The sequence below is a fragment of the Jatropha curcas genome, chromosome 3, assembly GCF_041381405.1.
Source record: "Jatropha curcas cultivar XTBG-Jc1 chromosome 3, XTBG_Jcur_1.0, whole genome shotgun sequence".
Lineage (NCBI taxonomy): Eukaryota > Viridiplantae > Streptophyta > Magnoliopsida > Malpighiales > Euphorbiaceae > Jatropha > Jatropha curcas.
Genome location: NC_143153.1, coordinates 23,104,050 through 23,176,138, shown reverse-complemented (window position 1 = coordinate 23,176,138; position 72,089 = coordinate 23,104,050). Strand labels below are relative to the sequence as shown.

General features: G+C 33.8%; 3 protein-coding genes and 2 long non-coding RNA genes across 7 annotated transcripts; 2 read left to right on the top strand and 3 right to left on the bottom strand.

Moving 5' to 3' along the window:
* Positions 1-5,655: 5,655 nt before the first annotated feature.
* Positions 5,656-15,438, top strand: LOC105638535 (uncharacterized). Its single transcript, XM_089719274.1, is given in 2 exon segments — positions 5,656-7,630; positions 13,651-15,438. Coding segments are annotated over 2 exon segments (3,285 nt in total). The 5' UTR covers positions 5,656-5,926; the 3' UTR covers positions 15,232-15,438.
* Positions 15,439-24,375: 8,937 nt separating this feature from the next.
* On the bottom strand, positions 24,376-26,423 carry LOC119369231 (uncharacterized). 2 transcript variants are annotated; one of them, XR_016320011.1, is made up of 4 exons: positions 26,111-26,423; positions 25,368-25,433; positions 24,458-24,654; positions 24,376-24,394 (listed from the first exon to the last, which is right to left on the bottom strand). It is a non-coding gene; the product is annotated as an uncharacterized LOC119369231 (long non-coding RNA). The 2 variants fall into 2 exon arrangements; XR_016320010.1 differs by lacking the exon at positions 24,376-24,394 and having other exon boundaries at positions 24,445-24,654; positions 26,111-26,413.
* Positions 26,424-35,063: 8,640 nt separating this feature from the next.
* LOC105638537 (uncharacterized) lies at positions 35,064-37,235 on the top strand. Its single transcript, XM_089718996.1, has one exon. It carries the CDS (start codon positions 35,283-35,285, stop codon positions 37,041-37,043), a length of 1,761 nt encoding a protein of 586 aa, XP_089575122.1. The 5' UTR covers positions 35,064-35,282; the 3' UTR covers positions 37,044-37,235.
* Positions 37,236-40,934: 3,699 nt separating this feature from the next.
* Positions 40,935-42,780, bottom strand: LOC149497737 (uncharacterized). 2 transcript variants are annotated; one of them, XR_016320193.1, is made up of 3 exons: positions 42,615-42,780; positions 41,769-42,099; positions 40,935-41,337 (listed from the first exon to the last, which is right to left on the bottom strand). It is a non-coding gene; the product is annotated as an uncharacterized LOC149497737 (long non-coding RNA). The 2 variants fall into 2 exon arrangements; XR_016320192.1 differs by lacking the exon at positions 40,935-41,337 and having other exon boundaries at positions 41,562-42,099.
* Positions 42,781-45,572: 2,792 nt separating this feature from the next.
* Positions 45,573-47,731, bottom strand: LOC149497736 (uncharacterized). Its single transcript, XM_089718677.1, has one exon. The coding sequence runs from the start codon at positions 47,613-47,615 to the stop codon at positions 45,882-45,884; it is 1,734 nt and encodes a 577-aa protein (XP_089574803.1). The 5' UTR covers positions 47,616-47,731; the 3' UTR covers positions 45,573-45,881.
* Positions 47,732-72,089: the final 24,358 nt, after the last annotated feature.

The following is a 72,089-nucleotide window of genomic DNA, read 5'->3' as shown; positions in this document are numbered from 1 at the left end:
CACTAATCCATCATCACCGTCACCATCACTGCTCCACCAACCTCACCACCACCTCAACCACCACCACCGCTCCACCACTACCCCTAATCCACCACAATCACTCCACCACCACCACCACAACCACTCCACCACCTATGTATTTAGATGTTACATTTTACGTATGCATTTGAATATGTTACATTTCTTTAATTGAATATTGGTGTTGAGCTAATTACAAACAAAGCAACACAAAAATAAAAAGATTTATACAAGGGTATAAAATTTATTATTCAAATAAGATCGATTATTGTTTCCAAATCCGCATAAAAATTGAAATAAATTTCTATTGTTTTAAAAAATAGACAGGCTATGCTTAGAAGTGAGCAATTTGGAACTCAGTTATTTATCAAACTTGTTGTTTGAAAAAAATTATTGTGCATTACTTTGACCAAATAAAAAGAAATAAATTATTTATCAAACTTGTAGTAATTCACATCTTGTTGACATTAGTCTCATATAAAAATTTTACTCTTACGGAATATATGATTCCACAAATAAATGGTAAGTTATTATGTCAAACCAAATTTTATAATTTATTGTTTTCATATAAATAAAATAAAGTATGAACTGAATGATTTCAAATTTATGGAATATATATATATATCTCTTTGATACGGTTATTATTTATTATTTTCATTTGTCAAATATGAAAAAATTATTTGAGGTAATGGTGGTGGTGGAGTAGTGTTTGAGGTAGTGGTGTTGGTGGAGTGGTGGTTGTGGTGGTGGTAGTGGTGAAGGACGGGTGGCGATATGTTTGGTGGTGGTAGTGTTTTATGTTATATATTTACAAACAAACATAAAAATAAAATGGCAATTACATTTTATAAATTCTTTTAATTACATCACCAAACATAGTAATGAAATCTTAATTACATTATATTCCATTATTTTTCATTGCATTACATCTTTGATTATATTGCATTGCATTACATCCAACCAAACATAGCTTTAAAGATTTATTAAGCACAAAAAAAATCATGCGACTGGTCGTAATGTTCGACTTATATTATTTTGTTTGAAGTAGAGATTAAAAAAATGTGAAAATGATGAAATAATTGGAGATAATGATTTAAAATATATGTAAATGGAAAAAAATGAAGAAGAGAACGAATAAAGGCAACTGCACATCTAGAATGATAATCAACAATTTTAGAAATATAAGAAAAAAAATAAAATTATCTTTCGTGAATCGGATTTGGATTAGATTATGCTATATCAGTATCGTATACATATCCACACGAATTTTGTTTTAAAAATTCATATTAAATCCATCACTATTCAGATTGGATTTTGTCCTCTCCATTCGGATTGGATTAGAGCGGACATCTAACGGAACGGTGATTTGATTGTCCATAATTGAACCAAAATATTAGGTGAGATTAAACGAGAGCAAGATCCCCTTTTAGCCGATTTTTCCGACTGGTTCTTTTACGCAGAGGCAGATAATCGATGATGTTTACAAGCAGCCGGAGATGCCTTACTAATTGGCTTCGTCGGCCAATGGGTATTTTTGGTTCCGTTTCTTTTAGTAGTTCTAAAAGCAATACTGATTTGAGAGGTAAAAACAATTCTGATTCATTCCACACCATTGATGATTGTTTAGCGTCCTTTAATTTAAGGAATTTAGTAATCCTCCTTCCCCTATTAAGGAATTTAGTAAATTGTTCTCTGCACTTGTTCGAATGAAACATTATGCTACTGTCATTTCTCTCTCTAAACAGATGGAATGAGCCTCCTTTCATATGCTTAAACTTGAGTTTTAACATTCTCTGTGAACATTGTTGGATTTTGAACAAAGTTTGGCATAATTTTAATCCCTGTTTCTCAGTATTTCATTGCTTTTGGCACTTAGACCATGTGGATTTTGGGTACTGCCTACAGGAACAACCTTCAAGCTTGGTCAGCTTGACATTGTAATGCTTAATCTCCTATATTTTTTGTTCGCTTATGTTATTTTCCCCCAAAACTACTATTTCAATTCCCTTGCTGAAATCCAAAGCGATAATTTTGTTTTGATTAAGCATATTGTGAAAGAGAAGCAAAAAATTCACAATGGCAAAGTTTTCGAGAAGATTATTAAAAATTCCCCCAATAGCAATGTTATTATTATTATTTTTTTTTATGTTTTTGGATAGTTTTGATAGGTTAAAAATATTCAATTGATAATGAAAACATATAGTTTTTGATCCCTCTTTGACATTTCCAATCAAAATTTTCCAAATTTATAAAACCATTTGTTCCAAATTTATGCAAAATAAAAATTTTCTTTTTCTAGTTTTTATTAACATACAAAAAATTATAATTTAACAGTAAATCAAAATTCAAAAAATATATAAAGAAAATTGTCATCGGACAAGTTACGACTAGAGGTTGCTTTCACTCCTTCAAGAAATTTTGACCTTTCGTTGTTTGTTTATGAAGATGACAAGTGATAATGTCACGACCCAAACCACACTAGAATTTAGGTAAACTTAAGACTTTCGAGATTCATAATAAGCTTAACTTATATAATTCTGATTTTTCTAATAAACTTTAAAGACAATAAGTCCATATTATTTTATTTAAATTTCAGTTATGGTCTAATTTCAACATATCAAAATTAAATTAAATTATAACTCGGGCCTAAATAATCAAATCACAACATTCATAATATGAGCTAACTGGTTCATACATATATATAACAGATAACAAAAATTTCATGATAGTATGACACAACCAAATTTGCGGAACTCAATAATAAATACATGTAGGTGCATTTTAAATGTACAATACTTCAAATTATAAATTACTTTTTATAACTTCGTGGAAAAGAATACAGAGCTTATATGGACTAGTAAGAGTCTACTACCTGGAAAAAATAAAATAAAACGACTCGCTTTACAATTCATTGAATAATAATAAATAATATACAGTCTAGCCAATCACACAATTTGCTTCCCAAATTTATGTAATGAGCAAACATCCAATTAAACACATGTTACAGCATCAACATCTACAAACAATATGTCTTCTTAAGTATCATGTGAAGCTTCCAAAGTATGCAGTAATAAAAGTCATGCATGGCATGACCTAGGGTGTCAAGATGGGTTAGCATGTTAGATTTTACACGGATTCGCCTAACACGCGACACGATTAGGGTCAACCTGAACACGACCAAATTTAATAATTGTGTTAAATTTATTAACACGAACACCATGCGAAAATTAGACAGATGATACGAACATAACACGTTTAACCCTTCTAATAACATAAATAGCTTAAGTGAGTCGTGTTGACCTGTATACGACCCACTTAATCTGCTTATAATAATTTTAAATTTGAACCTATTTAACTCCATTCATATTTAAAAATAATTTTTCGTACATAAAATGCATAAATTCTTCAAAATTCATAACTAAAATAAAAAGTAATACAATTTATTAAATATATTTTTACAACATTTTCCTTATTTATTAAATAAGATAAATAAAATTTTCGAAGGTAAAATTGGGAAACTGGAGTCTAAAATTTATTAAATAAATTTTTACAACATTTTCCTTATTTATTTCTTTTCTTTTCTTTTTATTATTCTATATGTCAAAATTAAAATTTTCGCTTATTAAAAGAATATAATTTATATAAGTACATAGTTAGGTTATTTTTTCAGTCAATGCCATTAAATTTTCATTAGAAATGAACAACTTTTTACCAAAATTAAAGTTATAGAGTTTAAAATTGATAAATAAAAATTTAAGGGCACAATGAGTAAAACCCTAAGAATTCAGGGACTAATTTATGCATTTTACCAAAAAAATTGAATATTTAAATTTTTTAAAAATTTTAAGGGAGCCATTGCCTTATTGGCCCACTCTTGGGTCCATCCTGCATCAAAAAATGTATAAACACTATTAATATATTTTTTAATAGTGATATCAAATTTTGAGAATTTAACTAATTGTATTAAAATAAGAAATTAAGTATTTTTTATTTTATATTTATGATTTATTATAAATAATTAATTAATTATTTAAAATATTAATGTATTATATTTATTTAGTGTAGTGTGTCCTAAACGTGTGGATGTCCTACTTTTCTAAAAATTGTTTGTATCACGTATGTTTCCATCTCTTATGTCCTGTGTTCGTGCAACCTAGCTCTTGATATATGAGACTACTAGTATAAAGTAAGTTAACTAACCAAGGTTTTTTTTTTTTATTACTAAGAAAAAATGAAGTATTTTTTTTAATTTATTTTTGTTTCTTTTTTTATTAATGAATGATCAGAAAGAATAAGAAGGAACTAAATTTCTTTCTAGAAAAAACTTTTATTATTTATTTTTTTTGGATATAAAAGAAAAATAAAATTAATAGAAGAAAGACAACACAGAGAGTAAAAAGTTCTAATGATCAATTTTCATCAAACCGTAACTCTAAACGGGTGGAAGAGTTTATTGGATTAAAAAACTCATGAACATGGAACCAAAAAAAAAACATTTGGCCTGGCCGATTTGTTGAATACTGACATTTTTCAGAATTAAATTTAAGAAAAAAAATAAGAAGGAACTAAATTTTTTTTGGGAAAAAACATATGTTACCTATTTTTTTGAATATAAAAGAAAATTAAAATTAATTTTTCTCTATAAATTTATTTTTATAGGTTTTTTATTTTTTATAATTTGAAGAGAAAACTATGAGAATTTTTTTTTCCCTTATATTCTTTTTTTATTTTCAAATAAAATAGTTTTGCTTATTAATATTAATTTAGTTTTTTTCCTCTTATACGATGTTATCTAAAAATATAAAATATCTTATCTTCTTACAATTATTGTCCATTACAAGTTATATTCTTATATTTATGCCAAATAATTGTTCTCCTTATACATGACAATTTAAAAGACTTAGACTTGGTTGTCATTTAAGATAGATTTCTCTGTTTTTATATATTATATAGATAAGAGGGGACTAAATTTTTTTTGAAACAAATTTTTTTTGAACCGAGCATGAGCCATCTTCAGGCTTATTTTAGTTTAATCTTAAAATATTATCTTGTAGCCTTTGATTTTCATCTGCTCAATACCAAGTTGATTTGATTTTATTATGGTTCTGCATTTGGGAAATTTTTATTTTATTTTAGTATGAAGTTGCTATTGAAGGTAAGACCGGTAAAGAATATAAACTAGCAAATAAAAATAAAAGACAATTATTACATATTTAAACATATACAGAGACAAATAAAAAATATAAACTAGTAAATAGTTACCAAATATAATGGGCGAAAGATCTCAAAATTCATGCCAAAAGACAAAATTTGATGAAGTAAAATTAAATATAAATTTGACTTCAATTTTTATTTATTTCCCCTGTAAAATAGGCCCCCTCTAATTTATTTCTTTGCTTAATGGATAATTTGATGATGAAGTCTATATCTAATTCTGATAATTTGATCAAAATGAGCATATATAAAATATCAATTATCATACCAATTTCAAAGTTTTAAAGCACACCAATTGCTTGAATAATGCAAACAGCACTAAATACTTGTATAAGATACAGGAATTGCATAAGAGAATTTTTAATACTAATCAAAAAAATTTGTATTCGTTGACTATTTATTTTCCAAAAAAGAAATTAGTTGAAATCTGGTAGGGGCAATTTTGGGTTTTGAAGAAGTAATCACATTTTGGGTCTGGTTTCATGGTGGGTGGCCGGATCCAATTGTCGTCATTGAAGAAACGAACTCGAAAAAATTAGGTATTAGACTAAACGAGAGCAAAAACTATTTCCTTCCAAAAACTGTTTACGCAGAGGAAGATAAACTGCTTCTCTCTCGCTTTGTGCAGAGGCAGATATCGCTGATGTCTACCAGCAGCCGGAGATGCCTTACTATTTTTCGGGTTCATCGGCCAATGGGTATTTTTGATTCCGTTTCTTATAGTAGTTTTAAAAGCAGTACATATTTGAGAGGTAAAAGCAAATCTGATTCATTCCACAACATTGATGATTGTTTAGCTTCCTTTAATTTGATGCTTCATAGTAATCCTCCTTCCGCTATTAAGGAATTTAGTAAATTGTTCTCTGCACTTGTTCGAATGAAACATTATGCTACTGTCATTTCTCTCTCTAAACAGATGGAAATGTTTGGAATTTCACATGATATTTATTCTTTAAGTATTTTGATTAATTGCTTCTGCCATCTAGACCATGTGGATTTTGGGTACTCTCTTATCGGTAAAATCTTCAAACTTGGTTGTAAGCCCCACATTGTAACGCTTACTACCGTAATCCATGGGCTTTGTAGGGAGGATAAATTTGGTAAAGCCGTGGATTTGTTTGATGATATTGTTGAAAAAGGGTATCAACCCGATGTTTATACCTATACTGTGATTGTGAATGGTCTGTGTAAAATTGGGAAAACCAACATTGCCTTTGGTATTCTGAAAAGGATGGTAGAGAAAGGTTGTGCGCCTGATTTGGTGCCATATAATGCTATCATTGACAGTCTCTGCAAGGATAGATTTGTTACTGAGGCATTAGACCTCTTCTTCAAAATAAAGAGCAAAGGTATCTTACCTGATGTTGTGACCTACAACACCTTAATCCGTGGTCTGTGTATGTCAAGCAGGTGGAAGGAAGCTTTTATGTTCCTTAACCAAATGTTGAGAGCAAACGTCACACCAAATATAATTACCTTCAGTACTTTGGTTGATGGACTTTGTAGGGAGGGAAAGGTTTCAAAGGCTCATGGCGTAGTCAAATTGATGATGCAGGGAGGAATACAGCCTAATGCTATCACCTACAGTTCATTGATGGATGGATATTGTCTACACAACCAAGTGGATCAAGCTAGAGAAATTTTTGACCAGATGGTAAGCAAGGGCTGTACACCTACTGTTGTTACCTACAGCATCTTGATTCATTGTTACTGTAAGAGAAAAAGGATAGATGAAGCAATGCGGCTTCTTGATGAAATGCGTCGCAAAGGCTTGATGCCTGACCATTTCACTTATAGTTCTCTTATACGTGGCTTGTGTAAAGCAAAGAGCCCTTGTGCTGCACATAAGTTTTTCAAGGACTTGTGTGCCAGTGGCTATTCTCCCGACGTGGTGGTGTACTCGGTTTTGATAGATGGCTTTTGTAAGCATAGCTGTCTTGATATGGCATTGGATCTATTTCATGAAATGCAAAAGAAATTATTGAAGCCTAACCTTATTGTCTATAGTACTCTAATTGATGGTCTGTTCAAAGCTGGAAAGGTTAAAGATGCAAAGGAATTGTTTTCTAGACTTTCCATAGAAGGGTTGCATCCTGATGTTTTCACATACACTATAATGGTCAAAGGACTTTGTAAAGAAAGACTATTAGATGAAGCATTAAAGGTTTTTAGGAAAATGGAAGGGAATGGTTGCTCACCAGATGATTGCTCTTATAATGTGATTATCCAAGGATATCTCCGACACAATGATTTGTCCATGGCAACAGAACTAATTGATGAAATGGTTGGCAAGGGGTTTTCTGCAGATGCGACTACTGTGAAGTTGGTAGTAAACAATGATCTGCTTGTGAAAAAGCTACTAAGCTGCTCTAAAAGTTCTCAAGGTGTAAAGTTGAAGTGAGATTTTAAGAAAGAACAATTGTTATACAGTCACAGGAGATGTTGTTCTGTTTTGGGTTATATGACTTAAATTTGTCTCTATTTTCTGCAATTCAATATTTATATTTGTATCAGACTTCTCAAGGTGTAATAGTAATTGATTTTGTTTGCTATCAAGAGAAAAAAAAGTAGTAGTGTTTTTTCTTTTCACTTGTTAAAATCTGCTGTCCAAGAGAATTTCTAATATTTGTTTCCTTACTCTACTTAGCAGAGCTGTAAATAATATAATGTATTTCATTGCAAAAGCTTGTAATAAATTGGCAAATTTTTTGTTGCAGGCTTTTACAATGAAATTTGCATCATACTCTTTAAGTTGAAGACTTTTTTTGAAAAAAATAAATTAAGTTCAATTCTTTTTTAAAAAAAAAAAAATTAAGTTGAAGCATTTTTTAATTTTTTAAGAGTTTTTTTTTTTAAATTATTTCATAAATTTTTAAATTTTAAATTTTGAAAAAAAAAATGTTCTCTACTTTTTTATTTTACAATTATGCGATTCGCTAAAAAATCAGTAAGAGAACTGGCCGGAACCGTCAGTTTTAAAACTGTTAAGGAACTAGAATGGAATCGTAACCGTTCGGTTCCAAACCATAACCGAAACCGTCAATTTTCGGTTCGATTCCAGTTTTAAATTTTTTTGAACAAGAACAGTTGGTTCTGGAACTGGAATTGGCAGTTCCAGTACCATGGCCAGGTCTAACTTCAGCTAAACTCTGCCGCCATGAAAGAAGGTTCGAGTGGTGCTCATAAGGTCCAATAAAGACAACCCACCTCTCTTCATTGCTAAGGCATTTTATTAAAACTCACGCGATGCGCGGAGCAATATTAAACGATGAAATAATTTTTTATAACATCATTCAAAAATAACAAATTTATATAATAAAATGATTATGAAATGCATTATAAAATTGTATCTCATTAAGATATGCCAAAAAAAAGTTGCAATGCTAAGATGTGTCTTTTTAAATATCCTGCCAACCTTTTTATCAAAGTATGCAATAGTAAAAATCATGCATGACATGACAGTTTTTACAAAAACGTTTCATATAGACTTCACAATGTGTTTTATTGTTGAGAAAATTTTGGAGGGTAAAATTAGAAAACTGGAGTCTAAAATTTATTAAATAAACTTTTACAACATTTTCCTTATTTATTTCTTTTCTTTACTTTTTATTATTCTATATGTCAAAACCGAACCGGTGGGAACCGGAAACAGTCCAAATTGGAACCAGAATCGGTGGCCTACGGTTCGGTTCTAATTCCACCAATTTTGGAAATGTGAACCAGCGGTTCCCAGAACCGTTCGGAACAGATGGTTTTTTCAGCTAGTTACAACCAACGATTTGAATCGGCGATTCCAAGTAAATTTTGAATATTAAGCCGGAACCGGCATTTTTTTTCAGATAGTTTCTGAAATCCCCAAATTACCCATCCTAAAAACTAAACACGGCTAATTTCAAAGGTATTTCTGGAAAATTGATTTTTTGGATTTATTATAAATACCTCATTCCATTTACAATCCTCTCATGCAAAATAATCTTTACTTTACAATTTTCTAATTTTCATTCATATATTATTGTCCAAAATATTCAAATAATTTCTTCAAAATCCAATCTCAAATTATTTGTCCAAATTATTGCGAATTAATTTCTTCAAATTTTAATCTCTAATTATTCTCTCTAATTTTTTTATTTAATTTTCCAAGTTACATATTATTTTCCCGTAATGGCAAGTAGAGGAAACTTAAGTTCTGCTAAGGGCAAGGGAAAGATTGGAGAAAGACAATATTCATTTATCCTTACAAACGATATCTTCGATTTCATTCTCGACTAATATAAATAAATTAAATTTAGGCATTTTTAAACAAAAAACAAATTAAGTTGAAGACTTTTTTTTTAAAAAAAAAAGATTAAGTTCAAGTCTTTTTTTTAAAAAAAAAAAATTAAGTTCAAGTCTTTTTTAAAAAAAGTAAATTAAGTTCAAGAATTTTTTAATTTTTTAAGAGTATTTTTTTTATAAATTATTTCATAAATTTTTAAATTTTAAATTTTCAAAAAAAAATGTTCTCTACGTTTTTATTTTACAATTATGCGATTCGCTGAAATATCGGTTAGAGAACCAATCGAAATCATCATTTTTGAAACAATTGAAGAACCAGAACCAGAACTGTAACTATTCGGTTCCAAACCATAACCGGAACTATCAATTTTTGGTTCGGTTTCAATTCCAAATTTTTTAAAACCGGAACAAGTGGTTTTGGAACCGGAACTGGCGATTTCGGAACTGTGGCCAGGCCTAACTTCAGTTAAGCTCTGCCGCCTTGAAAGAAGGTTCGGGTGGTGCTCATAAGGTCCAACAAAGGCAACCCACCTCTCTTCATGCTAAGGCTTTTTATTAGCCTATCTCTCATAATCGATGGAACGACAATGCACATTATTAAGGCATTTTGTTAGAACCCACACGATGCACAGAGTAATATTAAACGATGAAATAATCTTTTATAACATCATTGAAAAATAACAAAATTGTATAACAAAATGATTATGAAATGCATTACAAAATTGTATATCATTAAGATATGCTAAAAAAAAGTTGCAATGCTAAGATGAGTCTTCTTAAATATCCTGCCAAGCTTTTTACCATGCAATAGTAAAAGTCATGCATGACATGACCTAGGGGTGTCAAAATTGGTTGCGTGTTAGGTTCGACATGGATTTGCCTAACACGTGACATGATTATGGTCAATCTTACGACCAATTTAATAATTGTATTAAATTTATCAATACAAACACGATACGAAAATTAGACAGGTGACACGAATACAACACGTATAACCGCCGAATATCATAAACAGCTTAAGTGAGTCGTGTTAACTCATATACAACCATTGACCTGTATACGACTCATTTAACCTGCTTATAATATTTTTAAATTTCAAACATTTAACTCCAACCATATTTAAAAATAAATTTTCGTTCATAAAATGCATAAATTCTTCAAAATTCATAACTAAAATAAAAAAGTAATACAACAATAAAATTTAAATAAGTTTTAGTTGGAGTATTTATATCGAACACTAAAAGTACCTCTTTAATCTTAAATCAACGGGTCACTTGTCTAACCCGTGTGTTAATTCGCGACACGAGACGTTTATATTCGCATTATAAATGGATGACTCGTTTATGATACGAACTCGTTTAACCTCAACTTTAATCTATTTATTTCGCATGTTAGACGATTTGTGTTTGCATATTATGATCTATTTTGACACTCCCTAGTATGACCTGCATCAGGGACATGCCTAAAAAATTGGTTGAGGGGGCCCAATTATAAATTGAAGAACATTATTGGAGAAAGAAAATAAAAATCCATTGAAAATTTCTAATCTTCTATTCATTGAAAATTTTGTGCAGCTAATATGATAAAAATTAAAGACCTTAATTACAAAAACGTTTTATATAGAATTCACAACTTATTTTATTGTTGAGAAAATTTTGGAATGTAAAATTGAAAATTTTGAGTCTAAAATTTATTTAGTCTAAAATTTATTAAATAAATTTTTACAACATTTGCCTTATTTATTTCTTTTCTTTCCTTTTTATTATTCTATATGTCAAAATTAAAATTTTCTCTTATTAAAAGAATAGAATTTATGTAAGTTCATAGTTAGGTTATTTTTTCAGTCAATGCCATAAAATTTCCATTAGAAATGACCATCTTTTTACCAAAATTAAAGTTATAGAGTTTAAAATTGATAAAGAAAAATTTAAGGGCACAATGAGTAAAACCTTATGAATTCATGGACTAATTTATGCATTTTACCAAAAAATTGAATATTTAAATTTTTTTAAAAAAATTTCAAAGGGGCTCATTGCCCCCTTGGCACACTCTTGGGTCCTTCCCTGACTTGCATAAAAAAATACACACACTATTAATGTATTTTTTAATAGTGATATCAAATTTTGAGAATTTAACTAATTATATTGAAATAAGAAATTAAGTATTTTTTATTTTATGTTTATGATTTATTATAAATAATTATTTATTTATTCAGTGTAGAGTGTCCTAAGCGTGTAGATATCCTACTTTTTTAAAAAATTATTCGTATCACATATGTGTCCTATTTCTCATGTCTCATGTCCATAGAACCTAACTTTTGATATATGAGACTACTCCATAAACTAAGATAATCGATCAAGGTTTTTTTTATTACCAAGAAAAAATGAATTTTTTTTTAATTTGTTTTTGTTTCTTTTCTTATTATTGAATTATCAGAAAAAATAAGAAGGAACTAAATTTCTTTTCAGAAAAAACTTCTATTATTTATTTTTTTGGATATGAAAGAAAAATAAAATTAATAGAGGAAAGAAAATGCAGAGAGTAAAAAGTTTTAATGATCAATTTTCATCAAACCGTAACTCTAAAAAGGTGGGAGATTTTATTGGATAAAAAAACTCATGAACATGGAACAAAAAAATTTAGGTCTGGCCAATTCGTTGAATACGGACATTTTTAGAACTAAATTTAAGAAAAAAATATGAAGGAACTAATTTTTTTTCCAAAAAAAACTTATGTTACTTATTTTTTTTGGATATAAAAAGAAATAAAATAAAATTTTCTTTATAAATTTATTTTTATAGTTTTTTATTTTTCTTCTAATTTAAGAGAAAATTATGGAAATTTTTTTCCCTTATTTTTTTTAATTTCCAAATAAAATAGTTTTTGCTTATTCCTATTAATTTAGTTTTTTTTTCTTTTTTTTTCTCTTATTTGATATTATTTGAAAATATAAAATAACTTATCTTCTTACAATTTATGTCCATTACAAGTTAGATTCTTACAATTATGCCAAATAATTGCTCTCTTTACTCATATCAATTTGAGAGACTTACACTTGGCTGTCACAAGGTAGACTTCTCTGTTTTTATATATTATATAGAAAATAAGGTTTTTTTTGGAATAAATTTATGTTACCTATTTTTTTTTTTGGATATAAAAGAAAAATAAAATTAATTTTTCTCTACAAATTTATTTTTTCCTCCTACGTGACATTATTTGAAATTATAAAATAATTTATCTTCTTACCATTGTTGTCATTACAATTTATCTTCTTACCATTATACTAAATAACTACTCTACTTACACTTGATAATTTTAGAGACTTATACTTGACTGTCATTTAAAATAGACTTCTTTGCTTTTATATATTATATAAACGTGCAACACCAGATACTTTTTTTCCAAATCTAATAATATACCTTCCAATAGAAAATTGGAGCCCAACACAAATCATGTTAGGTTTCAATTGTATTTTTATTATTTATTATTTTATTTTTGGTTTGTATATGAATGGTGTATTTGAGCTGATTATGAATCATCATCAGGCTTATTTTAGTTTAATCTTAAAATATTATTTCGTAGCCTTTAATTTTCGCATGCTCAAAACCAAGTTGATTTGAAGGATATTTAATCTTAAAATTTTATACTTTCATTAATTTTATATTTCATTCAATTTCTCACTCTTTTACGAATTTATAGAACTCGATAAATAAAGCGTATTAAATGGAACTTTGATAAATAACCAAGTCCCTTTGTAAACCAAAAAAAGAAGCTTACTAATTTATTAATTTATTAATTTAAAAAAATGGAACCAAGTTCCTTTTTCTTTATTTATTAATTTAATAAATATTATAAGATATGGACTGGTTCCGTGATGTTGTGACCCGATCCATTCACCGTTGAACCAAAATATTAGGTGAGATTACGAGAGCAAGATCCCCTTTTAGCCAATTTTCCGACTGGTTCTTTTACGCAGAGGCAGATGTTTACTAGCAGCCGGAGATGCCTTACTAATTGGCTTCGTCGGCCAATGGGTATTTTTGGTTCCCTTTCTTTTAGTAGTTCTAAAAGCAGTACTCATTTGAGAGGTAAAATCAATTCTGGTTCATTCCACAACATTGATGATTGTTTAGCTTCCTTTAATTTAAGGAATTTAGTAATCCTCCTTCCGCTATTAAGGAATTTAGTAAATTGTTCTCTGCACTTATTCGAATGAAACATTATACTACTGTCATATCTCTGTCTAAACAGATGGAAATGTTTGGGATTTCATTCGTTTTTTGCTCTATTAATATTTTGATTAATTGCTTCTGCCATCCAGACCATGTGGATTTTGGGTACTCTCTTATCGGTAAAATCTTCAAACTCGGTTTGAAGCCTAATATTGTAACGCTTACTACCTTTATCCATGGGCTTCGTAGGGAGGATAAATTTGGTGAAGCTGTGGATTTGTTTGATGATATTGTTGAAAAAGGGTATCAACCCAATGTTTATACCTATACTGTGATTGTGAATGGTCTGTGTAAAATTGGGAAAACCAATGTGGCCTTTGGTGTTCTGAAAAGAATGATGGAGGAAGGTTGCGACCCTAATGTGGTGTCATTTAATGCTATCATTGACAGCCTCTGCAAGGATAGATTTGTTACCGAGGCATTAGACCTCTTCTTGAAAATAAAGAGCGAAGGTATCTTGCCTGGTGTTGTGAACTACAACACCTTAATCCATGGTCTGTGCATGTCAAGCAGATGGAAGGAAGCTTTTATGTTGCTTAACCAAATGTTGAGAGCAAACATCACACCAAATATAATTACCTTAAGTACTTTGGTTGATGGACTTTGTAAGGAAGGAAAGGTTTCAAAGGCTCATGGTGTAATCAAATTGATGATGCAGAGAGGACTATAACCTGATATTATCACCTACAGTTCATTGATGGACGGACATTGTCTACACAACCAAGTGGATCAAGCTAGAGAAATATTTGACCTGATGGTAAGCCAGGGCTGTGCACCTACTGTTGTTACCTACAACATCTTGATTCATTGTTACTGTAGGAGAAAAAGGATAGACAAAGCAATGCGGCTTCTTGATGAAATGCCTTGCAAAGGCTTGATGCCTGATAATTTCACTTATAATTCTCTTATACATGGCTTGTGTAAAGCAAAGAGCCGGTGGGCTGCGCATAAGTTTTTCAAGAACTTGTGGGCCAGTGGCTATTCTCCCAACGTGGTGGCGTACTCGGTTTTGATAAATGGCTTTTGTAAGCATAGCTGTGTTGATATGGCATAGGATCTATTTCATGAAATGCAAAAGAAATTATTGAAGCCTGACCTTGTTGTCTATAGTAACCTGATTGATGGTATGTTCAAAATTGGAAAGATTAAAGATGCAAAGGAATTGTTTTCTAGACTTTCCATAGAGGGGTTGAAGCCTGATGTTTTCACATACACTATAATGGTCAAAGGATTTTGTAAAGAAGGATTACTGGATGAAGCATTGAAGGTTTTCAGGAAAATGAAAGGGAAGGGTTGCTTACCAAATAGTTGCTCTTATAATGTGATTATCCAAGGATATCTCCGACACAAAGATTTCTCCATGGCAGCACAACTTATTAATGAAATGGTTGGTAAGGGGTTCTCTGCAAATGCCAGCAGCACGGAATTGGTAGTAAATTTAATTTCGAGCGAGAAAGATTCCGCTTTTACAAAAGTTGCTAAGCGGCTCTAAACGTTCTCAAGGTGTAAGTGCAAAGTGAGATTTTAGCATAGAACATTTGTTATATAATTGCCACTTGTTAGTTAATATTACAATTTCACACAAAATGATAAATTGTGTAATCAAATGACACCATTGTCATTCTCTTTAGTTTAGTATGAAATAAGCTTAGTTTCGATACAGCAAGACAACATACATAAAATAGAAACAAATTTTTAAGATTTTCTCATAATGTCATGAGATATTCTTTAGGCTCAAATTATGCAGATTTATTTTTGATCTGCATTTGAAACTGCTCTTTTTGGTCTACAGATACATTCAAGTTATGGATTTTCCATAAGAAGATCCTTCGGTCCTGAAACCTGCTTGATCTTTTGTTCCTGGCAATGGACGTTTCCTTTGCCTATAATTTGGAGAAAACTCACTAAGTAGCTTGTGTTCTGTTTAAACTGTGTTGTTCATTAAACAGACAAGCGGTAAATGCATTGTTTCAATTTCCAATTAACTTCCATCTCAGCAGGACAGAAAAAGTTCAAATTCTGCAGATGCGATCTACTCCTTTCGAAGCAAACAGGAAAAGTGAGAGATGGAAATCCTAGTACAAAAAATTAATCTCCTGCACATTACACGAAGGTGAGGATCCTTCTTTCAGCTGTTGATATTCAAATTTCAAGCTTATCAAATAATTTTCAGAGGTCCTTTTCTGCAACAAAAAAAACCAAAATCAGGCAATATATGAAAAGTGAGATAATTGTCTTGTGATGCCATAAGAATCTCCGGTCCTCAATAGCTCTGGCCATTTTACCTGAATATGATGGAGTAAATAATTCCATATATATATAAATAACTTCGCACATATACAGAGTATAATAAAAATAAAACCACATAGCTTCCCACATAGCTCCATAATAGGCTGCGAACTTAGCTTGCATAGTAGAAGACGATACTATTGTCTCATCGGTCTGCTTAGCACTTTTCCAAGATATAGCTTCGCCATCTAACATAAAGATTAGTCTATTGGCTCTTTCAAAAAAAAAAAAACTATACACCCCGGTCCTGGCTAGTATTTTTCGGTAAGAATATATCCGGATGTGGCTTTCAATCATCTGAGTGACTAACAAAACTAGAATGTGTATTTGCTAACAATTCCGGGTGCTCAACTTTTTTTGTATGTAACATATAATTTTTTTTTTTCTTTCATCTTTTATTTCAAACAAGAAAATAAGATAAATTTGTGTAAAATCCACCGAATTTACTGAACTGACACAACAAAAATATTCAGTTTGATTCTATTTCGATTTCGCTAAAAATTATAATTGAGTGAATGCACATCTGACATCCCTATCTGCAACGAAGTAATAGTGGGGCTCTCCATGTCTTTTGTTAAACAAGCTCAAACATCTTATTTAACTAGAAGCATATACATACCTTAATGCTAAAGTTCATGTCTAAAACTATTGAGTATTTGATCCGATTTTGACGAGTTGGGAATTTAATTAGTATTGTATATTTAGCATATCTTTCTAATATAATTAGTATTGTATATTTAGCATAGATGTATATTTTTTTATTAAGTCAAAATAAAATATATATACAAATTTTTTTTCAGTTTTTGAAATAAAAAAAAATTAAAAAATATATATTTTTAATATGAAACAAGTATTTAAATAAGTCTTGATATTAATAGTAAAATCATAATCAGATTCAATATAAAACAGATTCAAATAAAAAAAAAAGTGAATTTTCAGATAAATTCAAAAATGGATATGAGTTGCTAATTTATCAATTCTGGTGATTTTCAGAATTGATGAGCAAAATAATGCATTTTGGAAAATAATTTCAGAATCACATTATTTTGGTCACACCCTCTCTTTTCCACTTCCACATGAAAGGCAGTATCTCCCATCTTCCCTCGCTCTCTTCTCCATTCTCTCATCCGATCCCAGATAATCTGACAAAATGAACCGGTGAAGAAGAATGGGTGAGACGAAATGAGAGCAAAAATTCAATTGATCATAAAAAAAGAAAAACGTGTCCGAAAGAATTATATATATATATATTTTTTTTTTCTAAAAATATTGAAGTCAATTGATCATAAAAAAAGGAATTTTTGATCCCTCTTTCTGGATTAAATAGGGTGGCGAATAGTTTGCAGGATTGAATTTGATGACATTTCCGATCAAAGTTTTGGCCGACAATAATAAATTGTGTAATCATATAATTTATTGACTAAACCCTAATTTTCAAATGTTCTCATAAAAAATGAATACTGGTTAGGCTCGATCATTTTTACTTTTGACAACCAGCTATTCCTTGTGTTCATGCAAGCAGTTACGTTACACTTACGCATTTCCCTTCTATCAGCAAATTATGCAGAATCTGCAAGGAGGTGTACTAACCTTCATTTCAAACAGCTCTTTTTGATCTACAAATACATTCAGGGTATGGATTTTCATAAAAAGATTCTTCGGTCCTGAAACGCGCTCGACCTTTTATTCCTGGCAATGGACCTTTTCTTTTCCTTGGAGCTCCTTGCCTATGTTTTGGAACAAAACTCAGTCAGTAGCTTATAATACTTCTGAAATTTTATTGTTCAAGAAACAGACTAATGACAAATGCATTACTTTAGTTTACAGTTAACCTCCATCTCAACAGGACAAAACAAGTTCAAATGCTGCAGGTGCAAGTTGTTAAATAAAATAGATTCAATATTCTCCTTTTGAAGTGAACATGAAAGGAGAAAAAAGTACTAAAATCTCAAAAAGAGGCAATAATCTTAGTACAAGAAAATGTGAAAGAAATACACTAAAAGTTAATCTTGAGAAAACTATCAAATAAATTACAGAAACTTGCAACAAAATTTACGTGTTCTTATGCATCTCCTGCACAACGTATGAAAATGAGGATCCTTCTTTCAGCCGTCCATTTTCTAGCTTATCATATAGTTTGACAATTCCCTTTCTGCAACAAACTACCATATCAAAATCAGGTAATATATGAAACATTCTTGGGAAAAATTATATTAAAAGTTATTTTCTGTTGGGGGGGGGGGGGGGGGTTCTGGCGGGAAAAGAACAAGAAAACTAGATAATCCTTTCTCAAGGCATAGCTTTTCTGTTTTAAAAAAAAAGGCATAGCTTTTCTGTTTTTTAAAAAAAGGCAAATCTGAGCCTCCTTTCATATGTAATATGAAAATCAAGGTAGACTTGAATTTTAACATTCTCTGTGAACATTGTTGGATTTTGAACAAAGTTGGGCATAATTTTAATCCCTGTTTCTCAGAATTTCATTGCTTTGGCGCTTAGACCATGTGGATTTTGGGTACTCCCTACAGGAAAAACCTTGAAGCTTGGTCAGCTTCACATTATTATTATTTTTTTTTATGTTTTTGAATAGTTTTGATAGGTTAGAAATATTCAATTGATAACGAAAAATATAGTTTTTGATCCCTCTTTGACATTTCCAATCAAAGTTTTCCAAATTCATAAAATCATTTGTTCCAAATTTATGCAAAATACAAATTTTCTTGTTCTAATTTTTATTTAACATACAAAAAATTATAATTTAAAAATAAAACAAAATTCAAAAAATATATAAAAGAAAATTGTCACTGGACAAGTTACGACTAGAGGTTGCTTTCAATCCTTCAAGAACTTTTAACCTTTCGTTGTTTGATGATGAAGATGGCAAGTGATATGTCACGGCGCCCCAAACCACACTACAATTTAGATAAACATAAGGCTTTCGAGCTTCATAATAAGCGTAACTTATATAAATCTGATTTTTCTAATAAACTTTAAAGACAATAAGTCCATATTATTTTATTTAAATTTCAGTTAGGTCTAATTTCAACGCATTAAAATTAAATTAAATTATAATTGAGACCTAAATAATCAAATCACAATATTCATAATATAAGCTAACTGGTTCATACATATATATAACATATATAAAAATTCCATAATAGAATATGACACAACCAAATCTGTGCAGCTCAATAATAAATACATGTAGGTTCATTTTAAATGCACAATACTACAAATTATAAATTACTTTTTATAACTTCGTGAAAAAAAATACAAAGCTTATATGGATTAGTAAGAGTTTGCTACCTGAAAAAAATAAAATAAAACGACTCGCTTTACAATTCAGTAAATAATAATAAATAATGTACAACCTAGACAATCATAGAATTTGCTTCCTAAATTTATATAATGAGCACACAGCCAATTAAACACATGTCACAGCATGATCTACAAATAATATCACCTTCGTCTCTAAGTAGAGATTAATCAGTAGTTACCGAAATCCTAACAGTTGAGATTAATCAGTAGCGTTACCGAAATCCTAACAAATTATTTTCACACATGGCCTATACTCTCATACATGTGCATTAAGAGTCGATTTCTTATACATGGCCTACTAGTCGACCCCCTATACATGCTGACATGTCTAATCCTCGCTTGATTAGCTACTCTAATTAATTTTATGAAATAAATTTGGCAATATTCAAAATTAATTTACCTATTTAGAACTTATATTGGCGTTAAATTATTTCCGGTTGGAAACTGTTCCGATTATTTATTAATTTCAATTATAATTTTTTAAATTAATCAATAATTTAATCAATTTAAATTATACAATATACCGTTTGCTGGCTCATTACTTTTCAATTAATTAGTCTAAAATTTTTGGCAACACAATGCCAATATTACCATTTATATTTTCCGGTAACTTTTTTTTTCTATTAAAAATATTGGTAGAAAAATTTCAATTGGATCAGTACATAATCAGTATAAAAGTGGAAAAAAAAAACTCAACAAGTTTCAAATAACTTATTTTCCGTTATTTAGCTGCAATATTGAAAATTAGTTCAAAAAAATTTTATCTTTAACTTATAATATTATAAAAATATTTATAATCGTAGAAATGTCATATTTTAAAAAATTATTGTTGAATATGAGAAAAATACAAAAAAAGATTAAAATATAATTATTGACGGTGACCATGGCGGTGGCTAGTGACCATGGTCGTAGCCGATGGAAATCGGCAACCGAGGTTGAACGGTGAATAGTGGCAGAGAATATTTCTCACGACCTGTTCTATAGGTCGGAGCGGCACTAAGACCTAGGTGGAGTTACGGCAATCTAGGCCCGTAGCAAGCCTATACTCTAATTATAGTCATGGCTTCATATAATTAAAATGCAATTCATATAATTAATATATGCACCCATATTATTATTCAATTACAACTCATTGGAATACAATTGCGAAACTCCATAATTTATAGTCCTTTATATTTACATGCTTGATACAACTATTAATAATTTTGTTTATTTTATTTCAACTCGGTTGGATCTATAGGGTTCACCTCTCCTCCTATTACCTGAAAAAAAAAAAGGAGGTAGGGGGTGAACGCCAAACTCAATGAGTAGGGTTAGATACTCACCCCACACAATCATACAAATAGAGATGTAAATCAATTTAGTATTCCGACTAAATATATAATCATGCAGTCGATCACACAAACGACAAAACAACAGTAATTACAATTTTTAACACCTATAATCAATATCAAGTAGATGTTGGTCAGTGGCATCACCCTCTCACCACGTGTGCACCAGGGAGCCGTCCTCTATACCTGGCCAATCAGTTTCAATCTCACTTGACCATCCCTCTCATTTTTTTATACTCTCTTTTATTTTCCATACCAACAAGAGACCAACTTGTAGTTTTCCATATCATATATCATCAGATGCATACAGGGTGCTGATCTCTCTACACATGGCCGATGGTATCATAGACTACCCTCACAAACCCAACGGTGACCCACTTCATTCCAACTCCACACAAGGAAAGCAAACATGAAGCACATCACAACTAATCAAATCATTTTAAATAATAACAAATAATGCAACACATTACAATTTACTAAGTAATGCATGTCTAGTATTTAGCCGTGTATGCATGGATGCAAATGCAGGTGGATGATACGTATTATCTAACACTACTCACAGTTTTATAGTTTAGCTGGAAGTTGTGCTCCTATATTGCTATCCGGTTACTCGATATTTAATTCCTCATAACCCACAATAATGTGTAAAGAAAGAACCAAAATAAATTTATTATTCATGAATTCTAACTGTGCTTTCCAAATTCAAAATTTTAATAATATTTTATCTATTTTTCTTAATCTTAAGTTTCCTACTTTTATACGCTAATCTAACCTTATTATAATTCTTTAATTAAATAATCTTCTGTAAACATTAACTAATGAAAAAAAAAAAAAAGTTAATTTCATTATTTTACATTGTCCTAAAAAAAATTCTATCTATCTATTTCAAACAGTATCAAACATTCAATTTACGCTGTCATGGGGCGATTCAATTTCAAATCATAATCACATCCTCCTTTTAATATTACAGTCAACATCAAAAGGGTTCTCATTTATCAATATCAAGGATGTTTATACAGTCAACTCCAAACTCAACTTATTTAATATGATTTTTTTTAACTACAACTTGGATTTAATAAATGTCAAATAATATTTTACTCGTTTTTAACTAAAGCTTCTTGTAAGCAATCAAACCTTTTATTTATTACAATACTAGAATTGAAAATCACTAGATAATCCTTTTATCTAATAACATGCTGGTCACCGGACCGCTCCGCCAGCCATCGTGCACGGTGGCTGAAAAATTGATTTTTGCCAAAACCGAGCAACACATACACCAAAATGCTCCAAATCTCATGGGGATTCAGAATTCGTGATCAATTTAGACTGGGTGTATCTCATTTGGCTGGAAACGGCCTCGACAGCCACTGTACCACCGCCATTCATGGTGGTTTCGTCGTCCTGCCCCATTTTCTGAAGTAATGGAGGGAAATCATTTAGGAGGGGACTAGGTGTCGATTGAGACCATCCTCAACACTTGAAGTCGACGGAACGACGAGATTTCGCTGGAAAACTCCATCGCATGGTGACGCGACCTTCCAATCACGATCTCTCTCGATTCAGGCCCTTATCGTGCGAACCAAGGCCACCGGAGTGATTTCTCATCGAGCTCTTAAGCTTAGAGTCCTCACTCGCCGGAAATGATGGCCGTTTGGCCAGAAAATGGGAAGGAGAGGGAGAGAGGGGCTGTCGGTGTCGGGGGGAGAGGGGAAGTATTTTTTTTTTGGCTTTCTCTCTCCTCACTTGATTGGTTTATGTCTTGGTTTGGTTCAACTCAAATGGGTCTGGTTTGATAAATGGAAGCTTTTAGGTTCTCTTTTTTTTTCCACTGGTTTGTTTTATTTTAATTAGTTTAGTCAAATTTTATACCTTTCTTCAATTTATTCAGCAATAGTTGCAGTATAATAAAATTACAGTTTGGGATCATCAAATTAAGAAGTAGATATAATTTTGTTATTATTATTTTAATTGATTTAATATTTAACGGCCAATATTAATTCTTAAGAAATTTAAAATATTCTCGACTAGGAGTTCCAATAATATGTTTTGGGCTTGAGCGTAACTCTGCAAACTTAGACTCGGATTGAATATTTTACGGTATTTACAGCTCATATAGTCAAAAATCCAGATTTTTGATTTAATAAAAATTTAAAATTTTTGAAAATAAAATTACGAGGTGTTTCACTGATTAATAAATTAAAAAAAATATATATTTATAAGATTATAATAAATCTGAAAATATTGTTTTATTTTCTTGAAAATAAGAAATATATATTTTTTAAAAAAAATGACTTAATCTTTCTTTGATCAGAAAAATATTTTTCGTTAATTTATTTTTCTGAATGCTATAAATAACAGAAAATCATGAAAAATATTTTTGTACAAATATATACACACACACGCGAAAGCTGAAACAATGAGAAAATCTCAAACTTTTCCTTTGTTTAGCATTCTATTTTTCTTTCTTTAGAAATTTTTCTTTATTTTTCTGTATTATGATTGGACAACATAAATATATTAATTAATATTGACTACAAATTATTCATATTGAATTATTTAAATTGTTGAGTTGTATCCCTCTAAATGATTGAGTTTTATCTACCCTTAAACACTTTATTTGAGTTGTTTTATCTACTTTAAAATATTGTATTCGAAAACATAGATTATCTATATATATGTACATAGGAGAAAATTTTGTTCCAAATAAAATAATATATCTTCCCATAGCAAAGAGTTTTTTTTTTTTTTTTTAGTTTATACTAGTGTTAGAACTCACGCAATGCGTCGAGTAATATCAATCGATGAAATAATCTTTTATAACATTATTCAAAAATAACAAAATTATATAATCAAATGACCATAAAAAGCATTAAAATTGTATCTCATTAAGATATACTAAAAAAAAGTTGTAATACTAAGATATGTCTTCTTAAGTATCCTGCGAAGCTTTTTTCCAAAGTATGCAATAGCAAAGGTCATGCATGGCATGACCCAGGGGTGTCAAGATGGGCTAGCGTGTTAGGTTCAACATGGATTCGCCTAACACGCGACACGATTAGGATCAACTTGAACACGACTAATTTAAAATTGTGTTAAATTTGTCAATACAAACACGATACGAAAATTAGACAGATGATACGAACATGACACGTTTAACTTGTCTAATAGCATAAATAGTTTAAATGAGTCGTATTGATTTATATACAACCCTTGTAACTAGCTTAATATCATAAACAGATTAAGTGGGTCGTGTTGACCTATATAGACCCACTTAATCTGCTTATAATAATTTTAAATTTGAACCTATTTAACTACATTCATATTTAAAAATAAAATTTCGTACCTAAAATGCATAAATTCTTGAAGATTCATAACTAAAATAAAAAGTAATACAATTTATTAAATATATTTTTACAACATTTTCCTTATTTATTAAATAGGATTCATAAAATTTTCGAAGGTAAAATTGGGAAGCTGGTGTCACGACCCGTTTCCATGGGCCGGACCGGCACTAGGGCCCAGGTAAGCTTAAAGCCCCCGAGGCCCGTAGTAAGCCTAAATTATCTAATATGTCTACCTATCTTTTCCAATTTCATCAAAACAGTAAACCCATATACAAACATCTGGCCCAAACTCAAATAACACAATGTATAACCAGGGCCTATTCACAATAAGTTATAATCACGTTATGGGCTTACTGGTTCACCTGCAGCTAATTACCTAACATTTAATTTATAGTGTAGTGCTAACAATAAGTCCAATATTAATACTGCAGCTAATTACCTAACATTTAATTTATAGTGTAGTGCTAACAATAAGTCCAATATTAATACACAACCCTATAACTGCGGAGTCTAAAAATAATCTGATAACGGAATAATTTATACATCCAAAATTAAATAACATGAATATAAAGTTTACATTTGTAACTCTGCGGAGAAGATTGCAGAGCTTCAGTCGAATCAGCTGCTTCCTAGTACCTGGGAGGTTTGTTGGGGGGGGTGAGTTTTGCAACTCAGTGAATGATAATAAATAATACACACCACATACAGTCAAGCAAAATGCACCCTAGTATACTGAATGAACACACAACAGTCAATCATATGACATTACATCAGCACCCACAAACAATATCACCTTCAAATAATCACATCACGTGGAAATTAGTCAGTGGCGTCACCTAAACCCCCGACGAGCCGTCCTCTCAAACAGCCCATCCTCTCAAACATGTGCACCCGGGGAGCCAATCCCCCATATCTGGCCGACCGGTCTAATCCTCACTTGACCAATCCTCTCAATATTTTATTTTACATTCTCTCTTTTCTTTTCTATCTCATCAACATCATTTCATCAATTCATCAGGTGCACACGGGGGCGCCGATCTCCCATTTACCCGGCCGACGGTCCAATTTCATCAGTTCATCAGGATCCATATTTATCGACCGTCCTCACAAACCCAGGGTGACCCACTTCATCCTAACTCCACACAAACAGAGCACAGTATATACACAGCACAAATAATCAAACAATTCATTTATCATAATACACCAATTTCATCCAAATGCACAATTATGCATAAGTATAATTATAGTGATCATAACATAATATATTTGAGAAAATACAATATGTAAATATATAAAAATGTAATGTTATGCAAATGCAGTGTTGACATGCATTATTTATTATTACTCACAGTGATGGAGAGCGAAGTTCTAGCTTTGATTCTGTCCTGGAGGAGCACTAGATGGACCCGGGCGATCTACGCAAAGTTAGAACGACACAAAAGAAAATAATTCTATCAGACAATATTTCTTTACCACTCTAAGAATTTTATTTTATATTCTACATTTTTTTTTTCTACGTAAATAAATCTCGATATTTAATTTCTTTTCTGTACTAAAATTTTTATTTTTCTATCTAACTCTATTTTATTTTTTTTCGTCTGAAATATATTTTATTTCCTATTTTAGTTTCTACCAAGATTTATTTTATTTTTCTACCGAAATTTCGGCAGCATCTCCCCTAAAAATTGGACTATCCACCTGTTAAAATATCAACAATTTATCTAATAACTCCAAACCACACAACCCATCCATCGGGCAATCAATCAATCTAATATTTCCATCCTCCAAACTCAACATCACCACACATTCAAAATTATACATTACAATAACGTTATATCGAAACTACCTTCATTAAATCAACAATAAAATTATAAATCTAGTAACTACTCACAATTACTAAATTAAATTAACTAAATTAATTCACTACAACCAATAAATTTAATTTAATTAACTACTATTACTAACATTAACTTAACTAAACTAATTGACTACAAGTAATAAAATTAATTTCATTAACTAATATTACTAAATTAATTAACTTCAAATAATAAAATTAATTTAATTAACTATTATTATTAAAATGAAATTATACCAAATATATATTGTTGCCGGACTTTTTGGTTAACCGGAAATGGAGGTTGGTGGCCGGAGAGGAGGGTGGCGATGGCGGATCGACTGCGACAGCAAGGTGCGGCAGTGACGCACGGTGGCTGGGTGGCGCGATCAGCTGCTGTGTCGCCAGAAATGAAGACGCAGGCGCAGTGAAGGGAAAAAGGAAAGAAAGAAAGAAAAGAAAGAAAGAAAAGAAAGAAGAAGAAGAAGAAGAAGAAAAAGGAAAATAGAAGAGAGGGAGGAGGAGGCGCTGCTGTGATGGTGAGGAATAGAGAGGGCAGCGCTGGAGATAAAAAAAAAACAAAAAGAAAGGGAATTTTCTAGATGTTTTGGGTCGAACCGGTTCGATTCGATTCGATTCGGCCCAAATCATCAATTTTCAACTGGTTTTCGACTTTTTCAATCGGTTTTTTGGTTCGGTTTCTCATAGTAGTTGCACTAAAATATTAATATTAATTTCCAGGCTGTCGGTTAATTAAATTTAATTGGATAATTTTTGAAAATAAAAACTCGGGTTGTTTCAGTCTTCCCCCCTAAAAAAAAAATTCGTCCTCGAATTTTCTAAGTAACAAAAAAACAAGGATGCAACAGTTGTTTACGACAATGGTCGCTGTATTTCTCACATAATGTTGCAACTACTAAAGTTATTACATTTACATTCGAAAGAATACTAAGGTGAATCAAAAGGATGAGATAAACATTTTTCAGTTCAGAGTGGTGAAACTAAATTTTTTTTTCTTTTTTTTTTTTTTTTTGGTAGACTTAAGTATGACAAGCCAATGAGCAGATATGGGAAGAAAATCTAATTTTTTTTTGGGGAGGGTAGGATGATTATGAGATGAATCTATCCTCAAAGTTATCTACCTTATCATCATAGTTAATTTTAAACTTGAGTTGTACTATATCTACAAGTCGTCATCTCAAGTGAAATATTCATAACCCAAGGCACAGATTCGACACTAATATTCACCTCCACACGTAAGAATTTAAGTCCCTTATAACCTCTGCTCAAGTAAGGGTTATTCATTTCATTAGCTATATATCATGTGACCTACATTGATGTATCGCCTCATTTATCTCTCACTAGCTATTATAGGCAACGATCATTTCTCAATAAGATGCTCATACACCAACCAAGCATTAAATCTTCTGATACTCGCATCCACATATTCGAATTTACTACTATTCCAATCTAGGATCCCTATTATTATTATTATCAAGTTCCGCCAGTAAGTGCTATTTGAATCATTTCCAATTAAAGAGAACAAATTCTTGCCACTACTACAAGCTTATTTCAAATAGAATCAAGACATTTCTCTAGCTAAGTGCTATCAACTTATAGGATATACTTGGCTTCTATCCCAATCACATCACCTCTTTAACAGCTTAACCATTTTCTAACGAAAGATAGATATATAATCTCTTTAAAAATCCTACTAATGAGAATCCATTAAAACGAGTAGTACATCAATTATATAGAGAATTTTAAATTCACAATCAAGTCCCTCTTTGAGTTATTAACTTCTCTGTTCCTTTTTCCAGTTGTCATACCATACCATTTCTTAATTAATTATGACCAGAACTTATGCAACTAGCCATGTTAACTGTTGCCATGCCAAATAATTCTTAATGTATTTTCTAAAATTTGCACACGCCATTCTATTATACTCAATTCCATAAAGAAGTCTAGCCTAAACCATAGTTTATATTCAATTTATCTATTTCTTCTGTCTTTAATCAATCTTTTAGACCGAAATTTACGTATCTAGAAATCAAGAATCCTAAACAAGTAGTGCCTTTTGCTCCAGCTAAGTATGTGATTAAGAATGTTAAACCATAATTTAACTCCTGAGTAGAATATGTCCATTATTTTATGTTTATTCTTAATCCCATGAATGCCTATGAAGATTCAGATAATAATATATCATTGAGTTATTCCTTTTCTCCAAGTCTATCACCTCCAAAATTTGTAAAATTTATACCTAATACGATCTAGGAATATCCTCAACCTTAATTATGTTCTCTCTACATGCTTTACTCCAAACAAGATTAATACCTCATTGAATCCTTTAACATCAGAGTTACATTGTATCAGTCCTCGAATTGACCTAGCTAATTAATTATTCCTTTACACTGCAAGTTATGTTGCAAACTGCCATTTATAACAATTTTATTCATTCAATCATAATTTCCACCAATTGCTAAGAATTTCATAATAGGTTTACATCGACTCCAAATCATGTATTAATGATCCTCATCCTAATTGGTATCTCAATCATCCCATGAGCAATTTTTCATTGATTACTGATCTGATCGACACCTATGAGCTGGCATTCCAATATAATTAAGAGGAAATCTTAAACCGTCCCGTTATCACATCCATTAATCCTATAGTTTATATTTTCAGTCTTTAAATACTAGCATGTATCCTCCTTACTAATTTGTTAAAACTATCCCAAATTCACTTATTCTTTCTTATACCAGTTTCACTGTTCCATACAAATAGTAATTTAAAACTCAATACAAATAGTAATTTAAAACTCAGCTTGCTTACTAATGGATGAAAATACTCTAATTACCTTCATGTTCTAATAAGGACATAAATATAACTTTCCTTCTTTATCTAATAAAACAAGTAACTTGCAAAAGTTGCACTAATTAATAAAAATTCCTTATTTTAATTGCTTTACGGCAAGAAATTAAATTTATTCACATTCGTCGTCATCTCAAGCTAAGTCGCATGATCCTTTATCAACTCTTATGCTCAGTTATTACTATTAATAACACTTATCACTTGTAGTTAATACATTTACAAGCTCAATATGTGGATTCAATTAATATAACTCATAAACTATTTTCTAACCAGATGCCATCAAGTTACAGAAGTGAGAATTTTCTTATCTCTCTCTCAAGTAGAAAGTCTATCTTTCTTTCTGAATATAAATACTAAGTTCTTTCGTCATCCGGATTACAATCCTTGAACCATTATCTATTTGTTTATCACAAGACATTCAATAGTTTCCTACATTTGATCTCTTTTTAGATTCTAAATTTAATATTTATAAACCACTAAATTCTCGAAACTCACCTCGCAAAGACCGATTAACTCACTCATAAGTTTGGTTATAACATTATCAATTATTTATTTAATATTCTATTAGAATTATCATCAACAGTGATAATTATTTTAAACCTCAAAGCCATTTTTCCTACCTTCAATAGTATACATGTTCCATCATTATATCTTTAATAATATTTCACTCCTTTTTTGTATAACTACATAGTCTTAACTACTTATTCTAGAGCATCTTTTAACTTTCTAAATTTTCATAAACCTTAAATTTATTTACAGTATAAAATTACTATTCATGATCATTTAAATTCTTAATATCTACCTTAGCTCTATTCTTCAAAAGATATAACAAGACACTGTTCAATTATACAAATATTATTCTCCTCTATTCTTCATACTCAAATTATGTTCAAATTATATTCAAATTATATTCAAGCTATATTTTTTCCTAATATGATTATCACCTAACATAACAGCATTTCAATCCCAAAACCACTAATTTCCTTTGCTACCTTTTACTTTTATCATTTAACTTTAACTTATTAATCCTATATAACTTATCTTCTTACATACATAAATTATATATGAATATTATTTATTCCATAGAAGGATTTTTGTTTAATCCATCCCTTTAGCATCAGTAACTAAATCACATCTCTAAAGAACAAGGATACAAATTTTAATCATTAAACAACTTGTCTTGAACCTAGCTGCGAATAACGCTGAATGGGAAAGCAAGGAAAACTATGTCAAGACATGACAGGAATTACTCCGCAATTACATCTAGAATTATGAACCTAATGCTCTGATACCACCTTTGTCACGACCCGTTTCCATGGGCCAGACCGGCACTAGGGCCCAGGTAAGCTTAAGGCCCCCGAGGCCCGTAGTAAGCCTAAATTATCCAATATGTCTACCTATCTTTTCCAATTTCATCAAAACAGTAAACCCATATACAAACATCTGGCCCAAACTCAAATAACACATAATGTATAACCAGGGCCTATTCACAATAAATTATAATCACGTTATGGGCTTACTGGTTCACCTGCAGCTAATTACCTAACATTTAATTTATAGTGTAGTGCGAACAATAAGTCCAATATTAATACACAACCCTATAACTGCGGAGTCTAAAAATAATCTGATAACGGAATAATTTATACATCCAAAATTAAATAACATGAATATAAAGTTTACATTTGTAACTCTGCGGAGAAGATTGCAGAGCTTCAGTCGAATCAGCTGCTTCCTAGTACCTGGGAGGTTTGTTGGGGGGGGTGAGTTTTGCAACTCAGTGAATGATAATAAATAATACACACCACATACAGTCAAGCAAAATGCACCCTAGTATACTGAATGAACACACAACAGTCAATCATATGACATTACATCAGCACCCACAAACAATATCACCTTCAAATAATCACATCACGTGGAAATTAGTCAGTGGCGTCACCTAAACCCCCGACGAGCCGTCCTCTCAAACAGCCCATCCTCTCAAACATGTGCACCCGGGGAGCCAATCCCCTATATCTGGCCGACCGGTCTAATCCTCACTTGACCAGTCCTCTCAATATTTTATTTTACATTCTCTCTTTTCTTTTCCATCTCATCAACATCATTTCATCAATTCATCAGGTGCACACGGGGGCACCGATCTCCCATTTACCCGGCCGACGGTCCAATTTCATCAGTTCATCAGGATCCATATTTATCGACCGTCCTCACAAACCCAGGGTGACCCACTTCATCCTAACTCCACACAAACAGAGCACAGTATATACACAGCACAAATAATCAAACAATTCATTTATCATAATACACCAATTTCATCCAAATGCACAATTATGCATAAGTATAATTATAGTGATCATAACATAATATATTTGAGAAAATACAATATGTAAATATATAAAAATGTAATGTTATGCAAATGCAGTGTTGACATGCATTATTTATTATTACTCACAGTGATGAAGAGCGAAGTTCTAGCTTTGATTCTGTCCTGGAGGAGCACTAGATGGACCCGGGCGATCTACGCAAAGTTAGAACGACACAAAAGAAAATAATTCTATCAGACAATATTTCTTTACCACTCTAAGAATTTTATTTTATATTCTACATTTTTTTTTTCTACGTAAATAAATCTCGATATTTAATTTCTTTTCTGTACTAAAATTTTTATTTTTCTATCTAACTCTATTTTATTTGTTTTCGTCTGAAATATATTTTATTTCCTATTTTAGTTTCTACCAAGATTTATTTTATTTTTCTACCGAAATTTCGGCAGCATCTCCCCTAAAAATTGGACTATCCACCTGTTAAAATATCAACAATTTATCTAATAACTCCAAACCACACAACCCATCCATCGGGCAATCAATCAATCTAATATTTCCATCCTCCAAACTCAACATCACCACACATTCAAAATTATACATTACAATAACGTTATATCGAAACTACCTTCATTAAATCAACAATAAAATTATAAATCTAGTAACTACTCACAATTACTAAATTAAATTAACTAAATTAATTCACTACAACCAATAAATTTAATTTAATTAACTACTATTACTAACATTAACTTAACTAAACTAATTGACTACAAGTAATAAAATTAATTTCATTAACTAATATTACTAAATTAATTAACTTCAAATAATAAAATTAATTTAATTAACTATTATTATTAAAATGAAATTATACCAAATATATATTGTTGCCGGACTTTTTGGTTAACCGGAAATGGAGGTTGGTGGCCGGAGAGGAGGGTGGCGATGGCGGATCGACTGCGACAGAAAGGTGCGGCAGTGACGCACGGTGGCTGGGTGGCGCGATCAGCTGCTGTGTCGCCAGAAATGAAGACGCAGGCGCAGTGAAGGGAAAAAGGAAAGAAAGAAAGAAAAGAAAGAAAGAAAAGAAAGAAGAAGAAGAAGAAGAAGAAAAAGGAAAATAGAAGAGAGGGAGGAGGAGGCGCTGCTGTGATGGTGAGGAATAGAGAGGGCAGCGCTGGAGATAAAAAAAAAAACAAAAAGAAAGGGAATTTTCTAGATGTTTTGGGTCGAACCGGTTCGATTCGATTCAATTCGATTCGGCTCAAATCATCAATTTTCAACTGGTTTTCGACTTTTTCAATCGGTTTTTTGGTTCGGTTTCTCATAGTAGTTGCACTAAAATATTAATATTAATTTCCAGGCTGTCGGTTAATTAAATTTAATTGGATAATTTTTGAAAATAAAAACTCGGGTTGTTTCAGCTGGAGTCTAAAATTTATTAAATAAAATTTTACAACATTTTCCTTATTTATTTCTTTTCTTTCCTTTTTATTATTCTAATTGTCAAAATTAGAATTTTCGCTTATTAAAAGAATAGAATTTATATAAGTTGATAGTTAGGTTATTTTTTCAGTTAAAGCCATTAAATTTCCATTAGAAATGACCAAATTTTTACCAAAATTAAAGTTATAGAGTTTAAAATTGATAAATAAAAATTTAAGGGCACAATGAGTAAAACCTTATGAATTCATGGACTAATTTATGCATTTTACCAAAAAAATTGAATCTTTAAATTTTTTAAAAATTTCAAGGGGCCCATTGCCCTATCGGCCCACTCTTGGGTCCGTCCTTACATCAAAAGAATGTACAAACACTATTAATGTATTTTTTAATAGTGATATCAAATTTTGAGAATTTAACTAATTGTATTACAATAAAAAATTAAGTATTTTTTATTTATATTTATGATTTATTTCAAATAATTATTAATGTGTCCTAAACGTGTGGATGTCTTATTTTTCTAAAAATTGTTCGTATCGCGTATGTTCTCATCTCCGTGTCCCATGTTCGTGCAACCTAGCTCCTGATATATGAGACTACTCTATAAAGTAAGCTAACTAACCAAGGTTTTTTTTATTACTAAGAAAAAATGAAGTGTTTTTTTAATTTGTTTTAGTTTCTTTTTTATTAATGAATGAACTAAATTTCTTTTCAGAAAAAACTTTTATTATTTATTTTTTTGGATATAAAAGAAAAATAAAATTAATAGAGAAAAGAAAATGCAGAGTGTAAAAAGTTCCAATGATCAATTTTCATCAAACCGTAACTATAAACGGGAGGGAGAGTTTATTCGATTAAAAAACTCATGAACATGGAACCAAAAAAAAAAAAAAATTTGGCCTGGCCGATTTATTGAATATTGACATTTTTCAGAACTAAATTTAAGAAAAAAAATAAGAAGGAACTAATTTTTTTTTCAAAAAAACATATTTTTTAATATAAAAGAAAAATAAAATTAATTTGTCTCTATAAATTAATTTTTATAGTTTTTTTATTTTCCTTCTAATTTGAAGAGAAAATATGAGAAATTTTTTTTCCCTTATATTCTTTTCTTATTTTCAAATAAAATAGTTTTACTTATTACTATTAATTTAGTTTTTCCTTCCTCCTATATGATATTATCTGAAAATATAAAATATCTCATCTTCTTACAATTGTTGTCCATTACAAGTTATATTTTTATAATTATGCCAAATAATTGTTCTCTTTACACGTGACAATTTAAAAAACTTAGATTTAGTTGTCATTTAAGATAGACTTTTCTGCTTTTATATATTATACAGATAAGAAGGAACTAAATTTTTTTTTGGAACAAACTTATGTTACTTATTTTTTTTGGATATAAAAGAAAAAATAAATTAATTTTTTTCTACAAATTTATTTTTATAGTTTTTTATTTTTCTTCTAATTTAAAGAGAAAATTATGAAAATTTTTTATTTCCAAATAAAATAGTTTTTGCTTATTAATATTAGTTTTCTTTCTTTTCTTTTTTCTTTCCTCTTGTATGACATTATCTGAAAATATAAAATAATTTATCTTCTTACAATTGTTTTCATTACAACTTATCTTTTTACAATTATGCTAAATAATTGCTCTCTTTATACTTGGTAATTTTAGAGACTTACATTGTTGTCATTTAAAATGGATATATTATATACTTATATTCCAAATCTAATAATATACCTTGCAATAGCAAATTGGAACCCAACATAATGCATGTTAGGTTTCAATTTTATTTTTATTATTTTTTATTTTATTTTGCATTTGCATATGGATGAGGTATTTGAACTGAGCATGAGCCATCTTCAGGGTTATTTTAATTTAATCTTAAAATATTATCTTGTAGCCTTTGATTTTCATCTGCTCAATACCAAGTTGATTTGAAGGACACAGAATCTAGCAAGGAACAGGTTTTGGCTTCATTGTAGGCAGAAAGCCAGTCGAATTGGAAACTGACAGCCAATCAATATTTTGCAAATGCCATTGTAGTTTCCACAGTTTTTATTATAAACATTTTATTCATTTCAATAATAGTAATTAGACATTTTAAATTTTTTATTTTATTATGGTTCTGCATTTGGGTAATTTTTATTTTATTTTAGTATGAAATTGTTATTGAAAGTAAGACCCGTAAAGAATATAAACTCGCAAATAAAAAAAAAAAGACAATTATTACATACTCAGACATACACCGAGATAAATAAAGAACATAAACTAAAAAATAGTTACCAAATATAATGGGCGAAAGATCTCAAAATTCATGCCAAAAGAAAAATTTTGATGATGAAGTCTATATCTAAATCTGATAATTTGATCAAAATGAGCATATATAAAATATCAATTATCATACCAATTGCAAAGTTTTAAAGCACACCAATTGCTTGAATAATGCAAACAGTACTAAATACTTGTACAAGATAAAGGAATTGTATACAAAAGGAAAAAGAGAAGTTTTAATACTTATCAAAAAAATTTGTATTCGTTGACTATTTATTTTCCAAAAAAGAAATTAGTTGAAATCTGGTAGGGGCAATTTTGGGTTTTGAAGAAGTAATCACATTTTGGGTCTGGTTTCATGGTGGGTGGCCGGATCCAATTGTCGTCATTGAAGAAACGAACTCGAAAAAATTAGGTATTAGACTAAACGAGAGCAAAAACTATTTCCTTCCAACAACCGTTTACGCAGAGGAAGATAAACTGCTTCTCTTTCGCTTTGTGCATAGGCAGATAATCGATGATGTCTACTAGCAGCGGGAGATGCCTTTCTGTTTTTCGGCTTCGTCGGCCAATGGATATTTTTGGTTCCGTTTCTTTTAGTAGTTCTAAAAGCAGTACTCTTTTGAGAGGTAAAAGCAAATCTGATTCATTCCACAACATTGATGATTGTTTAGCTTCCTTTAATTTGATGCTTCATAGTAATCCTCCTTCCGCTATTAAGGAATTTAGTAAATTGTTCTCTGCACTTGTTCGAATGAAACATTATGCTACTGTCATTTCTCTCTCTAAACAGATGGAAATGTTTGGAATTTCACATAACATTTATTCTTTAAGTATTTTGATTAATTTCTTCTGCCATCTAGACCATGTGGATATTGGGTACTCTCTTATCGGTAAAATCTTCAAACTTGGTTTTAAGCCTGACATTGTAACGCTTACTACCTTAATCCATGGGCTTTGTAGGGAGGATAAATTTGGTAAAGCCGTGGATTTGTTTGATGATATTGTTGAAAAAGGTTATCAACCCGATGTTTATACCTATACTGTGATTGTGAATGGTCTGTGTAAAATTGGGAAAACCAACATTGCCTTTGGTATTCTGAAAAGGATGGTAGAGAAAGGTTGTGAGCCTGATTTGGTGCCATATAATGCTATCATTGACAGTCTCTGCAAGGATAGATTTGTCACTGAGGCATTAGACCTCTTCTTCAAAATAAAGAGCAAAGGTATCTTACCTGATGTTGTGACCTACAACACCTTAATCCGTGGTCTGTCTATGTCAAGCAGGTGGAAGGAAGCTTTTATGTTGCTTAACCAAATGTTGAGAGCAAACGTCACACCAAATTTAATTACCTTCAATACTTTGGTTGATGGACTTTGTAGGGAAGGAAAGGTTTCAAAAGCTCATGGTGCAGTTAAATTGATGATGCATGGAGGACTAGAGCCTGATGTTATCACCTACAGTTCATTAATGGATGGATATTGTGTACATAACCAAGTGGATCAAGCTAGAGAAATATTTGACCTGATGGTAAGCAAGGGCTGTACACCTACTGTTGTTACCTACAACATCTTGATTCATTGCTACTGTAAGAGAAAAAGGATAGGTGAAGCAATGCAGCTTCTTGATGAAATGCCTTGCAAAGGCTTGATGCCTGACCATTTCACTTATAATTCTCTTATACGTGGCTTGTGTAAAGCAAAGGGCCCTTGGGCTGCGCATAAGTTTTTCAAGGACTTGTGTGCTAGTGGCCATTCTCCAGATAATGTAACCTACTCAATTCTGATGGACGGCTTTTGTAATCATAGGAGTGTTGATATGGCGTTGGATCTATTTCATGAAATGCAAAAGAACTTGTTGAAGCCTCACCTTATTATTTATAATACCTTAATTGATGGTATGTTCAAGGTTGGAAAGGTTAAAGATGCAAAGGAACTGCTTTCTAGACTTCCCATAGAAGGGTTGTATCCTGATGTCTGCACATACAATACAATGGTCAATGGACTTTGTAAAGAAGGATTATTAGATGAAGCATTGGAGGTTTTCCGGGAAATGGAAGGGAATGGTTGCTTACCAAATGGTTGCTCTTATAACGTGATTATCCAAGGATATCTCCGACACAACGATGTGTCCATGGCATACCAACTTATTGAGGAAATGGTTGGCAAGGGGTTTTCTGCAGATGCGACTACCGTGGAGTTGGTAGTAAACAATGATCTGCTTGTGAAAAAGCTACTAAGCTGCTCTAAAAGTTCTCAAGACGTAAAGTTGAAGTGAGATTTTAAGAAAGAAGAATTGTTATACAGTCACTGGAGATGTTGTTCTGTTTTGGGTTATATGACTTAAATTTGTCTCTATTTTCTGCAATTCAATATTTATATTTGTATCAGACTTCTGTGCAGCTGGCATTGGCAATAAGTTGTAATACTAATTGTTTTTGTTTGCTATCAAGAGAATTTTATATTGGAATTCAAATTCAAATCACCACAAAGATATCCAAAAAAATTTCAATTGTACAGTTCATTCCAAACAATTGAGCTGTAAATGCAAATGGACATTTCAGTTACAAATGCAAATGGAAGTGGCCGCAATGCAACTGGTTGTAATGGTTAGATTCTTCTTATTTCACAAGAATCACAACTACCTTATCAGTTCAAAAAAAACAGTCGAATGAGATTCAAACAACTTTTGTTGCATGCCTCGACAGACTTTCAGGGATAGTTTCTTTTTATATACTGTAAAAAAAAAAACATGAAGCAAGCAAAATAAGTACTGCATTTATAGATTTCAATTTAAGTACCTCATGGTCATCTTCTGGGAAACACAGATGAAGATTTCCAAGGAGATAGAACTATCAAAAAAATTCTAGTGCATATGTATACACAGCTGCAAACGACAATTAAAGATAATCAAAGGCTACATACCAAGTTGTCCGTCGATAAATTTTTATAAGCTCACTACAAAACTTACAAAGTCAAGAATAAAAATATCACATCATTGAGACACTAAAATAGAAAATTTTTAAAAGTTGAGATACTAAAATTATAATTAACCCTACTATAAAAAACAAAATATTATGAAGATTATTGTTATATTATTTTGAAGTAAGATGGATTAAAGTGTATATGGAGGAAAATATAACCTCCAGGTATTTTTGTTCTATTAGAACAAAAAAAAAAAAAAAAAAGTCCATATCTATACTATATATAAATGTATGAATTGGGAGGGAGGAAATAATGAAATTTCCGATGACCCCTTCAATGAAATTTTAATATCCTAAAATAACCTTAGTAATTACCAATTAAAAAATTATATTTTATTAGTTGATTGGATATAATTTATTAAAATTATTTTTTAAGCAAATAGATATAGATAATTAAGCATTTCAAATATTTTGAGAACTTTAATTTTATTGGTTGAAAATAAAAAATTTAAATTTTGATTGATTATATTAATTTCCTATTTTAATCTAAATTGCATTAGAAAGTTTAATCTAATTAAAATTTTAAAGTAATTAAATTAATAAAAAATTTATTTCTTGACAAATAAGTTTTTTCCCCTTTAATCATCAACGATAAGGTGAAAGTTGATGGTTCATAAAGCTTGACTTTTTAATCTTTTAAAATTAATTTTCCAATCTATCCAAATATCAATTAAATAATTTATACTATTTTATATTATTTCACATATTTAAATCTATTACGTGATAATATATTGGGAGCTCCACTACATTGGACAAAATTGATATCAAAAGCAGCAAAATAATATAAATCAGATTGATAAATATTATTTTAATTTTTTTTAAAAAATTCATTAAGTGTTATTTCTATTATCAGTCTCCATAATCTGGTGAATATGAAAACTGTGTGATGAAACTGTCAACAATCACCTATTCTATTCGTGAAGATATAAAAAGGAAAAGGAAAAGGAAAAAAAGTTCCCAACCGATGCTGAGAGAATGGCATGTAAAATTAGAAAATCAATTTACAACTAAAAATCAATCAGTATAGATTATTATAAAATTTAAATATCTAGAGATAATGCAATAATTAAAATTTCGAAGTATAAAAGACTATAGAAAAGAAAAAAAATATTAATTTACAATAGATTTTCAATATTTCATGATATCTATCTATAATTTATAATCTATAATAATAATAATGATCTATCTATGCTATCTATATATAAATGTGGCATTAAGGAACCTTAAAAGATAATTTATACTATCTATCTATACTTTGAGCAGATGGGAATAGAATAATGCTATTATTAGCGAGGAGAAAATTTTTAATTTGGTATTCTTTTTTGACCCAAACTAACTCTGCACCCATTTGATTTGAAAGCAAATAAAAGCCCTGAATGAATAGAAGAACCAAGTCTATTCAATTCAAGCCCACTTTTTTATTTTAATTCATAAAAATAAAATATTTTCCTTGTGAGAAAAAAAAAATTACTTAAAAAATAAATTAACTTTCCGAATAAATTTCATAACTATAAATTTTTTTTTTTTTTTTTTGAGTCATTGTAATTTTATCATGATTTATTCACAGGCCCAGAAAACACATTTGAATCCAGTAAATGCATCTCACATGTTCTCATGGCTGAGAAGGTGGCAGCGTCACCCGAAACTCGCAAACTGGACCCAAAATTAGCTAACGAGAATTTGACCTCCATACACACAAATCAACAAAATAACAGAGACAGAGGCAGAGAGGCAAACAGCGTAGCCACTTGCCGGTGAGCAAAATATCACTGCAATTAATTAAGTTAGCACAGAAGAAAGAAAAAAATGGGAAGTAACGAGCGGAGTAGAGACTGATGTTATCACCTACAATTCATTGATGGACAGATATTGTCGACACCATGAAGTGGATCAAGCTAGAGAATGTTTGACATGATTGTGCACCTAGTTTTATTACCTACAGTATCTAGATGCATTGTTACTGCAAGAAAAAACGGATAGATGAGGCAATGGAGCTTTTTGATGGAATGCGTTGCAAAGGCTTGAGTCCTAACCAGGTCACTTATAATACTCTTATACATGGATTGTGTAAAGCAAAGAGCCCTTGGGATGCACATAAGCTTTTCAAGGACTTGTGTGCTAATGGCTTTCTCCAAACAATGTAACCTACTCAATTCCGATATATGGCTTTTGTAAGCATAGCTGTCTTGATATGGCATTGGATCTATTTCATGAAATGCAAAAGAACTTATTGAAGCCTCATCTTATGGTCTATAGTTCCCTAATTGATGGTATGTTCAAAGTTGGAAAGATTAGAGCGCAAAGGAATTATTTTCTAGACTTTTCATAAAAGGGTTGAAGCCTAATATTTAGGTATACACTATGGTCAATGGACTTTTTAAAGAAAGATTACCAGACGAAGCATTCAAGGTTTTTCGGAGCATGGAAAAGAAGGGTTGCTTACCAAATAGTTGCTCTTATAATGTGATTATCCAAGAGATAAAACCTATCCGATCTTTCTTTTTCCCTCTATATATCGCTCAACTCTCTTTTTCAAGTATCTCTCTTTGTGGTCTCTTATCCTACCTCTTGCTATTGTCAGGCTATCATCATCCTTTTCCTCTAAATGGGTAATTATCTTCTCTCTATATCTCTTCACCTAATTTGATCTAATTATTTTTTATTAATAATAATTAGCCTTTTCTTTGTCAATAACAGCATCATCCTTTTTTTTTTATCCATGTTTTGTTAGAGTTGTGTGCATTCTCTTTTACTCGAATACCATTTGTCCTTTACTTTCTTTTCTGTGACTATAAATTATACTGCTTTTTTATTTTTTATTTTTTTCAGTCCATCTCAAGTTTAATAAGTAAAGATGAATGATTTAATAACCAAATCCTTTACAAGCTATATTGACATAAGGAGAGAACCAATAAAAGATCTTAAAGTTGAACCTGACTCGTAGATAATGCGTTAAACAGACAAATATTATGCATCCGAATCTTGGTTTATTCCTTGAAGAAGCTGAGATTATCGAGAAAGAAATGAGATTAATTGCAAACATCTAGAAATCTTGAAAAGGCAACAACTATCAAATCTTAATAAAAAGAATCTCAAATTATAGAATGAGTATTGCAATCACCAATATAATTTGTTATTTAATAATAATAACTATTACTCCAATTCGCGCAATGCGTGAGCTTTCATCTGGTTAATTTATATAATCCTATGAAATTATGTAAGATTCATTTAGGTTGATTTCATTCGGTTAAGTCATTCAAAACATTTGAATCAATGTCTTTTTTTTTTTAGAATTTTATATTGGAATTCAAATTCAAATCACCACAAAGATATCCAAAAAAATTTCAATTGTACAGTTCATTCCAAACAATTGAGTTGTAAATGCAAATGGACATTTCAGTTACAAATGCAAATGGAAGTGGCCTCAATGCAACTGGTTATAATGGTTAGATTCTTCTTATTTCACAAGAATCACAACTACCACTATAAAAGTACTACCTTATCAGTTCAAAAAAACAGTCGAATGAGATTCAAACAACTTTTGTTGCATGCCTCGACAGACTTTCAGGGATAGTTTCTTTTCATATACTGTAAAAAAAAAAACATGAAGCAAGCAAAATAAGTACTGCATTTATAGATTTCAATTTAAGTACCTCATGGTCATCATCTGGGAAAGACAGATGAAGATTTCCAAGGAGATAGAACCATCAAAAAAATTCTAGTGCATATGTATACACAGTTGCAAACGACAATTAAAGATAATCAAAGGCATATATAGCTACATATAAATTCACATGAGACTTACAAACAGGTTACCATGCTGAGTTGTCAGTCGATAAATTTTTATAAGCTCACTACAAAACTTACAAAATCAAGAATAATAATATAACATCATAAAAGGGCAAAATTTCAAATCATTCACATTTGAAGACTAAAAATAATACAAATAGATTATGCCTTATCAGAGAGCAAAAAGCCTTCATTGGAAACTTAAAATTCTGCATCAAACACATACATACCTGGCTTCTTGTAGAGAAGAAGAGAATTCTAAAAAATCAAATTTTGATTTCTGGCAAGGGTGAAATATGGGCAGCCAGCAAGTGTGGTCTCTGTCTCTCTTTGGTGATGAAGGAATGAATTTATACGATCCATACCAAAACCTTTAGGCTTTTCAGGGTAATATGTAAACGAAAGTCTACTTTGTTATTGATGAGATGTATTATATGATATGATAAGAGATAAATCATAATAGATACGGTAGAGAGATTGATTTTCGAATAAGAATGATTTAGACTGTGAGTGAGATGGAGGACGCTGCAGAACCGCGTGATTGATCCATCTGAGAAAATCCTGGATACCAAAAAAATGACAACTATACTTAAAAATTCAAAACCTATAATAAAAATGAAAGAAATAAAAAATTAAATAATTATCAAAGAAGCAGAATATGCATCTTTGCTGGTGTGGATAATTCATGTCATTACCATATTGAAGTTATAATCTGCAAATCAAAATTCAACTTTCAATAAATAAACAAAACCCAGGAAACTTCTACAGCAATAATGTTAACCCCGCCAAAAAAAAAATAAATAAATAAATAAAGAATTGCAAAACACGGTTTTAATCAAGTATGAATATAACTAAGAAATCCCAACACAAAACTAGAAGTCCACATGAAAAAAATTGTATGATAGGCCCTCTAGTAGCCATGAAATAGGGAAAAATTCTTAGCAAAACCAAAAATCATATTTCAAAATCAAAAATTCGTATTACAAACCGTAAAAGATCATAATTTTCATAATAATTGCAAAGTGGATAATCATTTTATATTCACTGTGAATTAAAAACAAAAAACAACAACATACCATGACACCAACTAAAATTGATAAATGGGTCTTTATCGGTCAAGAAGATGATTCAATTTGCTTCATTTTTAAGTGTCTTGGTCTTGGATTGATGTTTACCTCTCTCCTTTTGGAATTGCAAAAGCTAGGCAAATTAGAGAAGGAACAAAGACGAAGTAGAGAACGAAGGTGAAATAGAAATTTAAGATATAGATGTGTGTATAGTTTTTTCAGATAATATAGTAATTTTTTTTGAAGGAAGTTACTAAATACAATTTTTAATATTTAGATAATAAAATCAATTTTTAAATGATAACGTCAACATTTTAAAAATATAAGAGATTAGGTATTCAAATTCTTTAATATATTAATATTATTTATTAATTTAAATTAAATTAAAATAAATCATAAAAATTTAGTAAATTAATATATAATAATGAAAACAAAATTACTTTTTTGGTGACCATGTCAAAATAGGAAACACACAAAAAAAATTCAAAGATTAAAAAATAGACGTACATAATTCAATTAGATGGACTGACAACCAACAATGAATAGGACTTCTATACATATATAATTATGAAATTCAACTAATCTCAGTTAGATTTTATTTATAAATAAATTTTAAAAAGTAGGTGCGGTGTTGATTAAAACAATTATTTTGATATATGTAAATAAATTTTAAAAATAGATAAAATAAAACAAAAAATTTCTTTAAAAAAAAAAAAGAAGAGTCATGCAAGTTAAACGTATTAAAAAAATGTGAAAGGATTTATATATAGGCTTTCTAGTTAGCAAAATAAAATCAACAAAAAAAAATATTAAATTTTGATGTCTCAACCTTACCAATCTTATAACTTCTATCAAAATAAGTTTGCAGCTACTATTCAAACAATAATATAATTCAAAATGAAATAAATGTTGATGTAATGAGTTAAATTTGAACCTATTTTTAAATATTTTAAATTTGAACCTATTTAAATCCAATCACGTTTAAAAATAAATTTATATTTTTAAACTTTCGTACATAAATTGCATAAATTCTTCAAGATTTATAACTAAAATAAAAAAAGTAATACAACAATAAAATTTAATTAGGTTTCATATAGACTTCACAACATGTTTTATTGTTGAGAAAATTTTAGAAGGTAAAATTGGAAAACTGGACTCTAAAATTTATTAAATAAATTTTTACAACATTTGTCTTAATTATTTCTGTTCTTTCCTTTTTATTATTCTATATGTCAAAATTAAAATTTTCACTTATTAGAAGAATAGAATTTATACAAGTTCATAGTTTCGTTATTTTTTCAATCAATGCCATTAAATTTCCATTAGAAATGACCAATTTTTTACCAAAATTAAAGTTATAGAGTTTAAAATTGATAAATAAAAATTTAATTTATGCATTCATGGACTAATTTATGCATTTTACCAAAAAAATTGTATATTTAAATTTTTTTTTTTAAAATTTCAAGGGGGTCCATTGCCCCCTTGGCCCACTCTTTGGGTGCTTTCCTGACCTGCATAAAAAATGCACACACACTATTAATATATTTTTCAATATTGATATCAAAATTTTGAGAATTTAAGTAATTGTTATTGAAATAAAAAAATTAAGCATTTTTATTTTATATTTATGATTTATTATAAATAATTATTTATTTATTTAAAATATTAATATATTATATTTATTCAGTGTAGTGTGTCCTAAATGTGTTGATATCGTACTTTTTTAAAAAATTATTCGTGTCGCATATATTCCTATTTCTCGTGTCTCGTGTCCATGAAACCTATTTTTTGGTATATAAGACTACTCTATAAACTAAGCTAATCAAGTAAGATTTTTTTTATTACCAAGAAAAAATGAAGTGTTTTTTTTTAATTTGTTTTTTTTTTCTTTTTTTATTATTAAATGATCAGAAAAAATAAGAAGGAACTAAATTTTTATTTTTATTATTGAATGATCAGAAAAAATAAGAAGGAACTAAATCTAATAATATACCTTGCAATAGCAAATTGGAGCCCAACACAAAGCATGTGAGGCTTCAATTTTATTTTTATTATTTATTATTTTATTTTTGGTTTGCATATAGATGGTGTGATTATGAGCCATCTCCAAGTTTATTTTAGTTTAATCTTAAAATATTATTTTCTAGCCTTTGATTCTCATCTGCTCAATACCAAGTTGATTTGAAGGATGCAGGATCTACCAAGGAACAGGTTTTGGCTTCATTGTAGGCAGAGAGCCAATCGAATTGGAAACTGACAGCCAGTCAATATTTTGCGAATGTTACTGTATTTTCCACAGTTTTTATTATAAACATTTTATTCGTTTCAATAAGAGTAATTAGACATTTTAAATTTTTTATTTTATTATGGTTCTGCATTTGGGTAAGACCGGTAAAAAACATAAACTAGCAAATAAAAAAAAAAGACAATTATTACTCGGACATATACCGCGACAAATAAAGAACATAAACTAGTAAATAGTTACCAAATATAATGGGCAAAAGATCTCAAAATTCATGCCAAAAGACAAAATTAGATGAAGTAAGATTAAATATAAATTTGACTTCAATTTTTTTTAATTTCCCCTATAAAAATAGTCCCCATCTAGTTTCAACCTTAATTATGATAGTTTGATCAAAATGAGCACAAAAGGAAAATGAAGAACAAGTGATGGAGAAAGAGAAGACAGATTTACTAAAATAAGACAGTTATTTTTGCTAAAATAAGGGGACAAAAATTACAAATTATGTTGGATAGCAAATTTAACAAGCGAAAAGAAACAACACTGCTCCCTTTTTTCTCTTGATAGCAACTTCAAGAGAAAGCAAGTAAAAATATAATAGCTCTCTTTTCGTAACAAAACTAGTTTTGAAATATAATAGGCAAATATAAAGCTTGAAAGAATCACATTAACTAGTTTCAGAACAATGCCTAACGAACTGAGTATCAGATGTACACAACACGAGATCGAAATAAAACTCTATTTTGATTTATCACGTCAAAGGCACATAAAATAGGACAGGGAGAGTAAACAAATGAAAAATAAACAATCAGTTCCCTCTTTTAATCGAGTGTGCTGCTTTTCTATGCCGCGTTCAATGGGTATGCAGCAAGTTCAAGAGAAAGAAAGCAAATAAAACAATTAATATTGCAAATTATTGCCAAGGCCAACTGCAGCAAATATATAGAACCAGAAGCCACTGAATTAAACTCAAAACAGAACAATACCTCCTGTAACTGCATAACAATTAAACTCAACTTTCACTTTGAGAAATTTTAGAGCAGCTCAAAAGCTTTTTTTACGAGCAGATCATCATTTACTACCAACTCCACAGTAGTGGCATCTGCAGAAAACCCCTTGCCAACCATTTCATCAATTAGTTTTGTTGCCATTGACAAATCTTTGATCCGGAGATATCCTTGGATAATCACATTATAAGAGCAATCATCTGGTGAGCAACCATTCTGTTCCATTTTCCTAAAAACCTTTAATGCTTCATCTAATAATCCTTCTTTACAAAATCCTTTGACCATTATAGTGTATGTCAAAACATCAGGATGCAACCCTTCTATGGAAAGTCTAGCAAACAATTCCTTTGCATCTTTAACCTTTCCAGCTTTGAACAGACCATCAATTAGAGTACTATAGACAACAAGGCTAGGCTTCAATAATTTCTTTTGCATTTCATGAAATAGATCCAATGCCATATCAAGACAGCTATGCTTACAAAAGCCATCTATCAGAATTGAGTAGGTTACATTATTTGGAGAATGGCCACTAGCACACAAGTTCTTGAAAAACTTATGCGCAGCCCAAGGGCTCTTTGCTTTACACAAGCCATGTATAAGAGAATTATAAGTGAAATCATTAGGCATCAAGCCTTTGCAAGGCATTTCATCAAGAAGCCGCATTGCCTCACCTATCCTTTTTCTCTTACAGTAACAATGAATCAAGATGTTGTAGGTAACAACAGTAGGTGTACAGCCCTTGCTTACCATCAAGTCAAAAATTCCTCTAGCTTGATCCACTTGGTTGTGTAGGCAATATCCGTCCATCAATGAATTGTAGGTGATAGCATCAGGCTCTATTCCTCCCTGCATCATCAATTTTACTACATCATGAGCCTTTGAAACCTTTCCTTCCCTACAAAATCCAACAACCAAAGTACTAAAGGTAATTATATCTGGTGTGACGTTTGCTCTCAACATTTGGTTAAGCAACATAATAGCTTCCTTCCACCTGCTTGACATACACAGACCACGGATTAAGGTGTTGTAGGTCACAACATCAGGTAAGATACCTTTGCTCTTTATTTTGAAGAAGAGGTCTAATGCCTCAGTAACAAATCTATCCTTGCAGAGGCTGTCAAAGATAGCATTATATGACTCCAAATCAGGCTCACAACCTTTCTCCACCATTCTTTTCAGAATACCAAAGGCAACAGTGGTTTTCCCAATTTTACACAGACCATTCACAATCACATTATAGGTATAAACATTGGGTTGATACCCTTTTTCAACAATATCATCAAACAAATCCACAGCTTCACCAAATTTATCCTCCCTACAAAGCCCATGGATTAAGGTAGTAAGCGTTACAATGTCAGGCTTAAAACCAAGTTTGACGATTTTACCGATAAGAGAGTACCCAAAATCCACACGGTCTAGATGGCAGAAGCAATTAATCAAAATACTTAAAGAATAAATGTTATGTGAAATTCCAAACATTTCCATCTGTTTAGAGAGAGAAATGACAGTAGCATAATGTTTCATTCGAACAAGTGCAGAGAACAATTTACTAAATTCCTTAATAGTGGAAGGAGGATTACTATGAAGCATCAAATTAAAGGAAGCTAAACAATCATCAATGATGTGGAATGAATCAGATTTGCTTTTACCTCTCAAATGAGTACTGCTTTTAGATCTACTAAAACAAACGGAACCAAAAATACCCATTGGCCGACGAAGCCGAAAAACAGAAAGGCATCTCCCGCTGCTAGTAGACATCATCGATTATCTGCCTATGCACAAAGCGAAAGAGAAGCAGTTTATCTTCCTCTGCGTAAACAGCTTCTACCTAATTTTTTCGATTTCTTATCTTCAATGACGAAAATTGGATCGGGTCACCCACCATGAAACCAGACCCAAAATATGATTACTTCTTCAAAACCCAAAATTGCCCCTACCACATTTCTACTAATTTCTTTCTTGGAAAATAAACGAATACAATTTTTTTTGATAATTATTATTATAAAAAAAAGATAATTTTTGATAATATGTTATATCTAGACTCTAAAATTATAGGGGAAACTTTTTAAAAAAATTGAAGTCAAATTTATATTTAATCTTATTTTTGGTAACTACTTGCTGGTTTATGTTCTTTATTTATCTCTTTATATGTCTGAGTATGTAATAATTATTTTCTTTATTCTGTATATCAAATAGAATGTAATAATCATTTTTTCATTCTTATTTAAACTCAATGATTAATCTAATCCTTTTTTGAAACCCTATTATAAAAAACAAAATAGTATGAAGATTACTGTTATATTATTTTGAAGTAAGATGGATTAAAGTACATATAGAGGAAAATATAACCTCCAGGAATATTAGAAAAAAAAAATGTCCATATCTATACTATATATAAATGTATGAATGGGGAGAGAGGAAATAATGAAATTTCCGATGACGCCTATATAAATATATCTATACTATATACTATATATAAATGTATGATTTTTTTTTTTTTTAGAAAATTCATTAAGTGTTATTTTTATTATCAACCTCCATAAACCGGTAAATAGGAAAACTGTGCGATGAAATGGTCAACAACCACCTATTCTATTCGTGAAGATATAGAAAGGAAAAGGAAAAAGAAAAGGAAAAAAAAAAGGTTCTCGACAGATAGTAATAGAATGACTTCTGAAATTAGAAGAATAATTTACAACTAAAAATCAATCAGTATAAATTATTATAAAACTTAAATATCTAGAGATAATGCAATAATTAAATTTTCGATGTATTAAAGACTATAGAATAGAAAAAAAATATTAATTTACAATAGATTTTTAATATTTCATGATATCTATATATAATTTGTAATCTATTTATCTATAATAATAATAATAACGATGATGATGATGATGATGATGATGATGATGATGATGATGATGATGATGATGATGATGATGATGATGATGATGATGATGATGATGATGATGATGATGATCTATCTATACTATCTATCTACACTATATATAAATATAGGAAAGGGGGGAATAATGAGATTTTCTGTACTAGCCTTTAAAATTTCTAATATATTCTTTTAGTTAGATTTTTTATGCATTCCAATTGGAGAAATATGTTCATTTATCCTTTTAAAGAACCTTTTAAGTTGAGAAAATAGATTCCATTTTTTCTTTTAAATATCCTTGTACTTATATTTTTTATGCATGTTAATTTGATAAAATATATATATTTATATTTTCTATTTGATCTTACAGTATTATTGTCTAATAATTTTTATAATTAATAGATTTTAATGTTCTTAATTATAGATTCTCACATGATATATTGCTTTCTAGGAGGCAAATTAAAAACATTAATTTAAGTATTGAAAATGAAACATAAATTCTTTTAATTTATTATGTTCTGAGTTTTTTAAAATATAGTTAAATAATTTACTATTAAAGTCTATTAGTTAAATACAGTGAAATTAAAACAAATTATTTTAAATTTTCACTTTGATTTAGACTTATTGGATTATTGTATTTTTAAAACTTTTTATAATTCTAATTTAACAAAAAGGATAGAATTATAGAATTATAGTATTTTTACTAATATATCAATTAAGAATGTTTGTCCTCTTTTATTCTAATGAAATCTTTTTGAAAAAAATAGGCTATAAAGTTTGAATTAATGAAAAAGTGGTTATTTAGGCATTTCCATTTTCAGCTTTTTAAATTTAAAGATAAAATAAAGAGAAAATTCAAGAGCTCTCTTCTTATTCAATACTTCATTCTACTTATTTTGCTAAGTCAAAAATTTTGCACCACGTAAACACCTTTCGACATTGACAACCGCGCGTGTGTTACAAATAAGCTGAATAGGATAAGTAAATAAAAATGAGACCCAATTTTATTTACACATCAACCATTTTAAAAATAAAAAATAACCTCACCAATTGCCATCCAAAAGCCTCTCTCTCTCTCTCTCTCTCTCTCTCCCTCTGCGTATGAAACAACAATTGCATTAAGCAAAAATAGAACATTTTCGTTTATAATGCGAAATATAGAGAAATGACAATGACATTCAAAAACCCTTCCTCTTTTTGAGAGGGCAGGCGATGTGTGAGGATGGCTCATCGGGAGTTTCAATGATGCCACTGACCAATTTTCACTTGTTTGATTATTTGAAAGTGCGATTACTTGTGGGTGCTGATTTTGTGCCGTATGCTTAACTGGTTGTGTCCATTTTAGTATTTTAGGAAGCATTTCGTGTGAATACCTGTGTTATACATTAATCATTATTCATTATAAAAATCACTTTTCTTTTATTCAAATTTTCTAGGAAGTAGATTCCTCACTGTTTTGACTAATGATTTGTTTCCTCCGCCGTAGAGCTAGAAAAGTAACCTTTAGAGTCAATAATTATTTAAATTATGTAGCTATATGTACAAGAACTTATTTATATCTATCTGTTAGTGAACTCCGCAGTTATAGGATTGTAATCAATAAACTTATGTGGATGTTTAGTTATTTATTTATATGAATGCACGAACCAATTAGCCCATGTTATGGATGTTTTGTATTATAATTGAGCCCAAGCTATGAAATGTTTAAGATGCTAGATTTTGTATTATAATAACATTCTATAGAGCTTACCTTTCACCTTATTAGATATCTTCCTATCACAAAGTACACCTCTAGAACTCCTCCATTTCATCCATTATACTTGGATGTTATGAGAAACATCTTCATCTAATGCGATTCGAGCCCGCATACGCAATATCGAAGACAGGGTTGGAAGGCTAGGGGTTATAGTCGACGTTGATTCATAGGAGTCTATCTCCAGTAAGGATAGGAGTAGATCTCCACCAAACAAAGACAAAGAAAGCCTAAAACACAGTAACCCCCCCCCCCCCTTAAGAACATAGAGCCTTGATATTTGAATTGATTGTACTTGGGCACCATTGTACCATCTAATCTAACCTCACTTTCCTGTTTTCCTTAGATAAAACTTACTAGCATGTATTATGTCTTACTTCTACCTAGGTTGAAACCCTTATCCTCAAAAGTTCCCCTCCATAGTTCCAACTTTTGATTTACTCCCTCGCTAGCTTCATTTATTAGGACAATATCATCCATTAGTAGGACAAATAAGTATAGGCTCAAAGCAAATCTTTGATGTAGCCACCTATTATAGGGAACTTCTCCGTATCATAGTTCCTTAGACTGGTGACTGCATTTTCATAGTAACTCTGATGGTATTAATATACTTGGTACGAATTCCTTTCTTTTCTAATACCCACCAAAGTTGTGTCAGGGTTTGTGTTTGTGTCCTAATCATTGTTATCGTAGTAAGAGTCGTTGATTTGGTTTGGTCCTAACTATTATAAATAGGACAACTGAATTTTGTCTTTCAAATCATAATTTTAATTTTGATTTCTTTAAATACTGTACTTAATTCTGACCACAAATATCAGAACTTGAGGTAAGAGTTGCCAAACTAAGCAATTGTTTAAATTGAAAAAACATACAGAATTGGTATGTTTTATGTTTTGTTTAGTGTTGTCAAAAACGCTAGGCGCCCTTGAGGTGACAAAGTCCTAGAACTTCAATTCATCACTTAGAAATCCCTCAACTATTTATTAGAGTAAAAAAAAAAAAAAGGTATGTTTTACATTTTTTTTTACATGTGCACTTATTTTTTAATTGTTAGATTAGATTTCCTCAGAAAATGTAATTTACATGGGAAAATGGTATTTTATGAGGAGAAATGGACATGAGGAAACGTTTTTGAAATGCCCATGGATTCCATACATCATAGGTGGAGATATTCTTTCATGATTTTTGATATATATTAACAATGGACTTGCATTTCTTTCGCTCCTTTTTGAGGCCTCGTGATGGAACAATTTGCATTGCCAAGGGAAAATTAGTGTATACAAATCATATGCTATAGAAAATCGAGTTTTTGAAATTTTATTCTAGATTTTATAGGAGGTAAAAAATTTATTGAATACCAAACATTCATCATGTTCTTGTATGGTTTGTCATTCCAAAATTCTATATTGACGTGGGTGCTTATTTTGTTGGAATACCAAAGAGGGCAAGTAAGGGGAAGAGAAGTATGGACATTGATCTCACACCATTTCGTGATTAGAAAAGCTTGAGAGCCTCTGTTGAGTAAGCACAAATACTTGTTTATTTAATTAGTGCATGTGCATGTGCATGTGTTTTGTCCGTGTGCGATATTTGTGTCATCTAATTTTTCTCAATTTTCAGGTTATTGTCTGTGGATTCAGTCGAGCTTTACTACGAGATGACAAGAATGGCAAGTATTTGTTCACTTCTGCTATTAAATGCTACGTCGTTTAATATTTCCAACTTGAATTAGATGCCAATTCAATTATTATTTTCAACCAATTGTTTTGTTTTTACCGTGGTTGTAATATTTGTATTCGGTCAGTCCATATAAATCTAGATGGTAAATGGCTAACTTACAATAATATTTCTAGTGTGATACTTTAAAAATTTCTTTGCCAAAATTTATTCTATAGTAGTAGTTGTGGGAGAAAAACAATCTCATTTCAGCTTGTCTATTTGAAACTGCTGTCAACATCTTTTTGGACCTGAATGCATCTCCGTGATATAGAGGTGTTTTCCCCCCGGAGAAAAATCGAGCTTTATTTGTATATTTATTTGGAAAAAGGCGGTGACAAAAACCTTTTTGGATGCGAATGCCGACAGATCGGTCTTATAAATTATTTTTAGTCGCCACCCATTATTTCGGCAATGGGACCGTTTTCATTTTTTAATTTTATGAAAGTGACTCCATTTTAACCCATATTATTTAAGGCCTTTTATTTGAAATAAAACTGGTCAGGCATACCAAGTACGATTCTAGATAAGGGAATTAGGTACGTCGGCCCGTTGGAAGCGGACGCGGGGAAAAACCGGCCTCTTTTAACCTACGATTTCTAATTTGATTTTATCTTAGAAAAGCCAATTATTTAAACCGAACCCGAATAAATCGAACCGAGTTTCTATGTGGAAAATTAATTAATCGTCCCAATCAGGTCCATTCATTGCATTCATCACAAATAAATCATATCATCCATCATCCATCAATGATGCATACCAAGTAAAATAAAAGACCCGCTCTTGCCTTATGGTTAAAGGCGGGCGGGCCACAAACCGAATTTGATAATATAATTAATAATAAACAAAGAGAAATAAATCCTAAAAAAAATCTCATAATCATTAATAATTAATTGATCTGGTTTGATTAAAACTTAGTTTGCTCATAATTGATCATTTTCTGAGTTAGGATTAAAGTCTACTTAGTAACATGAAATTAAAACGAAAGAAGGAAACTATTCTGGAATTTTAAGACAATCGCGTCACGCAGCTGTTCCACGAAGAACAGTCGCGTGGCGCAACTCTCCTTATTCATTCTGGAACTTTAGAACAGTCACCTCACGCGGGTGTTCTATGAAGAACAGTCGCGTGACGGAACTTTTATTGTATTACTGGAGATAAGAACAGTTGCGTAACGCAGCTGTTCTATGAAGAACAGTCGCGTGACGGAACTCCTAGCTATGTGACGGAACTATTCGTAACTTATTAAAATTCTCAGCTTTATTGATTATTTATCCAAAATATCACATTAAATATGAATATAAGAATAAAAGTATACTGGGTATACAAATAGCTGCGTCACGCAGGTGGTCCAGTCCGAATCAAAGACTTTTGGACATGAACAGTCGCGTCACGCAGGTAGTAGCTGCATGACGCGGCTGCTCTGGTCCGCAACTACCTTTCAAACTACCTTTTTTACGTTCCTTTTTTGTTAACAGTGATTTAACACAACTCAGAAACACTCAAAAATGAGCAAAATGGCGTTTAACCAATAACAGATCAACTAAACACTGTGAAAATGAGATTTAAGGAATAAAATGCTAGAAATGAAAGATAATGTTTAGAATGGTTACCTTGCCCTCAGATTCGAGGATTGCATGCGCTAAGCTTAGCTTAGGGACGTTGTTTCACGATTCCAGGAACGTGATTATCAGATTTTCACATAGCAAAACGTTTTGATCTTTCTTTCTTTTCTCTCTTTTTCTCTTATTATATTTTTTTATGCTTTTTGATTTTAAAACTAAACTGTTGAGGGCTTGATCTTCCTCAATTTTACTCACTTGAGCTCTTTGGGGAGAAACCCTAGCCGTTTTTTTATCAGAAACTTAGTTTAGATCTTTAGGGTTTTAGAGAAAAAATGAAAGAAAAAGCAAAAAGTCCCGTTTTTGCTGTAAAATGTTGTATTTATATGGCTACGGCAACAGGGCAGTCGCGTCACGCGGGTAGAAGCTGCGTGACGCACCCGTAAGCCTGCGTGACGCGACTTACTTTTCGTACAGTTGTCGCGTATCCATACAAACAGTGCATGCCGTTGCATGGGCGCGCGCCAGAGGTGTCAGCCTTGTGAGGGCTGCGTGACGCAGCTAATGGTGCCGTCACGCAGGTACTACCTGCGTGACGCAGCCCTAACAAGGGTCAGACTCCTTTGGGCAGCTTGATTCAATTTTTTTTTTCTGTTCAAACACTTATGGTTTATCGTGATACCCCGTCCCTTGTCCTCATGTCATCATTGGGTCAGGTGGAGCATAAAATCACGCGTCAACAGTTTGCCCCCCCACTTTATCATTAATTGTATAAACGATTAATGTTAAAGTGGTCCATTGACGCGTCTTCTATCAGTCAATCCTCTCGAAGCTTGGTTTGATCGGCTTGGAAAGATGCTGAATCAATCAACTGGTCACCTCCTAAGCTCGGTTTGATTGGCTTTGTCGGCTCCCATCCAGTATGTGAATGACTTCAAAGCTCGGTTTGATCGGCTTGGAAGACACCTCCGAGGCTCGGTTTGATCGGTCTGAAGGGTTTTGAATGTTTACTCACCTTCTCAGCTTGGTTTGATCAGCTTTGTCGGTTTCCACGGAATCTTAAGAGACATCCTCGAAGCTCGGTTTGATCGGCTCGAAAAATGTTGATTTGATGACAAAGTCTTCGAAGCTCGGTTTGATCGGCTTGAAGAGCTTTGATCTGGCCACCTCCTCGGCTCGGTTTGGTCGGCTTTGTCGGCTCCAGTCGGTTTTGAAAAGGCATCTTCGAGGCTCGGTTTGATCGGCCCGAAAGACATTGATTTCACCCTGGTCAACTTCGCAACTCAACATCATTGACTGGGGAAGAAATCCCGAACAGCTTCGCAATACATCATCACTGATCGGAAATCGTAATTGTTCTGATTAGCTTTGCAATGCACCATCACTAGTCAGAAGGACCTATCAGCTTCGAAAAACCATCACCGGTTGGCCTGAAAAATTGTTCACCAGAAGAAGAAGAGCAGTGTCCGTGTACAAACAGACCTTGCCTTCTGTTAGAAAAGTATTGGAACATCACATGTTCCCATGCAAAAATTCACATTAAGGCAAAAGGTCATACTTTTGCCCCCAGTCCGGAATTCCGGCCTAGAACCAAAAGTATTCACTTTTTGTAGACGCATTATTATTATTTTTGCAGAAATTTTATCAAAAATTTTGGCATAAAAGACTTAATAAAAATTATTATCTGTATTTTCAAGTATATCCTTTATGATATAGTGTTTAAAAGAAAACTTACCTGAGGGCAATTTGGCCGTTTGATATTCCTGCCCACTGTGTGGTGGGTAGACAAAAATCGCTGAAGTGCACGGGCCGCATATCGACGTCAAATTGCCGAAGTGGACCGTTACGGGCTTTTGAACGGGCCACACAAGCTTATGGGACGTTGAAAGAAAGTGACGGGCCTATCAGTCCTATTGAGCTCGGTTGAATGGGCTTGGGCCCTTTGCTTGAAGAAATGGGCTTGGGCCCAGATATTTACTATAAGTAATTTCCTTCATAACCGATTCAGTTTCACTTATTCACAAACCCTAAGCGATTGAAAATTCTCTGGATTATTCAACTGAAAGGATGTCTCAAATCTCAGAAATGCCCGCTTCTGCCTACACTCTGGAGATGGAGATTCTCGGGGCCCTGCTCGATATTCCTACGTTCGACGGTGAGCCGGTGCCGGTGAGCCAGAACCCGCTGACCCCCGGGACGCGACTGTTGCAGCTTCTTCCGTTGCCGAGTTTGGAGTTTCCAGTCCGGTATGAAACGAGTCAGATGCGTGGCTTTCGATTCGAGGTAAGTAAAAATTTCTTCAATTTTTGTTTTTTACTGCTTTTGATCTGTAATTGTAGCAATAGGACTGTTCTTTATTGTTTATGCATGCGTCAACAGTCGCGTCACGCAGGTAGGAGTTGCGTGACGCGGCTGTTCTTCATGAACAGTTGCGTGACGCGGCTGTTCTTCATGAACAGTTGCGTGACGCGACTGTTCTTGTGTGAACAGTTGCGTGACGCAACTGTTCGAGGCGCCAGAAACCCTAGCTTGCCTTGAACTTTAGGAATCATTCCCCTTTCCATCTTGTTAGAACTTGGTTTGTTGAGATAGGATTGTCTAGCAGCTCTAGGCGATTGATTTTGCCCTGAATTTGCACAAAAATAACACAAACGTAGTGAAATGAAATTGGAATTGAACCACTGCGTACCTTCGACAGTTGCGTCATGTAGTTGTTCTTAGGAAGAACAATTGCGTGACGCGACTGTTCGTCGATGAATGAGGGCCTTGAACAGTTGCGTGACGCGGCTAGAGAGATGCGTGGCGCGGCTTTGTGGTTGCGTGACGCATCCATTCTTGGGGCCACATATCTTGAACAGTTGCATGGCGCAGCTGTGGAGTGGCGTGGCGCGGGTGCTGAGATGCGCTACGCAGCTGTGCTTCTGATTGCGTAACTTGGGTAAAGCTGCGTGGCGCGACTCTGTAGACGCGTGACGCGACTGGGAGTTGCGTGACGCAGCTATGGTTCAAACCAAAACTCGATTTTTTGTTTCTCCTGCCATAGAAGAAAATGAACAATTATTAGTCTTATATTTATTGAAATTGAAATTTTCTTACAGGTTAATCTGGGCAAGGCTCGCTCGGGTGCCTCGGCCACTGACGCTTCTGCTTTCTGGGACTTATTGGACCCTCCTATGCGAGCCCGGGTAGTCGCTGCAGGATTCGGAGATTACGCCGCCGGATTGCGCCGCACGCAGCCTCATTTCCCGCCCGCTATGCGATATGCATTGATGGAGCGGTGGAACGACTGCACGCACACTTTAGTGTTCGGGTTTGGAAAGATGACCCTCACACCTGTGGATTATGCTGCTATCACCGGCTTGCACTTCACTGGTCCGGTTCCTCCACTAGACGCTCGGTACCAGACGGTTGCCATCGGAGCTCAGCTAGTCCGTTCCCTCCTCGGTGTCACGACGCAGACCCGATACACCGTACAGGGGTGCATGTCTTACGAGACGGTCTTTCGGTTCTGGGCCGAGAGGATTAGGACCCGGTTGGAGGCTTGGAGAGAGTTGCCGGAGGATGTCCGACCTGCTGCTCCTGCGTACACTCGAGAGGAGAGGGACCAGGCTGCTTGGTCCTTCTTGTTCTATATCATTTCCTCCCAGCTGTTATGCACCTCCCAGAATAAGGGAGACCCTGCGGTGCTGGAGTGTCTTCGGGATCTGAGCCAGGTCGGGTCCTTCGACTGGGCCACCCTTGGTTTGGCTCATCTCTATCACGGTCTGGACGTCTGGACCCATGGTAGCGGTGAGTCAAACTGGCTATTCATCCGGCCCTTGGAGGTAACATTCCTTCACTTTTTAATTATTACTTCTCATTCTGAACTGTTTAACTTACTGATATCGTTGCTTCTTATGTTGCAGGTATGGTCCTACGAGTACTGTATCTACCCCGGGGGTCCGAGCGGCGACTCTCCTGTCGAGTCCAGGAGGATTCCCCGCTATCTGGCCCACTGCCATCACACTTATGCCAGTGGCGAGGATCCCGAGTACTGGCGGAGCTTCCTTAACGACCGGGAGCTGTCTGATGTGAGTACAGAAAGAACCTCTGAATCTGTAGCTTGTCTCTCTCTTTATTTTGACACACAACTAATGCTGATTTCTTATCATTTTTTTTTGCAGCTATCCTTGGAGCCATGGGATTGCGAGGCCTAGAGGACCTATCCGAGCCGGGAGGTGGCTGAGTTGCACACCCGGTCAAGGCTGTTGATGCGAGGATACTGGGCTGACCGGTACTTCCTAGGAGAGAGAGTCTTCGACACTCCGATCGCTCCAGCACAGCGGAGAGTGCCTCATGCCCCTCCTCGGCACATGTGTCTGCTGGAGGGCTTGACTCGGGAGGACCTGGAGGTAGAGTATAGAGGCTTCTCGGCGAACGATTTCCTATCCGTCGGTGACTTTCCTTCTTACTTTGCCTCTCGGATGCAGGCTCGACTTCCCGAGGTTCTTGAGTACATCCAGGTAACTCATCTGACCTTCAACCTCGTTTACTGTTATTACTCCTCCCTTTCTTCTTCTTCCTTTTTTTTTTTTTTTTTTTTTTTTTTTTTTTTTTTAACTCACTGATGCTATTAGTTTCTTTGTAACTAAATGCAGGAGCGGAAGACACACAAGACCGCAGCTCACTACCGGGCTGAGGCAGCGGCTGAGGCTGGTGGCGCGACGGCTCCGGCCAGACCAGCCGGTGTAGTACTGGGCGATGTCCCGTTTCCGTCAGGTACGGAGGTGGTGTTGGATCCTGGCCTTGGTTTGGGATCTGGCATCATTATTCCTGCTGACCTGCGGCAGGCTCCTCCTCCGGTGCAGCTGGACCCTGAGCACACTACACATGTAAGTTATAAACCGAATTCACAAAGTTAGAAGTATTTTACCTGAATATCCTTTTTGATGGATTTTTTTTTATTGTTTGCAGGTGCCGGCCCAGAGGTACCAGGAGATCTGCCAGAGATTCGGGTTTGCCCGATCCTACATCGGCCGGCTTTACTCCGAGCGACATGAGCTGGTATGAGTTTTTACACACCTTTATCTTTTTGCTTCTTATTATTTTGGTAAACTTTCTTACACATGCTTGTCTTTACAGGAGCTGGAGAACGGGAGGCTGCGGAGGCATCAGTCCCGCCAGTCCAGTGCCGTGAGCCGGCTTCAGGCAGAGGTGGAGCGGCTTCGGACGAGACTAGAGGTTGAGGGCATCCCGCTCGACTCTTCTGATGAGGATGAGGATGGCTCTTCTTCCGACGACGGGCCACCATCGCCACCCCCTCCGACTGTCGCTGGTCCTAGCCGTAGGCGGCGGTAGTCTTGTTGCATGTTTCCTCCATTTTTGAACATTTTTGAACCTTTATTAGTTTTCTAGTTATTATACATTTTTTGGATGGTTGTACAGTCATATCCACACTTTATGGTATTATTTATATTTTTACAATATTTGGCCTTCATCCCTTTATCATATGTGTTTATGTTTTATAACCGTGTAGTCTTATTCCTGCAAAAACAAAACACGGACACAACACCAAACACAAAATAGCGATGTCCCATTTGTTCATAAAAATGGTTCACCTTATTAGCAGTCAGTGAATCGATTTATTGTAAGTGAATAAATGAAATGAAATGAATAAAGAATAAAATAGTGAACTTAACATGGAACATGATCAAAAATCACTTTCCAAACAGAAAGCGTACTGTAGTACTTACCTGATAGGGCGGTCCACTCAGTGAATGTGGACGTAATGGCTCGACCATCCTTTCTCGATTAATGCGATCATAAAGACTCAACTTCCTTATTGTACAGGCCGTCCTTCTTATTGATCAATGCAAGTTTAAATGCTCACCGACCCAAGTAGACCATACATGATTGTCCTTCCAACTACCTTTGACAGTGGTCATTATATCGGATGACGACGTTATTTCGTTCACCGGTCCCTTCACTCTTCTATAAATGGAAATTTCATTTCGCACTTCCTTCCCATCCAGTGTCCAAAGCATATCAGTTTCTTAGGTGACTTTCTTCCATGGCCTTCAGAAGCCAAGTCTCATCTTTCGTCCAATCCATTTCTGATGACCTATGGCAGATTCCTCCTATGAACCAACTCACCTGGTTGAAATATTTCAAAGACTTGAAACCTGACTATGGTTTCCTATCTTGGCTCGTTACTCATTTTAATCCTGATACCATGGTTTTTCGGTTTGAAGACTCTGAAGTAACTCCGACCTATGAGGAAATGTGCGCCGTGATGGATCATCATCCTGAACAAAACGAAACTCCGGCCTTGCCCCCGGGTCCTAGGTACGATCTAGCTGAGATCGTGGCCTTGTGCCCGGTTTACCTTCCTGGTGGCATAAATGTGGATCAAGGCCTTCCTTTGGAACCTTTCTTGAACAGGGTTTTGTCCACTGATCTAGATCTACCCTGGATCCGAGCTTGCTGTTTCTTGCTATTGAATGTGTATGCCATGAAGAACCGTCAACCTGGAATTGGAGATTTTTGACTTTTGACCGTTGTTCGTGACATGCAATTGTACCATCGTACCGTCTTCATGATGATCATGGGAGAAACAATGTGTTGGGTTAGGGATATTGCCCTTCACATTACTGACTTCAATGTTCATCATCGCGGCTGTCCATTGCTATTGCAAGCCTGGGCTCTAGATAAATTAAGCCTGATTCCTCCGGTTCCAGCTCGCTCGATTCCAACTTATGGACCTGCCGTTTTTCAATCTCGGTCTCGGAGACGCTTCGATTTGATGGTAACCCTACTATTCGGTGGACCTGTCCTTGGTGGAGGATTAGACTGGTCACGATCGGAAGCATGAATCTCAATTATGTGTTGTATGCCAGTCTAGACCGTTCCATGGCCTATTTCCCAGATAGGATCAGTCATCAGTATGGGATGATACAGCGTGTTCCCCGAGTCCACAACTTCGAGAGTGGCCTGATAACATCACATTTGTTGACTAATTTGGCCGATCGTTGGCAAAGTCGAAACACCATGCATTTAGATGAAGGAATGATGCAGGATACTGTGACACCTGCATATGCCAACTGGTTCTTTACCCCACAATGATGTCACGCTTTGTGAAGGTTGACCTTTGCTGATAGGTCTCTTCAGGATAAATTGTTGTTTGTCATTTTTCTTTTGTGTTCAAGCCATGAGCTTTTATCTAAATGTATCTGCTTTTCTTTTAATCAATGGCCTTAGATGATTCTGTGTTTATTTATTCCTGCACATATGGATGACGAAAGACAACAAAACTTTTCTTTCGAAATTATTTGCTGTGTTAGTTATCTAGGGCTCCTGCCCTTGGGTTAATAAATGAAAACTCATAAAGTAAAAATTACTTTGTAAAAATAAAAGCTTATGCTTGGAAACAACAAAGAATGGAATGACTGTTGCTGTTTTATTACCTGCACAAATCAAACAAAAATAAAAAATGTAACTCCTTTATGTATGCATGAACTTATGCAAGTGCTAAGGTTTATTCATGGTTTTATATTGATCTTTCCAGGGAAATCACTGAGAAAATGGTGCTCGTCCCTCTGATCAATGTCTTTTAAAAAAATTCAATGTTTAGGCAGGGCCAACAGCCAGGACATTTCAAACCAACTGAATCGATCTTTGTTTAAATAAGCAGAGAGGAAGGTCTTGCATTCTTCGACCGTAATTCCAGGACAAAACAAAAAATTTTAAAACACAAATCCTTTATTAATCTTACTTCTTTTCAACATTATACAGAAGTAAAGAAAGTTTATTCTAATACAATGGTCATTCGCTCTAACTACTTGATTTCCTGTTCTCCTTTGAGTCAAGTTGATGGCGTTGAGCAACCAATCACTAATCTGTCACGAACGCATGACATGAATTCTGCATTTAAGCTAAGCACCACGCGTTAATCCCAAGATTTTATTTTGTTATTTTGCATTTTTTTTTACGTGCTCTAACTTTTGCCTAGGCCGCCCTTGCGGGTTTTCAACCTAGCGAGCTCTCAACCTAGCGAGCTCATTTTTTGCCTAAGCCGCCCTTTTGGGTTTTCAACTTAGCTTTCTTTTTTTTTTTTTTTTGAAATCATCATCTCAGACATAGAATCTTTTCATTTGATCTTGATTGATAATTCGATTGACAGGCTCTCCTTCCATGGGGACTAATTCAGCGGCGCCTTTAGGTAACAGCTTCTGAATTCTGAACAGTCCATGCCAGTTGGATTTGAATTTCCCAGCAGGATGATGTTGGGCTTCATGATCCAATAACCTGATTAACACCAAATCTCCATTCTTTAAAGCCCTTGGATGTACCCGCTTGTTGTAGAAACGAGCAATCCTCCTTTTTCTCATCTGATCCTGGAATCGAGCATTCAGTCTCCTTCTGTCTAAGAGTGCCAGATCTTCATACTTCTTCTTGATCCATTCTTCTTCGGTTAGACTAGCTTCTACCAAAACCCTGAGAGACTTCTTTTCGAGCTCTACCGGTAACACTGCCTCCATCCCGTATACCAATTCGAAGGGAGAAGCTCCATTTACTGCCTTGAAGGTAGTGCGATGCCCCCAAAGCGCGAAAGGAAGTTTCTCAGCCCAGCTTCTATACCTTTCGCACATCTTTGACAGGAATCTTTTGATCTCCTTATTTGCAGCTTCTACTGCACCATTAGCCTGAGGGCGATAAGGAGAAGAATGATGATGCTCAACCTTATATTTATAAAGCAATTGGCCAACTTCTGCTTGAAAATGAGAACCATTATCTGTAACTATGTGATGGGGAACACCATAACGACAGAAAATGTTCTGTTCAATAAACTTTGCCACATGCTTGGCAGTTAAGATTCTGTAAGATTGAGCCTCGATCCATCTAGAGAAGTAGTCAACTGCCACCAATATATACTGATGACCATTGGATGCTGCAGGTGAGATTTTACCGATGACGTCTATGCCCCATGCAGAAAAAGGCCACGAAGGAGTTGTTGGATGGAGTTCAACAACGGGTAAGTGGCTTCTATTGTCATGGTATTGGCAAGCTTTGCAACGACGCACATATTGAATACAATCGCCTTCCATCTGCATCCAAAAATAGCCTTGCCTCATGATTTTTCTCGTTAGGCTCATACCGCTTAGATGAGTACCGCAGACTCCTTCATGAACTTTTCTCATTATGTCCTCTCCTTCTTTCTTACTCACGCATCGTAGCAACATCCCATCCCAGGCTTTCCTATAGAGTTCGCCATCGGTTAGGACATAGTTCAGAGCCATTTTCCTTAAGACTGCACGGTCTTCTTTCGTCGCATCATCAGAAAAAGTACCGTCTTTCATATACCTTAGGATATCCGTAAACCAGGGTTCTTCCTCTGACCCCACCTGATTCACATAATGTTCTTGATAGCATGGGATATTGGCTGTGGTAATGATAAATGGCTTCTTCGGAACTTTGCTTAAATCCTGCCAAGCCGATGCTAAGTTTGCCAAGGCGTCCGGAATTCTGTTATAGGTTCTTCCTATGTGAGTGAAAGTGATCTTGTCAAATAGTGCTGCCTTCTTCAACAAATACTCAACATAGGGCTTCAGTCTGTCTTCTTCTACCTTCCATCTTTCGTTGGCGTGCTCGATAACCAGTAAAGAATCTCCTATTACTTCGACCTCCTTAGCGCCGGATACAAGAAGAGCTTCCATTCCCATGATGCACGCTTCATATTCTGCCATATTGTTAGTGACCGGGAACAACAGTCTCTTGCACATGGTTATGACTTCGCCGTTAGGTGCTTCTATAACAATACCAGCCCCAGCTCCGTTTCTGTTGGCTGATCCATCAAAGTATAATCTTCAAACTCCTGTGTCAATATTCAGCAAATGTTCATCTGGAAACTCCAATTCCCAAGATTCGTCATCTGTCACAGGGTTTTCTGCTAGGAATTTCACCACAGCTCGACCTTTGACCGTCTTCTTCGTTACGAACTCCGCATCTACGCTAGACATTTGAATCAACCACTTAGATAACCGTCCCTCTAGAATAGGCGTTCTCTGCAGATATTTTAGTGGATCAATTTTGGAGACAAAAGTGACCTTGAAGGAATCAAAATACGGCCTCAGTTTCTTTATCGACCAGACTACTGCCATGCATGTTTTCTCAATCAGATTGTATTTCTCTTCGATAGGCAGTAGCTTCTTGCTGATGTAGTAAATGGCTTTTTCTACTCCTGCGGCATCCGGCTGTACCAACATTGCTCCCACTCCTGTATCTTCTATAGATAGGTACAGGATTAGAGGTTCTCCTGGTCTTGGTGAACTAAGCACCGGTGGATTCATCAGGTATTTTTTTATGTGGTCAAAGGCTTTCTGGCAATCTTCATTCCACTTAACTGGCTGATTCTTTTTCAGTAGTTTGAAAATTGGAGCACAGGTGATGGATAACCTCGAAATAAATGTGCTGATATACTGAATTTTACCCAGGAAGCTTCTCACCTGACGTTCTGTTCTTGGCGGTTCCATATCCTGAATGGCTTTTATTTTGTCTGGGTCAACCTCAATCCCGTTAGGTCCTACCACAAAACCCAACAATTTTCCCTTCGTCACTCCGAATACACACTTCTTAGGATTAAGTCTCAAGTTATACTGTTTGACCCGTGCGAAGAACTTCTCCAACATCTCTGCATGTTCTTCCTGTGTTTTTGTCATGATCACCATATCATCTACATACACCTCCAATCCTTTATGGATCATATCATGAAATAACGTAGTAGCCATCCTCTGATATGTTGCTCTGGCGTTCTTTAGTCCAAATGGCATCACTCTGTAGCAAAATGTTCCGAAGTCTGTGGTGAAAGCGGTCTTATGTTTATCCACTAAAGCCATCAGTATCTGGTTATATCCGGAGAATCCGTCCATGATAGAATAACATCCCATCCCGGCAGCACTGTCTATTAAAACATCTATGTGTGGAAGTGGAAAGTCATCTTTGGGCGAGGCTTTATTCAGGTCCCTGTAGTCGACACAAACCCTTATCCTGCCATCTTTCTTCAGCACCGGGACTATATTCGCCAACCATTCCGGATAGTGTACTACTTCTAAGAATCCTGCATCCAGCTGCTTCTGGACTTCAGCTTTGATCTTGTCATGCCATTCTGGTCTGACCCGTCTCCTTTTCTGTTTTACAGGTTTAACACTCGGATCAGTAGGAATGAAGTTCTCTGCTATTGATCTATCAATTCCTGGCATGTCCGCATAACTCTAGGCAAACACCTCTGAATTTCTTCTAATGCATTCTTGGAGATCCTGTTTAAGCTCAGATTTAAAGTCCGATCCGATTTCGATTATTTTAGGGTCTTCGGTGGTGCTTAAATTAAATGCAAAATTATGCAATGCGTTTATGTCAAATATGCGAGTGGTATAATCAATGCCATGAACGTGACAATCAGGAAAACAAGAAAACAAATAGTCAAAGTTCACTTCCATTGATTGAAATAAAAGAGGAAAACCATCCATATTGTTCTCAAAACAAGCATCAGAAAAACAAAACACAGGATTAATTGCCTGTCCAATACATTCATTACAAGTATCTTTTATTGCCTGGACCACTTCGTCGGTGTCTGCATCTTCTTCTCGTTCCGCCGGGGTGGTTCCTTTCTTGGCCTCTCCCTGCTCCATCATCTTCTTCGTCTTCCTCTCTGCCTCTTCGGCATCTTCAGCGGCTAGAACTGACTGTAGGATCCTCGCCTTGGCCTTTTGCTCTTGCACTGACTTGGAAGCTTCATCCCCAATCCCCAAAAAGTCTTCAAACTCGGATATCTTCTTCAACCAATCAGATTCAGTACTTGCTTCTGTCATGCATACCATGAATTCAGTTCCATCCACCAGCTGTTCCAAAGAAGGTTCGGGCAACTTGACCAGCTTCTCCTCATAATCGGTCATAAATATCTCCAAGCCTTGATAGGTCTTTCCTCTGTTCTGAAATTCCCCTTCAGCTTGTGGAACAAAGAAGATCTCTGACCGGAGATTGAATCTCATATCTTTCCTTCTTTCTATTTTCAGAATACCCCAGTCCATGCTTGTCTTGCTGCCCCAATGCCGATGAAAGAGGCTCAAACCTTCCTTGCAACTCCCGACCCAAACCTTTGCCGTACTGCCAATTCATCTTCTTCATCATCTTTCTCGAAAAAGGACTCATGCTATTTACTGCACTCTTGCTCTTGGCGGTGGATGCATCAATTACTGCCACTTGAAAGCCCGATAACGGTACCGCCAGCTCTAAGCCTTCCACTATTGCTACACTCAGATCCTCTTGCGCATTGACTGTTACCACATCTATTCCCCACAGAATTTTCACTTTTCTGTGCAGAGTGGATGGAACCGCACCTAGAGGATGGAGCCACGGTCTTCCTAACAAAAGAGCATAGTTGGCTAAGATGTCAAGCACAACCATGTCTACCCAACTTTCCACTGCCCCTGTGGATATCTTTGCTTTCAAGGTCCCTTTAGCATTCCGCATAGTGTTATCATAAGCCTTAACCACCATGTTGGATGGTTCAAGCTCTGATTCTTCGATCTTGAACTTAGACAGCATCTTCAGTGGACATACACATAGTGCTGATCCGTTGTCCACCATCACATTCCGGGTGTCTCGTCCATTGACGGCAATCTGAATATACAGTGGCTTACAGTGGTTCCTTCCTTCTGGTGGGAGGTCTGAGTCAAAGAAAGTGACTTCGCCTATTCTCCGCTGTAGCACATTGTGTAACACCCCTTCCCGGTCCACCCGTTAACCCGAATGAACCGAGCCGAGACGCTACAATCTGGTTGCACTTATATCTTGTCATGCTGATAGCATACTGTATGCAAAATATGAATATAAACACTCCCAATTACACTCTAAACTTCCAACATCTCCAAGAATCATCATAACACAATAACCCTTTATATAAATATCTTTACATAATTATATAAATCCTCAAAAGCATTTAATATCTAGCAATTAATTTCATTCAGAATCTATATCAAGTTTTCATGACCTAATCATATCAACTATAGTAAACTATTTCATCTTCAATCATTTCATAAATATTATTCTTATCACCAACTACTTACACCAAAATAATTACATGTTTCACTTATATTTACAATCACATAAGCTCTAACAATAAAAGAATTATATATGCCATAACTCTTAATACATGCCATAAATCTTAATTCTACATCTCTCAATCTATTATGACCAAATTAAGCACTTCTGCTTTGATAGGACTCCTCAAGTCTTCAAGTAGCAACCACGATCTTCAACCTGCGCGTGATGAAAATCGACGCGCTGAGTATAAAACTCAGTGGTGCTCATAATTCACATACTAAACAAAGTGCGATGGCAACTAACTTCAAATACCAATTTCATAAAGCATTGATACTCATAGAATCAGTAAATTTTAACATGAATGTGTCTTTGTAGCAACGAATAGACTTCTAATTCATAAACATAATTAATCTACTTCTCTCATAACTCGTTTACATGAACCGTATATTACACATTATGATACTATCATGGTCTTACTTGCTGTTCATTGTGTTGTCTGCATGAAATCAATAAATATGTAAGAATACATAACAGTATATGTTCATTGTCTTACTTGCTATTCATTATGCTGTATGACTTATGCCCTTTTAGTCACATCATATAAATTATGATTAATAACAACTCATGACTGTATGGCTTCTTAAGAATTAAATAAATAAACTTGTGAGCATATATAACATTATACTTTCATGATCTTACCTGATGTTCTTTATGCTGTATGAACTCTGCAACTTTGATTAAACTCAGTGAATATCATAATGAATGAGGAAACATATAAGCACATACATATGTGGAAATAAATACACATTTACTCGCATATGGAATGTAAGCACACATATCATGATACTGTCATGTTTCACTTGATGATCTTTCTTGCTGTATAGTATACTGTATGATTCATGCAATGTTATGTCAAGATATCTGTATGGCTCCATAAGGTTATAGTGAAACCGAAGTGATAAGATAAACTGTATGACTACTGTAGGCTATAGGCCCCGAACCGGATTCGCCTATGCCACTGTATGACCTAGTGAGATACTGTCCGCTTTGGTGCCCCTAACCGGATTTGCACCGCACGGTTTAATCATATCCACTCAACGGCCTGTAGCCGGAGTTCCAAACTGTATGGGGCGCAGATATGCTATTCTATGTCGCGACATAGCCTTATCTACATGGTTTCTCCCTAACCTCAATGGAGCTTATTATGTACATGTCAATAATATAACACCATAATACATAAATGGTTGCATAACTTCATAGTTCATCATGTTGATTTGATTTCACATCATATGAATGCTTGTATGTTGTTTTCATCCATGTTCTTATGTTGTATTTTTGTTGAAAAATGATTGGATGCATGCATGTTGAGCAAAGGAATGTAATTACATAGCAAATGAAAGGCAAAAGAGTGTCAAAGCATCAGTCGCGAGCGCGACTTTCCAAGTCGCGAGCGCGAGATGCTTCCCAGAGAGAAGTCGCGAGCGCGTCTTCAAACCTCGCGAGCGCGAGAAATGCATTTGAGAGTCAGGGGGTTTTCTGGCTCAAGTCGCGACCGCGTATGTGAAAGTCGCGAGCGCGACTTGTGCATCCTGAGAGTCAGTGTGTTTCTGGCTGAAGTCGCGACCGCGCAGCACAAGTCGCGAGTGCGAGATGAAGTCGCGAGCGCGCTTGTGTGATTCGTGAGCGCGAGATGCGCACACTGAGAGTCAGAGAGCTTCTAGCCAAAGTCGCGACCGCGCATGTGAAAGTCGCGAGCGCGACTTGCTTTCCAGACCGCGCGAGCGCGCGACGTGTTTCCAGATTGTGCAGTCTGTGTTCTTTTGGCCATAACTCTCAATATACAACTCCAAATTGAATGATTCAAAAGCCCACGTAAAGATAACACATAGAGGAACAAATAACTCTTCTATGACAATTCCTAGTTCCATCATTAAATGGGGTCAAAATCAAGATAAAGTTGCTGGTAAAATTTCCAGCAAACTCTGTTTCCACTTCATATATTTATCCCCTGTTTTCATCTCCTTCCCACTTCTTTCATTCAACAATACTCAACAAGAATTCTCATGAACAACACTCCATACAAGTTTTCATGCAAAGAACATGGGAAATAACAAGAGATATCAAACCTTGGTTTCAAAAAGCTGGGACTCTGTTTTAGCTTCTCTTTTCTGCAACTTTTGAACTTTCTTCTCCTATACACAAGAATTCTCATAACTCATCTCCAATATAACTCAATGAAATAGGAAATAACATCACACTTCAAGGAATTTTACTTACTTGCAGTTGACTTAATGCTTAACTATGTTGACAATGGAAAGAAAATGGGCGGGACAAGTAAGAAGAGAATGATAAACATGAAAATAGGAAAGTGAACTGATAAGAACGGGTAGTCTCTAGAAGAAGTGAGTTGGCTGTGTAACATATCTAATTGGTACCTCAAGTGTACAAAGGCTACAACTTCATACCCAAGCTGTATGTTTTAATGCAAGCAAGTCCTAACTTTACATTCACATAAGTCCACTTATACTCTCATTCTACCCCAACAAGGTTTGATTCAACCCAACTCAACTTACCTCTATGAAATGACTCAACTCAACTCACTAGGATGTTACACATTGATCATGTCGACACTTTGAATTCGAGTCGGCACTCTGACAAAAGTCATAGCTTCAAGTAAAGCTTCTCTGTGCTCCTTAGATGCTATCAGTAAATCCCATATCGAAATGTCTGCTCTTGTTTTCTGCAACTGACTCAGTACTAAGCTGGTGGTCACCCCACTAGGTGTCTTGCTCTGACTGGTTTCTCCAACTTCGATAGCCTTCTTTTGCCCTTTCACTACCTCCTCTTCTTTCTTTTTCTCTTTCGGTTCATCTCCGCCTTTCTCCGTCATTCTCTTCTTCGTTCCATCAACAACAACCTCTTTACCCTTTGTTTGCATACTGTTCTCGGGATTGTACACTCGCCCGCTACGAGTCAAGCTCTGAACACCTACTTCGTTCACTTCTTCTTCACTGCTGTAGTACCATTGTTCCTCTCGGTCGGCTAAACTCTTTTGAATGGCAAGCTGGAGTTGCTCATCCTCATCTTCCGGCACATCGCCCACCTTCACAGTGATACTTTTCTCGATTTCAATCTTCACTGGCACCTTCTCTTCCTCATCACTACTACAGTCGTCCCATATGTTCAACATGGCGCACATCCGCTCTTCCCATTCTGCTTCAGCTAATACTATCTCTTCTGGTAACCCGCTATCAATCGCATTGACCGATCCACCCGACTGAGACTTAGGAGGCGGGTAATTGTACTGATATTGAGGAAGCGGATTGTTCTTAGTGCTTGGCTTGCTCTTTTCCGAAGGCTTGGTAATTTTTCCACTGTCGATCAAATCTTGAATATCGTGCCTTAATTTGAAACATTCATCAGTTGAATGCCCTTTGCACTGATGGTAATCACAATTTCGGTCCATATACCTCCCTCGTACGGGCTTAGTCGGATCGACTGGCAGCTTCGACAACATCCCATTCTTGATACAAGATCTTAGCACTGTGCTCAAGGGTCTTCCTAAGTCAGTGAACTCTCTCCTAGTTCTCTCATTAACTGCCCCTACTACGGCATTACTGGCTCCTGACTGATTCTGATTACTGCTTCCAGCACCTCTGTCACCATAAGAAGTCCGGTAGTTACCAAACCCTCTGTTCTTCTTCTTTTCTTCCTTGTACAATTCCTCGATGTTCAGACTAGCACTTTGAACCAAAGAAAAATCGGTGAGAGGCTGAGTCAACATCCTTTCCTTGAAGAAGGGCAACAAGCTCCTACTGAAGATACGGATCAACTCTTTATCTTTTGGCCTTGTCTGAACTCTATACAACTTAGTTCTCCACCTTCTGTAGTAATCAGAAAAGCTTTCATCCTTCCCTTGTCTTAAACTCTCCAGATCACGCAGACTGAACTCATCACTCTCTTTAGTCTTGAAATGTTTGAGAAAAGCTATCTGCAGTTTGATCCAATTCTTCTGAACCTCCTCGTCTAAACCGTCATACCATCTCTTATAGTCCTTGTGTAGTGTTTGCGGGAATGCTCACAAAACATCTTCCTCGTTATACCGGTTCATTTGGGATACTCGGAGAAATTCAGACAAGTGAGAACGAGGATCATTATCTCCTTCAAATATAGAATGCTTGAAGGTCTTGAATGAGGCCGAACTGGTCGGGTGCAAAACATACTCAGTTATGTGAAAATTGGTGGCCGGGTCTTTCTCCTTTACTGCCGCCATTTTGTCGAATCTTTCTTTTAGATCAGCGAGTTGCTTGAGCACATCATTTTCGGCTGGGATAGTGTTTCCCCCAGAAGCCTGATTACTTGACACAGGTTCCGGGATTGGCCTTTCTTCAGCCACAGGTTGGCTACCCGAAGGGGGAGTATTCTGGTTTTGGGCCCTGTCTTGAGCAAGAGCCGCAGCCACAATCTGGGCAATAGTTCTTATCTGAGCCTCAGAAAATCTGGTCTCGTTTTCTGTGCTATCCGCCATTTCTACTGAATCTGAATCGGGCTCTGAATCTGATGGACTGGACTGATTCACAGAGCTAACTGGGGCAAATTCGGGGATTGGGGATGTTCTGACTAGACGCTGACCAGGATGTCGACCCCAAACTCTTGAAGTAGTTTCCCGGGAAGGATCAATTCTAGCAAAAAAATTTCTGAGTTAAAGGGGGTCCTACATGTATGCATGCAAAAATGGAAGCACATCGGATGAGAAATGCATTTCTAATGCGCTAAAACCGGTATGGAAATAAAATCTCGGTTTCGGCGACCGGATCAAAAATTCGGTATGAATAACGCATCAATAACTTATTTTGTATTTGAATATTTCAAGCATTATCTGTCGTCAATTGTTCCTTTTGGATTTACGATCAACTATTTTCTCTCGAACCCCTAACTTTTGCCTCGGAATGAAAGAATTTCCGAGCGGGACTTTACTTTTGTTGTTGTTTATTATTTTTTTTGTATCCTTACTTTTTGCCTTGGAACATATGGTCCCAAGCAGGATTTCCTTTCATTTTGTTACAAAATTTATAATCTCTCACTTATTTTCAGATAATGCGAGAAATGTTGAAATACAAAGGAATTGCAACCCCCTTATAACTCCCTTTTCTTTTGGGTATTGGTTCACTATAAGTAATTGCATTATATTATTCATAACGAATTTGAAATCCGGTCTCAAAATCAAGGTCAAATGTCCATAC

Coding starts and splice junctions, on each gene's coding strand:
- LOC149497736 (XM_089718677.1), bottom strand. CDS start 47,615: ATGATGTCTACTAGCAGCGGGAGATGCCTTTCTGTTTTTCGGCTTCGT.
- LOC105638537 (XM_089718996.1), top strand. CDS start 35,283: ATGATGTCTACTAGCAGCGGGAGATGCCTTTCTGTTTTTCGGCTTCGT.